The sequence below is a fragment of the Mytilus trossulus genome, chromosome 3, assembly GCF_036588685.1.
Source record: "Mytilus trossulus isolate FHL-02 chromosome 3, PNRI_Mtr1.1.1.hap1, whole genome shotgun sequence".
In the NCBI taxonomy this organism is placed as follows: Eukaryota; Metazoa; Mollusca; class Bivalvia; order Mytilida; family Mytilidae; genus Mytilus; species Mytilus trossulus.
Genome location: NC_086375.1, coordinates 88,469,907 through 88,541,995, shown reverse-complemented (window position 1 = coordinate 88,541,995; position 72,089 = coordinate 88,469,907). Strand labels below are relative to the sequence as shown.

At 31.4% G+C, this 72,089-nt stretch overlaps 1 protein-coding gene across 1 annotated transcript; it reads left to right on the top strand.

Moving 5' to 3' along the window:
• Nucleotides 1–24,718: 24,718 nt before the first annotated feature.
• Nucleotides 24,719–64,397, top strand: LOC134709825 (mu-type opioid receptor-like). Its single transcript, XM_063569961.1, has 2 exons — nucleotides 24,719–24,831; nucleotides 62,112–64,397. The coding sequence occupies exon 2, from the start codon at nucleotides 62,133–62,135 to the stop codon at nucleotides 63,228–63,230; it is 1,098 nt and encodes a 365-aa protein (XP_063426031.1). The 5' UTR covers nucleotides 24,719–24,831; nucleotides 62,112–62,132; the 3' UTR covers nucleotides 63,231–64,397.
• The last annotated feature ends 7,692 nt before the right edge of the window (nucleotides 64,398–72,089 follow it).

Genomic DNA, 72,089 nt, shown 5'->3' with positions numbered 1-72,089 from the left:
CTTTAGAGTAGATTTCAAACATTATCATCAATTGGATGGGAAGACACGATGTTGTTGAAAAATCAAATGCTGATATGACAAACAAATAAAAATGTTTAATCTGTTTCAAGCAAATTTAAATTATTGATTTTCTTATGATGTAAAAAAATAATTCAAATGCTACAGATACAGGGAGCTGAATAAATCTTTTAAATTTCCCAGCTACTTTAGTTCCAAGTTGTTATTTAGCTGTTCAAATTTGACAATCCGTTCTTCCAACTTGATCACTTCACAGTTGTCATTTCTCTGTTCTAACTTACACCTCTCAGTTATTCATATGCAGTAAAAAAAACAACACCTAGAGTTATGATTATAGATTGGCAATTGAAATATTCTTAAGCGGTAACATGAAAATAAAATGTATCTTTACATTGAAGTGAAGAAATTCTTTTTTTATCTATAATAAATAATGCGTTTAATGTTGATGGAGACAGAATATGATTTATACAAAAGACATGATATCAATGTATGTTAAAGTTTGAACATCATAAGAAATGGGAAAACTACATGAATGTCAAACCTAGCATTTTATAATGATCAAACTATATTATTATATAAACATTGGTTCAAAATGATATAGTAAAGAATTATGCTTGCAGTATTGTCTATCATTTCGGGAGTCGTGTTCTGAAAAATTTACAATAAATGTCCTCATCGGCAATCATATCATATAGACAACATTTTTTTTATTTTGATTCAATTTCGTCAAAATCAGTTAAATAATGACAGCTCTGGTATATAATTTTCTTTTTTTTTTAAAGGAAAAGGTAAAAATTTTGTAATTAATAGACATTTTATTAAAAACAAACTGTTTAATGTAAATTCCATTAATTTCTATCAAAAGCAGAATATTTGCTACTTTTATATGGATGAACATTTCTACATTTCAATACTCCCTTTGAACTATTCAAATTATATCTTTACAATTTATATCAGACATTGATTCAGTTACAATTTACTTCAAACAGCACTCTGTATGTCCTACACATATAACATGTTTATATCACATTGATTCATGATATCATCTTCTTCTTTTTCATTAGTAACAGAATATTATCAACTTTTCCGCGCATATTTTCAAGGAGATGATCGACCAGCAAGGTAATTGGGATTATAATTATTTATAAATGACGAGGATACACAAACAGCAAAAGTTTAATCCCGGTCGATGTACTTTAGAGTAGATTTCAAATATCGTCACTTATGGGATCGTAAGACACGATCTTGTTGAGAAATCAAAAGCAGAAATGACAAAAAAAAAAACAATGTTGTAACCTGATGCAAACTAAACGTTGTTCCTCTTTTGATTTGAAAACAAAATTGTAGTGAACAGAAGCATATGAGTAAATCCCTCTATATTTCTAAGCTCGGGTCAGATATTTTAGTTTTGGCTCATTTCAAGTTATAATTTAGTTGTTCAAATTTGACATTTCGATTTTCCAACTTCCTCATATCCAAGTTATCATTTCTCAGTCTAATCCTGACAAATTTCAGGTTTTCATACGATTTGAAGGAACCAATCAAACTTATTGGTTCAAATTGACAATAGAAATGAATTCTAGCAGTTACACAAATCTATGTTTAATCGAATCTATTGTTGTATTCAAGTATTATAAGGAGCGTGTAAGATTGATACAAGAAAAAGAAATGTTTTCTACAAAAGACTTTACTAAATAATTATCTCGAGTAGTTTAACCAGTTTATGTTTAAGTTATAAGAACATCGTAAGAGACACAATTATTAAATCAAAATCAAATCTTGATGCGAATAAATCAAATAATTGATAAACAATGGTTTTCAAATGATAACAGTGAAGCAATACGTTTGTAGGGTTGTTTATAAATACGAAGACATGTTTTGAAAACTCACGTATAATGAAATAAGTGAACTGAAATAGAGTTATTTATTAAATAGCAAAATCAAAAGCTTAAACACATCGAACGATATGGAATTGGTACGGATTTAAATATAAATAATGCTGTATGAAAATTTTACCTCTTATATAATATAAAACATTCGAATACATACATACAAAAGTATTGTTTGTTAAAAGTAACAGTAAAACTCAAATAGCTTAAATACTTATTGTTGAAGTGAGATAGTTGTGAGAAACACAAATTCTATATAACATTTGTGTTCAATTCAAAGGTAATATTGTAAATATTAGATATGCGACATGCGCGTTTTGTCTAAATAAGATTCATCAGTGACGCTCAGATCAAAATCATTATGGTTACCATGCTCATTCGATAAATAGAAACACATTCGATAAATAGAAACACATTCGATAAATAGAAACAAATGTCAACTTTGACAAGTGCATTTAGGGAGAATCTAGGAATGCCCATAACGTTGATCAATCTGGCTAACCAAAATCATTCTTCTACTGGTAAATCAATGATGTACAAAACATTAAAAAATGGTAAGTCTTTTAAAGCTGACAAAATCAAATGGTTTCAATAACTAAAGCGTGAAAACAACTGCCATATTTTGCCTTGGTGCAGGAAATTTGCTAAGGCTTTCATTTATATCACTGTTTAATTTGTATTGTTCTGTTTTATTCACAAAATAAAATGAGAAACCTATGCAGACATAATAGGTAAATGTGATAATAACCTATTTTTACACGACTTAAAACCTTGGTCAAATTGGTAATTCCTTCGTCTAAATCTTTTCTGATCTTTTTGCAAAAATCCTCTCTTAATGCTCTTATTACCGGATATTCACTCGTTAGTTCATGATGTTAAAGCCCTTTAAATATACATAAGAATATTGATGACGTACACATTATTTATTATTGTGCAAAGATTATTGTATGAATATTTTCCAGGGTGCAAATCGCCTATCTTTAGTTTATACAGACTAAGAAATCAGTGACATACTTAAGTCTGTTCTCCTACATTCGGTACACGTTATACCTTATTGATACATCTGGTTCGTTAATGAAAACAATAACTTATTGTGGCAACATATCTAATAAGTAAAGAGAACGAGGATTAATGAAACCTTTTAAATTGCCTTTTTTGTGTTAATACTACTCATATAAAAGTGGATTTTTTTTAACTTCTGCGTTTAAAGCTTCTTACTCTATCATAATGGTCTCATTGTAGTTCATTTCAAAGTTCTGTGTGATATCCATATTCAAGGAGTATTGAAGACTCATACATTGAAATAGTAAGTAAGACATAACTGATCCGCAATAAAAGTACAAATGCACTAAGAATTAGTATAGAAATTGATAAAGATACAGTCTTAAAAACATCGCCAACTTTTAAACATACAACATTGCTGATTAAATAGTGTGCTATACATTAAACATACAACATTGCTGATTAAATAGTGTGCTATACATTAAACATACAACATTGCTGATTAAATAGTGTGCTATACATTTGACAAATCCTTGGTGAACCGAGAACACGTGTTTGGAAATATAACCGTTCTTTTTAAATATTACAAACATTTGCTGTCGAGTAAGACACATTGAATCAGATATTACTAAATAGTATATAAATATTTGAATCTATAATAAAGAATTGGTTCCCTGTTTAAATTATCAGCGACCTTTGATTAATATATATTTTGGAAACATCTAGTAACCATTTTTGTCTTTTGTTTTTATCTCACAAGTGTATAAACGGATGAGTGGATATAGTTATTGTTTGATTCGTTTATGTATGTTTGACAGTCTTTCAAAGGCGATCGTCAATATAGATTGGTGTTTTGTATGATTTCGTTTTATATCTTTTTCGTTGATTGTCATATTATTCAATGTTTTTTCGGTGAAAGTCATCTTGTCTTAGGATTAGCAGAAAAACTATAAAAATATTAGTATCATTTATTTCCTTCATATTTGGTTAAAATGATTATGACTAGTTTGGTCAAAAAGCAACTTGTGTGGATTGCAAAAAAAACCTAATTAGTGACCATCATTGTTTATTTTAAAAGTCACCCAGACACCTTGAATAATCAAAGGAACAACTCGGTGCATGATGTTTTGAAATACGGATAAGGATTATTAAAAAGCTGGTTTTTTTTATTCCTCGCTAGGTTTTACATTGTTCCACTATGGCGACTATTTTTTTTATTTCGGCTTTGCAACACATCGAAAACAATTATAAGATCACCCCAGTCTAACAAGAGCAAAACTTAGTTACATGTGTGAGTTGGTATTCAAGAAGAAAATATGTGTATGTATTTACGTATAGTTTGATGTTAAACTTGGTTCCCTTTGGAAATAAGTAAAATGAAAGCAGGGATTCCTTTGTCAGCTGCCCTGAACTGCATATATATGGTTTATGTATCCAAATGTTTTGAAATAAAATGTTGTGTTCACAACAACAACATCAAGAACAAAACAGAAAACGTTTCCATTCTAGTGCAATTATATATTTAATTTGTTATAGTTTGAAGGTTATATATATCACTACTGTAAAACAACATAAGACAACATGTTTCTTTTGATGAACACATTAAATACTTTTATTCGCATAACATTGAAATGCAATGTGCATTGTAATTAAATAATGGTTTCATAAAATTAGCTAGTGGTCTTTGATATATAAAACACACTAAAAGAATATGAAACCTTGGAACAAGAGACTGTATTAATCATGTAGTCACAGGAGTGATAAATTATCATGACATGAATTACAAAATTTAATAAATAAAAAGTAAAAAAAAAAAAAAAAAAAAAAAAAAAAATCCCCACGGAAAATTGAATTAAAAAGTTCCTTATCAAACGAAAAATTAAGGGCATATGGTACAACCGCAGGGGAGAGGTTGCTATGGTTAAATGCTATTTACCGACGCCAAACTGTGACATATCGAGAAAAGGTGAAATTTTCGACGGATTCTTATTATTCAAACTTATTTAACTTGCATACGAGTTCATCGACCCCTCATTTCATTACTAATTTCTTAAACTTAATAAATTTTAGTTATTTTTAAACAAAATATTTCATAAATTTATCAAATATACTTATAAAAAAGAGCACTTATAAATAATTTATCAACATACACTGTACAGCTTGTGTTTATCTATTCAAACCAAAAAGTTATGTATATCTGTCGGAAGGAAAAATACGTCCAGTTATCCATATTTTGAGCAAATATCTGTTATTTCACCCTCATTTTACTCAAAAAGTAGCACATGATGGTATATGTTTATTACAAAATTGATTTATGCAGGTAAAATACTGTCTATATATCTTAAATGGAAAAGTTCTCACCGTCAGAAATAAAATGTTGGATATGCCCTTAAATGATCAAGGTATAATTCACACCACACAGTGCTATTAATTATGGATACATATTGATGCAGTCTCTATTGTCAATATTTAATTTGAAATATTATTATTTCCAATCGAGCAGTGCTACTCATTTTGAATGCATGTCAACACAGTCTCTAACATCCGTCAAGTCTAAGATTTAATACATTATATAAGTTCATATCGCGTAGAGGTATATTTTTGAATGCAGATTTAATATGTGTCAATAAGGTTACTATAAAAGTATAAAAGCATGATTTCGGATTAAAGATTACTATAGGAAAACAATTTTAGTTTCATACGATGCATTCAACATCATACCGAGAAGGCGATATTAATACTCTAAAATATGCAATAACTCTGTTTATTGACGCTATGTACAAAATAGTATGCAAATGTATAAACATACTGTTTATTGACGCTATGTACAAAATAGTATGCAAATGTATTAACATATGTATATATAAAAAAAGAAAACAAACACAAAATGACATGACTAGTTGCAATCGTCAAACAAATGTCCTGGACAAGGTCGTAGTAGACAACATCTCATGACGTGATGATATGAGAAACGGGAGTACTTATGTATTGTTCAATTTAAACGTGAACTTCCTGATGAAATGCGATTTTCTGGCAAGTCTTTTATACTCTTTTGTTTAATTCATTTTGTATAATGGTAACAATTTACATTTACTTCAACCACAAATACCTAAGTGTTCACTTAAACCTATTTAGCGTGCTGTTGGGTTCTTAATTTATTGTATGTAAGCTATGAATCTTTCTCCTAATGGTTTCCTGTTTGTCCGATGTATGGTTCATTACATCTGTTGCAAACCACATAATAAATTAGATTCTGTAACCCCAGTTTAATTGACGTTTGGGCGTTACATTGTTTCTATATGACAAAGATAGTTTTGATACAATTTCAATGTATCGCTTGACGTTACTTCCGGTAATTGCTAAGACATAATCTTATCGCTGTCCAATCGAGTCCTGGTCAGTATATGGTGTGCCTTCCGTTTTTTCTAACCACAAATGATCTGGAATTTAAAAATCATGTTTTCTGTTGTTCTGTCTTTATTGGGAGTTTTGTTTTTATCATACTAAACATATTAGGGTTGAGCAAATTTGGCTACTTACAAAAGGAAGAATGTCCTCTTTTCGCTTCTCGCTCCCATTCTATTGGTGTTCTTATTTTAGTTATGTGTATTACTTTTGTCTTTTTTATTTGGTATGTATCTAAAAACTAGGATGAATGTGTTTCTTAAACAAAAATCCGTAATGTATTAAAACACAAATTTCTAATCATAAGTTGAAAAAGAAAATTACAAATTGTATGCCCCACCTACAATAGTAGAGATAATTATGTTTTCTGGTCTGTGCACATATTCCCTATGACGTTATCTTTCTCATTTTAATGCCCATTAAGATTAATATACTAATTTCACAGGTCATTGAACATTGAAAATGATTAAGCGAGTAAGGCATCGGTGTTCTATGGACACATTCCTGTTTTACATTATCATAATACAAATGGACATAGTAATCGCAACATACTATTTATATTTATTAAAAAATCCGGGTAGACATCAGTATTATGTCATCTGTTCATTACGTAACGCCTCTCTCGATGTTTATGTACGATTGTGAGCGACGAAGAGATAACAAAAGTACGTCCTAATGAAATATAGAGTTACACAAGGAAACATATGCATCCTTGTTCGCTAAAAAAATGCTGCAATTGAAACGACAAACGCAATACAAAAAATAAACTTAGAACAATGATAAAAACAAAACAAACCGAAACTATAAAGGGCTCGTATTTATTCAGTCCAATACGTCTACTCTTCTTTCTGTCAACAAACCATCAAGAGACGTTTTCAATTATGATCTTGTTAAGAACACCTGTCTAAAGATTGAAAAAAGGCATGGAAACGTAAGTTCTTCCTATTACCTCAAAATTGACATTGGTAGACATATTATGTTACAACCAAAAATAATCAACATGCTGCTTCATTTGTTCTTTGCATTTGAATGGCAACTTTTATTCATCATTTGAGTATTTTATCCCCAAAACAATCTGCACCCTTCAACTTAAAAACCAACATAAGTCAAACAAAGAGATACATATTATATATACATTGCAGATTGTGAGTTATGTTAAGACATATTAACCAAAGTTGCCGTCTTAGTAAATATATAATAATGACCACATGTTATTATTTTTCTTAAATGGCTGTACTATTTTATCATTAAACAGGGACAGTTACAGTTTATAGACGTTTACTAATGTTGAATAACAATGCAATTACCGTTTTAGGATGAATTTTACAAAATTTTGTTGAAGCAAAATTATAGACAGAAAGACAACTGTAACCAACAAAATTAATGCAAAACTATATTTTCCTCATTTCTAATTTACGGACTATTTTATAAAGTGTTTTTAGAAAATAAGTATTTATAGACGGAAGGTGTGTATCGTATCGGAAAAGTGATAAAAATTATTGCACTATCGGATTTGTAGCATTGTCTTGGCAATCTTTTCATTTACATAATATGTTGTTCGAACTGTAATCAAAGATTTTAAAGCTAATATATATTTACATAGATGAAAATAAACGAGATCTAAAATATAAAATGTACTACTATAATCTTTCCACAAGATAAGGCTTTTGACGGGTTAACATCTATTAACATCAGTCGTTAATTGTATCTGTTGTCAATTGATATCTGCCTGCAGCTTTGAAAAAGAGGATTACGGGGTTCTTATTTCCATTTAAGATGTTCTTAAATTAAATATTGAGTCTCTTTGTATAATGTGATGATGAATCAAGTATAGATCGCGTAATTGAAGTTCTTCGTATAGATCGTATCAGAACTACATTTCCATGAGTTCTTGATAAACATCATTCAAAGTTACGTTTTATGCAACGATAGTGTCTTGCATATGTATTATTGATTTTTGTTCTGAAAACTAGATACATGTAAAACATATTCTAATATTTGATACATTTTAAAGCATGTAAGCAATTAATATCAAACCATTAAACTGCAAAGTCTTCGTGTTACACAATTGTGTACCACCTGTTCACGAACATGTATATGATGTGATATTTCTATTTACTTCATGAATTTGTACATTATTATGACAGTGTATAGTAAATCTATTTATTGTCTCATTGAACTCTCTGTTCATTTGTATTCGATTTCAAGCTGTCATACTTTTATGTCTACAAATTTGTTTTAATCTGACAGTCATTTTACGTAGAAGTATACATTCATTTTTAAGTAGATATTTGTTTTCGTGGTTTTGCTTCAGTCTAAATAAAAAATGCCAAAAATTTGTAATTTGTGGAACATTTTGATGGGTAAGAACAAAATCGGCATTATGTGAAAGCGCTTGAGGTGCATTAAAATGTATACCATTCATATTATTGTCTTGCGATTAAAAATCTAAATTGAATTTAAGAACATACTGGTTTCCGGAACATCGGAAGAAACAAAAAAGGTTAATAATCACAAGTCAATCAGCTTTCAAATTCGCAACTAATACAAACACAACCAAACTATTCTTCATATTCTGGAAGTAACATCTAATGTGTATCACTATTTGATATGTTCTTTTTTCTGACCTGACCCAAACAAGTGAATCATATTAGCAATTATCTATGTAAGTTATGTCAAAATATTCTGCCCTTTGTTCGTACATTTCATATGCAAGTCGATATTTTGTTTGAGATTGTATTATGTCAACGTTGTATTCAGAAGTTCGGATACCAGCTTTTGGGTGGTTGATTTTTAAGAAGGTTACCACAAAAAGCGTTCTAAGAGCGACATATGAAAATATTTTTTCAGAAACTATTCTAATGAATATTTTTTGGCTATGTACCAATATTGATATACTATGAACATAAAGCTACAAACATGCATGGCCGAACGGTGACCTATAGATGTTAATTTCTGTGTCATTTCAGTCTCTTGTGGGTAGTTGGCAATCAAACAACGTCTTCTTTTTGAGATGTAAAATGTAAAATGATACTTGCAAGTTACACATATAAAACAAATTAATCATCTAGAACTATCTTAACCTAAGATGTATGCATGAAATGTCTAACAAAAATTACATTATGGTTATTTTATGTACTATGTTAAATAAAGAAAACACAAACATTAAGTGGCATCTGTATAAAAAATTCTGAAAATTGCAACATAAAAAAATTAAGCACGCTGACCCGTTTAGCTCTTTTCATATATTGAACGTAATTACCACACGATAACTATCTGGTTTTAAATAGTTTACCAGATTGTCGTAAAAGGGTTAACATGAAAGTTTTGTTATGATATTGTAATTATTATGTTTATTTATGTTGGCCTAATTTGTGTTGTATGGCCTGATAGTTGTTTACCAAATAATCTTATAACTGTGCAGTATAGGAATCACTGGAACAATCACAGAATGATTAGAACTTTCTAGAATGATCCTTATAAAAGATGCGTACTTTAAACTTCTACGTTATTCCAGAAACTTCCGTTGTAACTTTCCAGGATTTTCCACAATGTTCCATTATAGAGTGTTCTAGAATTTTCCATGACAACACTATATATATAGACACTAAAGTTAAACTCTTATAATTAAACTTGGACATAGACATTGATAGACATTAGTATTCACAGCATTTGGATTGACACTTTTATTCTACAAACAACATCATACTGGATTGTGACCTTAGTTTAGTGAACGTAATATTCAGATTGGATTCCGAAAGATTTCCGGATACAGATTGGACTCATATTTTGACAGATAAGTTGACAGTAATATTTATGTAAAACTTTTCGTAAACTTTTGTATATTAAATATTGTTAAATTTTACTATTGATTTGTGTCTTTTGTTGGCTACAATTTAAAGGCGATTTCTGGCCGTAACAGAAATTGGGGGCTCGTCCGGGAGACTGAACATATTTTATTCAAAATTTGATTAATATTTTTATTATAACTAGCCAACAAAATTCTACAAAATGGCATTTGATGCTGGTAATTTTTTGAAAACGCCAGACCTGGAGAGTTTTGATAATTGAAAGAAAGAGGAATTAGTGTTGCTTGCTAAACAATTGAAATTAGTTTTTAAAGTATCTATGAGAAAACAAATTATAAAAATTTTGGTTATTGACAAATTAGTTGAATCAGAAATTTTTGGTGAAGAGGCTCTTGATCTTAAGGTCGAAAATGTTGACGCATTTAAATTAAAACAGCTTGAATTAGAACATAAACTTAAATTAAAAGAACTGGAAATGAAGGAGACTGAGAAAATAAAAGAACTTAAAATGAAGGAAAGATTGGGAATGGATAAAAAAGAAAAGGAAGATGAATTTAAATTAAAAGAACTTGAAATGAGAGAAAGGCTAGAGATGGAAAAACTGAAAATTGAAATGGTCAAAGAAGAAAGCAACACTAACGTCCAGTCAAAATCAGATTATTTTGATGCAGCAAAAAGTATACGTTTGGTTCCGAAATTTTGTGAAAAAATAGTTGATAAATATTTTCCACAGTTTGAGAAAATTGCTAACAATTTGAAATGGCCAAAGCCATATTGGACTACGATGCTGCAAAGTGTTTTTGAGGGTAAGGCCGCTGAAATATACTTTGCACTTCCATCAAGAAAAAGGTCCGATTATGACACGGTAAAACAGGAATTTTTGAAAGCTTATGAGCTAGTATATAGACAGAAATGTAGATCTTATAAAAAGTTTGATTCACAAACATATGTCGAATTTGCTCGGGAAAAAAGAAGATCTATTTGATAAATGGCTTACGTCAAAGAAAACAGATAACAACTTTAAAAACCTAAGACAATTGATGTTATTAGAAGAGTTCAAACAATGTGTTCATTTGGACTTAAAAACACATTTAGACGACAAAACTGTTGAGTCAATGCATGAGGCAGCTGCACAGAATAAGAGTCAGTCCAGTTATAATATGTCTAGTCCAAAATTTGATACTTTTGAAAAGAAGTCGCTGATTTGTGCTTATTGTAAGAAGAATGGTCACCTGATGGCTGACTGTTTTAAACTCCAGAAGAAGATTGAACGAGATAATAAGCCAAAGACCAGTGCTTGTACGACACCTTATATTACCAGTGCGTTGGAATGTCCTGCCAGTCAGGCTTTTAAGTCCAGTTTTTGTGATTATATGGAGGAATATAAACCCTTTATGTCTGATGGGTTTGTTGCTATTGTTGATGATACCACTCCTCAGCCTATTAAGATTTTACGGGACACTGGAGCTTCTCAGTCTTTATTGTTAGAAGGTGTGTTGCCTTTGTCTGAGAAGACTTCTGTTGGTGCCTCCATTTTGTTACAAGGTGAAGAGTTGGGTTGTATAGATGTTCCTCTCCATCGTATTTATCTGAAGTCAGATTTGATAACTGGACCAGTTGTTGTAGGTGTTCGTCCTAATCTCCCTGTTGAGGGTGTTACCTTATTGCTAGGAAATGATCTAGCTAGGAACAAAGTGGTTGCTGAACCAATTGTTACCAGTGAACCGGTGGTGGATGTTAAATCACCTGAAGATGATGCTGAATGGTATCCAGCTTGTGTTGTTACGAGGGCGATGGCTAGATGTAAACAGCCATTCATTAGACCGAAAGACTTTACTCGAAGACCACATAAAGACCCTGAGGTTCTTCAGCTCAGCCAGAGGGCTCAACCACAGGAGGAAGCAGACAAAGTGGCCGAATGCTATTACCATCAGGACAGTATTTTAATGAGGAAGTGGAGGCCTCCTGATGCTACCCCAGAGGAGGAATGGAGAGTGCTATACCAAGTGGTGGTGCCTAAAGTTTATAGACAAGTAATTATTGGTCTTGCCCATGACACCCCCTTGGCTGGACACTTAGGTATAAGGAAGACTTGCCTTAAGATCTTGCAGCATTTTTACTGGCCTAAACTTAGAAATGATGTTGCAGAATACTGCAAATCATGTCATATATGCCAGGTTGTTGGTAAACCTAACCAGAAAATACCACCAGCACCACTTCTGCCTATTCCAGCCTTTGACGAACCTTTCAGCAGAGTTCTAATTGACTGTGTTGGACCTTTACCAGAGACCAAGACTGGAAATGCATATTTATTGACAATCATGTGTACATCTACCCGCTTTCCTGAAGCTATTCCGCTCAGAAATATCAAGACACCTACTATCGTCAAAGCTTTGATCAAATTTTTCACATTAGTAGGACTTCCTAAGTCTATACAGTCCGACCAGGGATCAAATTTCATGTCAGGTTTATTTCAGCAAGTCGTATACCAGTTAGGGATTGCTCAGTACAGATCAAGTGCTTATCATCCAGAATCTCAAGGTGCCTTAGAACGTTTTCATCAAACATTGAAGAACATGATTAGAACTTTTTGTCTTCAATTTGACAGAGACTGGGATGATGGAGTTCACTTTCTACTTTTTGCGGTTCGAAAGGCTGTTCAAGAATCCCTTGGATTTAGTCCTTTGAGTTGGTATTTTGTCATACTGTAAGGGGACCGTTAAAATTGATTAAGGAAAAGTGGCTTACTGAACATACTGACTTGAATCTTTTAGACTATGTATCTATATTTAAAGAAAAGTTGTATACTGCTTGTCAAATTGCTCAGAAAAACTTAAAAAATGTACAGAACAAGATGAAAATATGGTGTGATAAAGATGCCAGGGACAGAGTTTTTGAGCCTGGTGATAAGGTACTTGTATTTCTGCCTGTCCCTGGACATCCTTTACAGGCTAAATATTGTGGTCCTTATACAATAGAGATAAAATTAATGATTTGAATTATACTGTAAAAACTCCAGGTCGGCGCAAACAAAATAGAGTATGTCATATTAATATGTTAAAACCATATTTTGAGCGTACTAATGTATGTGATAGTAAACCAGTTGCCACTTTAGGCATTGTTCAATTTGAGAACAATCATGACAAACCAGATGTAATTGAACAACCTTTTAGTTCTAAATCTATGGAGAGACAGCTAGATTGAAAAATTCAGAAATTTTGTCAAAATTAGACTCAAAAGTTGCACATCTGTCTTTTGATTTCTTTTAAAAATCTTTTTCCAGATGTTCCAAACAAAACCACTGCTGTTTGTCATGATGTTGATGTAGGAGATGCTTCTCCAATTAAGCAACATCCTTACCGGCTCAATCCACTCAAACTTGAAGTTATGAGAAAAGAAATTAAATATATGCTTGACAATGATATTATTGAGCCGAGTAACAGTGAATGGAGCTCTCCTTGTCTACTAGTGCCAAAACCAGATAAAACCTTTCGTTTCGTGACTGATTTCAGAAAAGTAAATTCAGTCTCAAAATCTGATTCCTATCCAATTCCAAGGAAAGATGATTGTATTGACAACATTGGTGAGGCAAAATTTGTGAGCAAATTTGATTTGTTGAAAGGTGACTGGCAAGTTCCGTTGACACAGAGAGCTCGTGAAATATCAGCTTTTGTTACACCAGATGGCTTATTTCAATACACTGTAATGCCGTTTGGCATGAAAAGTGCTCCAGCTACATTTCAAAGAATGATCAATAATGTTATAAAAGATTTAGACTGTTGTTATGCTTATATTGATGATCTTATTGTATTTAGTGATAGCTGGGAACAGCATTTAAAACATTTGTATGATACTTTTGATAGATTGTCACAATCAAATTTGACTGTTAATCGTGGTAAAAGTGAATTTTGTCAGGCCACTGTTGATTATTTAGGGCATACAGTTGACCAAGGTCAAGTGACACCTATTATGGCTAAAGTGGAAGCTATTACCAAATTTCCTCGTCCTACAAATAGAAAACAACTTATGAGATATTTAGGCATGATTGGATTTTACAGAAAATTTTGTTCAAATTTTGCTACTGTTGTTCAACCATTAACTCATCTTTTACGAAATGATTCTAAATTTATCTGGAGTCAAAATTGTCAAAACGCTTTTGAAAATAGCAAATCACTTTTAATTAATAGTCCAGTTCTAATTACTCCAAACTTTGAAAAACAATTTAAACTTGCCGTTGATGCAAGCGATGTAGGAATTGGAGCTGTTTTATATCAAGAAACAGATGATAATGTTGAGAAACCTATATCATATTTTTCTAAGAAATTAGATAAACATCAGAAAAATTATTCAACTATTGAAAAAGAGTGTTTTGCAATGTTGTCAGCACTTCAACATTTTGATGTATATTTGAATCCCACTGTACATCCTATTCTTGTTGATACTGATCATAATCCTCTCACCTTCATGCATAAAATGAGAAACAAGAATCAGAGGTTGCCTAGGTGGAATTTATTGTTACAGGAATATGATGTAACTGTAAAAAATATTAAGGGTAAAGATAATGTAATAGCTGATGCTTTATCTAGAGTTTATTAAATCACTTGGTATTTATTATGTATTTTTGTTCATATTATTCATGATAAGTTTTTGTTACCCTAAAACTTCTTTTAAGGGGGGAGGTGTTATGATATTGTAATTATTATGTTTATTTATGTTGGCCTTATTTGTGTTGTATGGCCTGATAGTTGTTTACCAAATAATCTTATAACTGTGCAGTATAGGAATCACTGGAACTATCACAGAATGATTAGAACTTTCTAGAATGATCTTTATAAAAGATGCGTACTTTAAACTTCTACGTTATTCCAGAAACTTCCGTTGTAACTTTCCAGGATTTTCCACAATGTTCCATTATAGAGTGTTCTAGAATTTTCCATGACAACACTATATATAGAGACACTAAAGTTAAACTCTTATAATTAAACTTGGACATAGACATTGATAGACATTAGTATTCACAGCATTTGGATTGACACTTTTATTCTACAAACAACATCATACTGGATTGTGACCTTAGTAAAGTGAACGTAATATTCAGATTGGATTCCGAAAGATTTCCGGATACAGATTGGACTCATATTTTGACAGATAAGTTGACAGTAATATTTGTGTAAAACTTTTCGTAAACTTTTGTATATTAAATATTGTTAAATTTTACTATTGATTTGTGTCTTTTGTTGGCTACAATTTCAAGGCGATTTCTGGCCGTAACAGTTTAAAGCTGCTTATGTTTGATTTTTCCAACTTTTCCTTTTCTGCAGCAGGTTTTTATATCAAGTTACTTGAAAACACCTTTAACATCTTTATGGATTGTTTATAAAAACATTGATACTAGTTTTGTTGTAATGTCTCCTTAAATGGGAAATTGATATATAACTTAACCAATATTCCATTTCTTCTAATTAAACCAATCTATATAGCTGTATAGCTAGACATTTAATGGTTGCCTTTCTCCAGTAGTAATTGGTTGGTCATCGTTTACTGCAATGTAAATTGGTAGCCTCAGTCGATGTTATAAAGCGAATATATGTTACAGTGAATTTGTATAATCAGGGATTATGTAGAATCCCTGATTTTTCAGGGAATATGTAGAATCACTAAAATCATTAGTAATTATATATAATCCCTGAAAATGACCAGTGATTTTACATAATCACTGAACATTTTAATAATTATTCTACAAATTCCCTAATATGATTACAGGGATTATGAATAATGTAATGGTCCTTTGTTTGATAAACAAAATGAATATAGACAAATACTAATTTAAAGTTTCTTTCATTTTCCTTGCCAGATGAAATAATATCGTCAAATTGATATTCATGCTCTATTTGTAAATCCACAAGCATGTTATTTGTGATACAAGTAAAGCAAATGGTAAAGTAGATTATGGAACAACTGTGTTGTGTGTTTCTTTTTTGTTTAAATGACAGTTTGCATGAAATTCAAACTGTGAGAACTTAGGCATCTAAATGTATAGAAAAACAGGCAGAACTTGCGATTGACAAATAGAACAAACTTTAAGAGGAAGCTTGCATATTCTCATAGCAATTCGACAGGATAAAAAGAAAAGGAAAACCCCAAAAAACATAATGGCAATTCCTAAAAAAGGTATAAAAAAAGATATTGCCTGACCACAAAACAATGGTTTCTTTATTTTTCTTTTCGAACCAGTTCAAGGTTGCAAAATCCCATTTTTTTTGGGGGGGGGGGGGGGGTACCTTCGTATGTTTTTACTGAAATTTTTATTTCTCTTAGGCGTGTTGTTAAAATCTGATTCGATATGTGCAGGAAAAGGATTTTTAAAATGTGGATATTGTGGTAAAAACAGATGTGAAGCATATTTCTTTTTAATATATTATTGAACATTTTAATATAGTGTGCCTAACTTTAAAAAAAAAATGAATTGATCATTTTGATATATTGTTACAACTTTTGTTATGACGTTTTTATGTGATTTTATAGAATAAATTATTTTAATTTTTATCAACTTTCTTTATAAATACAACGATTTCTTCATTTCAGTTATTATGTAGAATCCCCGACGTTTTTTCTAGTGATTATACATAATCTCTGAAAATTTCAGGGATTCTACATAATCACTAAACTAGCCAGTGATTCTACATAATCCCTGAAAATTTAGGGATTCTACATAATCACTGATTATACAAATTCACTGTAACATATATACAGGGTCAATCGGTAAAAGAGTAAATTGATTGTTTGTTCTTTTTCAACTTTTAGGTGAACCACTCTTGTTCAACGTTTGTCAGTCATCATTACATTTCCCTTCAAGTTAAACATTTTGATATATACGTGTTACCAAATGACTATATAAGAAGAATATTTGCGTCGAGAGCAATCAGAAAGATAATCGAAATCAAATGGTACATTTCATACCATGCCTTCCATTTTATTCGAATCAAAAATCATTATGTTTATTCTGTATAAATAAAAATGAAGATGGTTTGATTATTACAGTAACAAATCTTTAACCACTTGGTCTTTAAATACAATCGTTATTTTTTTCATTTACCTCACACTGTATTACGCTCAACAATATACAGTGTTATCAATTACCTCCTACTTCTAAAATTTGAATCTTAAAATGAACTCAAATCAATGTAAGAATTTTAAGTTTTGTGATGGCAAACATTTTGATAAATAATTTAATCATCACAACAACACAGTGAAAATCGGCTTAGCGTAACTCAAGTTATAATCATGGAAGATGCATTATAAAAAAATAGACGAGTATAATTGTTTTGATTTGATATTTTGAGCCTTTAAATCAAGTGAAAAACTGTCTGATTGGCATGGTGACCTGGCATGGCGTTGTCAGGTTGTTTTTGATCCCTGGTATCTTTCGCCCCTCTTTTGAAAAGTACTTTTAAAATTGCTTCAATCTTGGTAGGTCTATTTTTCCCAGCTTAACGTGTTATTAAATATTATCATCATAGATACAAGTATTGACATTTTGTATTTGCACCAGACGCACGTTTCGTCTACAAAAGACTCATCAGTGACGCTCCTATTAAAAAAGGGGGTAAAAAAAAGTACGAAGTTAAAGAGCCTTGAGGACCAATAATTCCCAAACGTTTTGCAAAAATCAGCTGAAGACGAGCTTAATGTAAAGTAGATTTATAATTATTACTCCATCAATGATAAATCATGTCAACACAGAGGCCAAATAGTAAAAAGGTGGAGAACATTGAGGACAAACAATTCCTTAATGTTTTGCCAAATACAACTTAGATAATCTATGCGTGAGGTACAAACAAATGTAGAGGCATTATTGTTTCAAATATTTAAGAATTAGTAAACAGTTTACTGTACAGATAAAGCTATACGTATAAACGTTAGCTGTATACCTCAATGACCCCAACTGACCTATAAGCCCCGCCTCCTTATTGTATTTCATCAACAACATCACGTCACGACCATGACAACGTAAAGTAACAATGGTCAAACTTTTTTCAATTTAAACTTTTATGTCTTCAAATTGGTTATTTATATATCATGTTTATCAAATGTTATTAATTAAGTTCATTTTCCCTTTCTAATTCCTTAATACGCCAATGTCTTACCACCTGGACTACGCTCATAGGGAAATACCCCAAAATGGTACCTCAAGAGGGAAATTCCAAACACTTTTTTTAACAATTTTTGTTACATGTTTTTTTTCATTTTTCTTTTTTTTTCGATTTCAGTATAAAAACAATATACGTATAGTGTCTTGAAATATGAAATTTATTTGTATTCGGCACGAAACGGGAAAATGCTCGGTAGAACCTCGCATTTTCCCGTTTCTAAGCCTCATACAAATAAATTTCATATTTCAAGACACTATACGTTTATTGTCTAAATATTAGTCTGAAAATTACACCCAACAGTGTAAGCATTAGATTTGTTTGCTGGCAAATGTTTGTCCGTCCCTCAGCGGGATTAAAACCCTTTGATACACTACAGCACCAATTGTTTAGTCAAATGATCAGCGCGGTCTCTCTTTTTTTCTAAATATATGAAAATTTCTGTCTGTTTTGCCAATGTAATGAACCAAGCTTTTCTTCATAACTTCGACTAATTTTATGGATGAGAAAAATAGTTTTATAATGATTAAAAAGAAGAAAAAATAATATTACCTCAAATCAGTAAAACACACCATAGACAGTAAAAGACTATGAACTCACCTCGAAATGTCTTTTAATTGCAACATTCAACATGTCTTTTACTTTTATGGGCATTAAATATTAACAGACAATTTTTGCAGTAACTATTAACACATTTACTTTTAGATATAATTATTTTTTAACATTAAATGTTTGAAAGTATTGAATGCAATCTATTTACAATTTGTTTCAGTTTTACAATATCTGTCAATTGATGTTGAGCATCAAGTGTATGTTTGAATAGATCTATTCTAAACAATATTGAACCGAGGATTGGATAATATTTTTTTTAACATATCAGTTTTATATCTTTGTGATCATATTTAAATGTGCTTAATTTGACGTAAAAATTCTGATCATTATGACATTTGAGCATACGCACTTATTTCCTGTAAAAAATATACATATGTAAAGAGATCAAGAGCTTTTAAAAAAAATAAAAAAATGCCTGTGAAATTAATGTAAAAAAATACAATTTATAACAAAACAAAAAATCGGTTTTAGAACTGGGAAGAGCTCTCAATGATAACAATACTAATATTCATTAAACAATGAGCGACACAAATACTTTTGGTACGTATAACAGACGGACGTCTCAAGTGGATTTTACCAAACATGAAGACATTTTGTTTTTAAGAAATAAAACAGAAAATAGTGACGACATTTGTAAAACAATTTGAATACCAGCAAACAGGAAAAAGATGTTTGACAGGTTCAAAAGGTGGTCACACGTTGCAACCAATTACTGCCCAGCGGCTGTCTAGGTACTAGATTATTTCGTTGAGGAGCACGTGAATACAATTATTTGTTAGACGAACGGAATGACTACAAACAGAAACGATATGTTGGTATAATAATATATAGGTTTTAATTGCTTAAAACTGAGTTCAGTATTTTTGTGATTTTTCTTTTGACAACGTAGTTAATTTTTGTCATTTTTGAGATTATTTAATGTACAATGTACACACTCTCTTTATTTTACACAATGAATGAGAAAACAGTCATAGGGTCACATATTCAAATATAATCTGATATGATTATATCTGGATTAAGTCGCTTTTCTACAAACATAAACTTTACATTGAAATTGAACAAAAAGCACTGGAAAATAGACGAAATAAACAAAATAAAAGTGAGAATGGAAATTGGGAATGTGTCAAAGAGACAACAACCCGACCATAGAAAAAACAACAGCAGAGGGTCACCAAACGTTTAGTTCTGATTTATTATCTATGCGTGTCACATTTTGATATTATGTGTCTGTTGTGTAGCTGTTCTCTTCTTAAATTTGATGCGTTCCCCTCAGTTTCAGTTTGTAAACCGATTTTTTTTCTCTATCGATTTATTAGTTCGAACAGCGGTATACTACTGTTGCTGTTATTTATTAGATATGGAAAGTGGTGTACATACGACGAGGATGCCAACGTGCAAGACATACAAGTACAATTAAATTATAAATAAATTGTTATACTCCTTTTAAAACATTGTTATTAAAAAAAATAGCTTCATTTCTTTAACATTTTATAAAATCATCATAGTTATCAGGATACAATTTTTTGAACGTCAGAATGAATTTCGTCTACAAACGACGCATCAATGATGATCTAATAAAAAAGTGGAAATGACTAAATGAAGTATAAAAATGAGGAGAATTGTGAAGTCAAAATTCCGATAGATGTTTCAAGATCTATTCAAGGGAAAGAAATCTTTAGTTAAAAAAAAAAGTTTTTTAAAAAGTTAAATAAAAAAAATAGAACTCCCAGGAAAATCAAACCTGGTTTTATAGCTAGCTAAACCGATTATTTTTGTCACAGTCTGAATTCAATTATATTGACAAAGGTTTTTGAACAAAACAAACAGACATAATAGGTGAAAATGTTAAAATAGGGGTACAAGAGTCAACATTGTGTAAAAAGCTAAATGCCTATAAAATATATTAAAACAAATGTAACCAATAAAAACAAAAGGGTATACATGCAATGCACATGACAGGTTGTACAAGCACCAAACCATTTCAAATGGATATTTGATTGCACAAAAATTACACTTAACAATAAAAGACAAAAGTCTATTTATTTGTGCAGTTCGTACGAAATTAAAACAAGGTCGTAATACCTTCCTTAAGTTGCATTTAGAATAAAAGACGAGACTGTCTTTGCATAACCCTATAAAGGGGTGAATATGATTTATAATTATGACCATATCAACGATAATTCATATGTCAACACAGAAGTGCTGTCTACAGAGCTGATGATACCCTAGGGTGAAAATCTCCAGCATGAATGGCATCGACCAAGAGGTTTTAAACCTTTCAATTATAGTCTAACGATAACATAAGTCATTGTCAACTTATTTCTATATACGTTTAGAAATGGCGATAATTGTAATAACTACAAAATGAATAAACCTAAGCTACAAATGAGTTATTACCTACATTCATGCAAAAAATAAGATATGTTATTTGTGTTTGTTTGTTCATTACCATATACAATTATTGATATGTTATTTGATTGGAAATCAGAGAAATATCCATCATATCATATGATGTTAACAACTACTTAGTGCAGGACACTATACAGCCTACAGAAACAGAAACCTAAACCAATTCCATAACTATATGAGAATTAGTAGAACAAAAGCGTTGCAAACAGTTTGTCCAGGATAAATATCTAACTGTGATATATAAGAAGATGAACTTTGGAGAATAGCAATTTGATATGTAAGTTGATAACCTGAAAATGTATCAATTATACACAGATTACGTTCATTGAAATACAAAACGTCACCTTTTTATACAGGAATATCGAACGTCATTTGTAATTTCATAAATAATTCACTCATAATGTTGAAAGTCTGTTGCTGAACTATTTTCTTATGCTTATGAATAAAATATGTTAAAAATAAAAAAAGCAATGACACTCCACACGTTTTTCACCATCATGTAGTATTTGTGGACTATAATTACACTGACGTTAAAAAGACGTAAACGTAGGGTTTACACATCAACACGTATTTCATGTATGGACATTATTTGGTTAACTGTTTACACAAACAAAAATCAAACTGTGATCTGTTAGCAATCCGAAGACTCTATATTTTTATTATAACAAAATATAGTATTTTCAATATGTGCATTTCGTTGTACACGTAAAACAATTGCACTCCATCATATTCCAAGAAACAATATGTTACATGGTATGGTGATTTAACTGGGTAACATTTTGAACACATCAAATTAACACGGTTAATAATCTTTATTACATATAAATATTGTTATCAACACCTACAAGATTTTAACTAGCTTATAAATTTCGAAATTGGATTTTGTTCATCATGTTATGTGAATTAACAAATTATTATTATTATCCATCGATAAAAGGTGAAAGGGCCTCTTGTTGATTTTCAGAATGTACCTTCAGTACTTTCATTGATGAAGAAAATAATATTTAAATGTTGTAGGATACCAAACCCTATGACGAGATTTTATTCAGCAATTTGTTTGGATCCATGCATGTGTAAAGTAGATGATGACGATATATAATTGTGCGTGCCATTCGATGATCTCATCATATCCTGTGCACAATGTTTAACGATATTGTGATGTCTACAAACAAATAATGAAATCGTGTGAACATCACAGTATTATCTGTCATGGTTTGTTTACTTAGTCAACGATGTGATGGTTTTTTTAATTTCCACAGATGAGTGTTGTCGTCATTATGGTATCTTCTACACAGATGACGAGTTGAATAACATTAACTTAGAATCGTGCGAATTTTTCAACTGTTTTATTACGACGTCAACATTTATCTTCATAGTTGGTAACAGGGATTTTATCAACACTTATTTCCAAGGTCGTTAACATTGGCCTGTATTTGCGCTGTTGGCAAAATAAACGGTAAGGTGTAGATTATGTATACATTCAAAGACGAAGCTTTACCATTGTTCAGCTAATAACGCTATTTCAAGATTGTAGACTCTTATATGTATACCCTAGGAACACGATATCGTCAAAATTGCAATTCCAAAGATGTGAACCATGTAAGGACAAGGTTTAGACTTGATATACTATATTAACACGATGTTGGCATTCAATTGTTAATATTGAAATGCTTTAAACGCGTTGTTCAATGCAAATCACTGTGCACGCAATATATTTGTAATAAAAATACAGGAAATATTCGTTAGAGCATTATCTCATAATTTCAGGATCTGCTTACCCTTCCGGGGCACCTGAGATCACCCCTAGTTTTTGGTGGGGTTCGTGTTGTTTATTCTTTAGTTTTCTATGTTGTGTCATGTATGTGTACTATTGTTTTTCTGTTTGTCTTTTTCATTTTTAGCCATGGCGTTGTCAGTTTGTTTTGGATTTACGAGTTTGACTGTCCCTTTGGTATCTTTGGTCCATCTTTTATCTATTGGTCGCAGCTAAAGGTATGATTCCTTTGTCGATAGGTCAATTATAAAAACAAAAATTAGGTATAAACTTCGAAGCACATGTTTGAAATGTTTGTAAATACTTAAGAGTTCACTGCATTTGATACAATTTGTTATTTGAAAAGATTTGGACTGACTTGGTTATCAAAAACGTTCAAATTCAAGCTTAAATATGCAAAATCTATCACATATGCCCTTTAACGTTTTTTTACGCATACCTGTTCACTCTCAACAATTATATTTATTATTATAAGATAAAACATATATATTTATTTAAATATAAAAAATGAACACAAATGTGGTCACTTCCATTTTAGACAAAAATCGACTTCAAATTAGCAACAATTTGTAAGTTGCAAAGATATCAGTATTTTTCCATGCAATAATTAAGCTAGTACCTGTGGCATGTCCATTAAATAATCAAAAACAGCCGATATGTATGTAACAAAAGTATGTTTTTTTCCAATATATAACTTAAAGTTAACAATTGAACAACTTTGTTAAAACCTACTTTTTGGGGCAAAAGATATGTCTTACCTGGCATACTCTTTATTTCCCCATTTTTTAAACCTGGAACAACAACATAATCATATCTTGCTAGTTTATCGCATAATTTAGTCCATAGAATTTTATTTTATTTTTGTTATTTTGTTGATCTGATTTAAATGCAGTTCATCTATTGATGAAAGCGTTGACATTATTTGCTACAGTAACACTTTTACTATTCCATATAATCAAGTATGACATTACGTTCACAACTTTGTCAGTTTTTGTGCGTTTCACAAAGCAGCAATGTATCCAGTGTACCTTGAATGCTTTTTGAATCAATAACTCCATTTTGTTTTATTTTATTTTCAGTCACAAAAGACATAGAAGTTTTGTTTCTGTTGTTTTGTTGTATTGATGGCTTGTACGTATCAAGTGATATCAAACAAAGACATAAACATTTAAATTAATGATGCATTTAATTTTATTTTTGAAGTACAACACATATATATAGCTGTGGTTTAATACCAAAATGGGATAGTGTGTTGCCCACTAATTAATTCTATATCATTTAGTAGTTCATTCGTATCTAATATACTTATGCATCTGACCCTACTGTGTTTTACATACATTTTGTGCCTAGGTTTATGTGCCGCCACATTAGATAATGACAGGAGGTCAGACAGTCAGATCTGACCCTACTGTGTGTTACATACATTTTGTGCCTAGGTTTATGTGCCGCAACATTAGATAATGACAGGAGGTCAGACAGCCAGTACAATCAAATCAAATGACAATAATTTCACGATCAACCTATACCGTTCATGATAATAACTACAATCATAATATTATATTGATTATTTGAACAAACCAATCAAAATAGAAATAAAGCCAAGTAAATGAGGGATATACTATGCGTAAAACCATTATTTTACAGGATTTCTCTATATTCATAAAGATTTAAACAAACACGTATTATCAGTGTTAACTTCAACATCTTAAAATACGGATGAGTATAATATTAGAATTGTATACGAGGATATTTTACACTTAGAGGTAAGATAAAACTTAGTAATACTTTGTGATTGTATTTTTTATTTTTTGATTGTTATGTTGGAATCTATTTTAGTTATTCATAAAAAAAATATTAATCTCGATTGCATCAGAACAAACGGTTGAAACCGAACACCATCTCCTCAACAGAGAAACACTAGGTTAATTATCGTGTGTTCATGAAAAGAAACCACTCTTTTGAAGAGAATGTTATGTTTTTATTTTACTGAGATTGACTGCATATTATTTTCCAAAAAAAATTTAAAAAAAAGATGACTGCGATAAAATGTATATATAAAAATTACACAGTTTGAAACAATTAGATATCGAATTACTTTGAGTTTTAATTAATTAGTTGTACTCTTTGGGTTATATACTCTATTTAGAACTACTCATATGGTTACATCAATGCAAATCTATTAACAATTGGTAGTCTAGTTTTCTGCTTTTCATTCTAGTTTTTGTATCTTTGACACATTTCCATTCTAAGATTTATTGTTTTAAAGGAGCTTAATAACATTCCATTTTTAATCATAAAGACTTTCTACTAGCTACCGACAATTAACACGATGACTTATTAAACAAATAGAACAAGGAAAAAGTGATAAAAAATAAAAATTTAAAAGCTTGCTTTAATTTTCTGGAAGATCACCATACCTAATAATATATTTATGATTACTTCCCATGGTGGACGAATTACATCTTGTATGCCTAAATCAAACAGTTTTGTAGAAAAATGTATTTGATATCAATTATTTGACGTTCTTTGTAGTAAAGGTTTTTGGTGCTTGATTTCGATTTTACCTCATATGACGAAACAATGGCAGTTCGGTCTCTTGAAACCCTTGCTTCTTTCTATGTATTAGTTTTATCCATCCTCTACTACCTAGATCCCCAAATTTTACCAGATAACATACCAAACGTAACCAAACTTTTGTAAAGTGATTTTGCTTACTTGTGTATTTGATACAGAATTTAGTGTGATTACATTTTTTTTATCTTTCACTATTTGTAATCTGATGCAACATAGCCATAATATAACATTGTAATAAATGTTCTACATAATTGTAATTGATAAAACCTTGCGCAAATATATTGTTTTAACAGCTGTGGTGACGAGCACTTAAATATCATATTGATACTTTTCCGTTGTGTTAAAAAAAAAATTGATCGAAGCATTGATCTAAAGCAAAGCATAAAAACGGTCAAATTAAAGTAATAAACTATCCCTTCTTGACGAGCAAACACAGCAGAATGATATATACGTTATATGTCTTTATTTGTCTATGTTGTGTTTTTGTGAATTTGTCTCTTTGTATATTTTTTTAAGTCAGGGCGTTGTCAATTTGTTTTCGATTTATGAGTTTGAATGTCTCTCTGGTATCTTTCGCCCCTTATTAATATTGCAGTTTTATATTTCAAAGATGGCACGCTAATTTTTGATATGACAATGGCTTACAATATGATTTTATGGCTTTGGAACTAAGGCTAGTAACTATAAATATCGTAGTCATGTATGCATTAATACTACGATTTGATTGCACTGTTTTCAATAATAAAGGGCGGGAAATTTTGGACTGCCGCTAATAATTGATGGTATGATAGATAGAAACAAGACTTATGTTAAAATTGTCTTTCCACAGATCTGTTGCCATGCTTCTTTTACTTGCAAAAAGTGGAAAACTCTCGAAAAACGGGTTAATAAATTGTAATCTCTTTTCAACTCAGGCTTTGCTTTGTGTGTTTTTTCTTGTCATACGAACGCCCATCACTGCCATGCTTTGAAAGACTTAATAACTACACGTGTAACATTTAGTCAACACGTTAGGCCGGTAGATTGTTATAAGTGTAAGTGTTAAAATAAATCGAATCCTGCTTTGTAATGATTTATATGTTAATTCGCAAATATTGGGTTTATAAGTTTGTCAAATACTTCTGGTTTGGATTAGCATTTTCTGTCATTTTTTGAATTCCTTAAACTCACTTGGTCATTATATGAAAAACAATGATTTTACATATTGAATTAATATTAAGTCATAGATATGTACAACAAAATAGCTGCTTACTTCAATCAATTTTTTTTTCTCGAAAAAAAAACATTAACCATGGGAATTAACTATTCACCAAATGTATTCCATATACAATGTCCGCTTTTCCAGTTGACCATTTGAGTTTTTAACAGAACCCTATGATAAAAGCAATTTGATTGGCTGCCTTTGGATCAATCCAATGTCATAAAAAGACTTGTCTTTACGTTCGAACATTGGAAGTTAATATCAATAATTAATGTTTTAATTAAAAGTGATACAAGTCGATATCAGCTGTCAATAAATGCCAATCTAACAAGAACAGAATGGTCAATTTTTAACTAAGCGTCTGATTATTTTGACGTAAATATATTTACATTGTACAGCAAAATAACAAAAAAACCTTAAGTATAAAAACATTTTTGAGTGATACATTTAAAACGTGTGGTGATCTTTTGTAAGTACCCTTTTTATGACTGTTTCCACCGAAAGCTCATGTTATCTTCCATTCAAAAAACACTAAAATACTTATAAGAATGAAGATGAGGAAACCATGTTTCATTTGCCGTACGAATACTCATAGTTGCTAATTTCTGTGTCATTTGGTCTCTTGTCATGAGTTGTATCATTGGTAATCACGCCACATCTTCTTTGTCATGTAAACAATACAAAATTCAAACGACAAATTAAAAGAAAAACTTAATTTTTACATCTACATGTCTTATGACTCTGTATTAATGGAAGGTGTTATAATGTGGTTGTGAAAGATAAGAATAAAAAAAACATGGTGGCGACTGTTTTGTTAATCTTTCGTCGTTATTACGAGATTGTAATGTAAGTTTAAGTGTATGTTCAATGAGTCAAGTATGAACGACGGTTATAAATTAAATTGTAAAAAGGTCTATTTCAGTTCTATTTCCAATAAAAGGAGTTCTTTTTGTTGATTCTGTTGACAATTACAATTTGATTTACAAAGAATTAAAACGCAAATTGTAGTGACTTGTTTGAATGTATTATTTCCATTAAAACAACGAAAGTTAATTAACTTTATATGTTTCATTACAGATAACGGAAGCTAACTACAATGTACTGCAAAATTAATGTATCTTGTTCAATGAGTATTTACTTCTGACTAGTCATTCTTCTATCTCTCTCTCTAAGTGTTAATGAATAAGAAGTCTGCATACATTCTAAAGACTTTCTTTAACCATTGATATACTGAACCTTAATTCTGTTTAGCTTTTATTTGTCAATGATCTTTTTTATTACATATGGATCATCTAAAAATAGGGGGCATACAGCTTGTACGGAACTATTACGCCACCATTATCTTTGACACATTTGCATGTCTAAGCTCAGAAGATTAACTATATAAATATATACTTTGTCTTTCAGACCGATAAGTTAGATGCGGAAATTATATGGATTGTATAGACTGACAATAAGCCGATCAGATTATTTATTTGATACACTATGATTTGATCAATTAACGCCATTGACCAAAGTAATTTTCACCCAGTTTTGTCAATAAGTATGAACATTAACCAACATAAATCATATGGTGATGCAACCTATAGAGGGACATACATTAATGGAAGTTAAGTAATTAAATGGAAATAAATTAATGCTAATGGAATTTTATTACTTACAAACTAGACTATGTTTTAGATACTGAGGTTATTGCTGTAAATGGATATACAAATAAATAGGAATTTCTCTGTCTGGTATTCTTCCTAACCGCTTTGTTATATTCAGTCTTTCTTTTTATTTCTACATCAAATTTTTCTAAAAATTTCGATTGTTTTCCTGGTTTTATACATGGAGAGTTTAAAAGAACCAAATTGAGGGCCCAATTTAACGAGAAAATCTTCAAATATTCTAAAACAAAAGACAGAAATACACAAAGAATGCAAAATGAAATTACATATTGCACTTGCACTTTATATATGTTTTGTACACATTATAATTTGTACAGGGTTTTTGTACAAGTTATAGGTTTTTTGACATATACAGTTGCACCAGGCGATAAAGGTTTAACTTAAAAAATGTATTAGTTTAATGTTTTAAGTTCAAATTTATATACTTCAACCTTACATTAAGTGCTATTCTCTTTGTCCTCAACATGGAATTGATGATTCCATGAACAGTTTAAATTACAATTGTATTTATAAACTTATATCATATTCTTATGCATAAACAGTTTTTTTTATGGTCTTGTAATGTTTGTTGTATCAATGCTAAGTATTAGACTGTATAATGTAGAAAATATAACAGAAATATGTCAAACAAAACTTGCATCACCCATTTGTGTTAAGCAGTTTATAAAACACTGATATCTTGTAGAAATTATAATTTGTACTGGGTTTGTACAAAATTCATACTGTTGTTGTCTGCTCTATGGTCGGGATGTTGTTTCTTTGACACATTCCCCATTTTCATTCTCAATTTTAGATAATTCAAATGCAAAATGAAGTAAAAGACATTGTTTTAAGTGTGTATCGTTTTGCGAGATAGATTTCCAAAAGTTTGATCCCACTGTAAATCTGATACTATGACTACAGTTGACCTGGACTTAGATTTGATAATACATATGATATCAAAATTATACGACAACACAGGTACATTGTAATTGTTACCTTTCTTAACATAGAAAGGTATCAACATTGAGAGGTTGTTATTTGAAAGCTTTTATTTGATATTACTTTCTATTTAAGTAGGTTGCTGCTGGAAACTTGACCTTCTTAAAAAAACAAAACAAAGACACAATATTAAAGGTTCATTTTTTAACCTGATACGATTCTTATATAACTTTGTATCAAAAAGGTGTTCATCAGTTTCGAGTGTACATTGTGTGGATATATTATTTATCAATACACTATGCGGATGCAAACTCGAATTGAGTGTTGGTTCTAGGTTTTTCCACCCGCCCGCTCGTTACCTCGTTAACAATTAAATTTTCGTTTAAAAATCACGTAACAGTTTTATACCTTAAGTTGTATCTCCTTCAAACAAAATGACCATAGATAACGTCGCTGTTTTGTTAGGAACATGTATGTTTGTTATGCTAAAAAAGAAACTAATACATGTGCATGTGAATATGTGCTTTTTTTTTAGATTTGATAAGCGACGAAACCTTTTTGCTGAAACACTTTCTTTTCTCTTACTGGAATTCAACCCAAAATTATAAAGCAGCTTGGCGATTTGTCAAATTTAGTTTTTTTTGGAAAAGCAAAGCATAAGTCTAATAACTTTATTAATTAATTGTAAGCAGTTTCTTGTTCATCATTTTTTATTTGTCTCGTGTGAGTCGTTCATGTATTTACATTTGCAGTTTTGACAAAACATATTAGTTATACAGAATGAACGAAAAACATGTATATAAATACATGTATAGATACCAGGACTAAATTTAGTATACGCCAGACGCGCGTTTGTTCTACAATAGACTCATCAGTGACGCTCGAATCCAAAAAAGCTAAAGAGCATATTTGTTATTGTTTTTTTTTGTAATGAGTAAAAGGAATAGGTATGGATACTCCATGACTTAAAAATTATGAATAGATTAAAGAATGTTATCATGATTTTGTTACAAATAATAATGCGTAATTGGCGATATATGTAAGGAATATTCATTAAAAAACGGCATAGTGAACGCAGGTCAAATCAAGAGAATGTGATATTAGGATCACCAAAGTGTTACAATGAATAGATAAAAAAGATGTGGTATGATTGCCAATGAGACAAGTTCCACAAAAGACCAAAATGACACAAACATTAACAACCATAGGTCACCGTTCGGCCTTCAACAATACACAAAGCCCATATCGCATAGTAAACTATAAAAGGCCCCGATAAGACAATGTAAAACTATCTAAATATGTTTTCTTGGCAATACCAAGAACGTGGTAATAATGTCGTGCTGATTCTCAATGTTTTTTTTTCTATGTTCTTTTTATATTATTTAGTTTAAATATTTCAAATTATAAAAGTTAAGCCATAGCCAAAGCAGATGATGTTTTTAAAATAAAAGAACAATAAAATTACAGTTTTTGGACAAATGCTAGATAATGGAAATGGATAAAAAAGTCATGTAATAATACAACAATAATTGTTGTTGACCTTTGATATCAGCTGTTGATATGCAATTATTACATTTTTTATGATAACGAGCACAACGGTCGAGGGTGAATGTCTTATCTATGATTATGGTTATCACTGTATCATCTGATATAAAAAGTCAACAATTATTTTATTTATTACTTTTTTTATCAGTCTTCAATATTTCTAATATTTGCTCAAGATATTTAAGTATTAATGTTATACTACACATCTCATTGACTTTATCAGTTGCTAACATTTATCAGTCGAAAATTCAATTAAATTGATCAAAAAGAAAATAAATATATCGAAAAAAGAGGAATTATGGTAATGCATATGACGTTTTAAGCCTATGTTGTTGAGGTTACCTAGGGAAAATATGTAAGGTACATGTTAGCAGTTAAAAATCTTATATTAAACTAGCGTGATTTTTCCCTCGGTGAATTTACCGTTTTTTTCAAAGAAGATTCCCTCTGTTTTTCTCCAAATGAGAAAAGATCAATTGTATAGTCATTATTATAATGAAATGAATTGTCAACCCATATATATATATATGAGATTCACTATCGGTCGTTAAATTGCATCAACCTCTTCAGAAGGAAAATAAACTATTTGTACGTGGCATTGTTAATGTTGTAAGGGAGCCATCATATAATTTCAAAAGGAAGGAGTTTTGACTGAGTCAGATAATTTATGTTGAGTTCTTCTTTACCACTTTTAGGTATAGGGTACATCTGGATTCAGAATACTATTTTTGTCATCAACTTGAAGATACACTATTTTTTCATGGACTATTGGATCAGAATATTTGATTATGAAAAACTCATAGCCCTCCTCCTTTTGAAGCTGAATGCGCGTTCCCTTACCCTTACTGACAATATTGGTAAGAATATGAAGATACCAGTATCATGTTAGGGAGTGTTTATATCTGCGTCGATGAAATCAGTTTTAATAAACATCGATTATGTTTCTTTTTATGGTTAATTTCTCCTCTACATTGTAATACAGTTTTATGGCACAACTTTTTGGAATTTTGGATCCTCAATGCTCTTTAACTTTGTATTTGTTTAGCTTTATAAATATTTTGATATGAGCGTCACTGATGCGTCTTTTGTAGACGAAACGCGCGTCGGTCATACTAAATTATATTCCTGGTACCTTTGATAACTATTATTGTATAGAAAATAGTTATTTTAGCTTGAGAAACAACTCATTGCCGCGTACGTTGCAATATTTGCGCAGTTGTATGAATAAAGACTCACCGAAATTGCAAATAAATGCAGTGGTTATTTTGCCTGCTTTGGTGAAACAGCGGTTTTAGAACAGTTTAACTATTTTGCTGTCCATATTTCAGATTTAGTTCAGACTCATTTGAAACAATTTGTTGATTATAGCAAAACAGTCACTGACGTATAAATGTTAACATTGATGAACGTGAAAAACGCGACGTTATAGCAATGTACCAAGCGACATTACTTTTCTTGGCGATTATCACACGCTATCGGCGATAAAAAGGATATTATGCAGTGTGAATAAAAGGGATGTGTACAAAACTGTCGATAAAATGAGTAGCGAGGTATACCTGAAAGATACTTCAAACCAACCAAGGATCCACATAACCAAACTACACCCTGAGGTAAAGTACTGTAGACAGGAAGTAAATATTAGGTCTTCACCACTATGTCGAGTGTTTGCGTGTGACAAAGTCATCAATTAAACATGTCGAAACTTCCTGGTGGATGATAAGGTGAAATACGGACAAACAGTCATTTCAGCGTGAGATTTGCTTCTACAATATTTGTCAATTATCAGAAATTGTGATGAAATATAATTGGTCTACATGAAAGCTTTTAAGTATTGAAATTAATTGAGACATCAAATATTGGTATCAGGTAAAACATGTATTATCAGATAGTCAAACGGAAAATACTTAACTGGCTTTAGTGGGTCGTATTTCAGAAGAAATGTTGATTCTACAGCGGCAATTCTTAATTGATTTGTTTACGTTGGTATACAAGGAAATGAAATGTAAAATACATGTCTTAGAATTACATTAAAAAACAATCCAATGATGTTAAACAATTAATAGACTTTTTGCTTCTCCACAACTCAATTATAATGTAAATGTGTTTATCAATGTTGACATTGGTTCTAAGCATAAACAGTTTTTAAAAAGTATTAAACAAAATTGGTGAAGTAAATTGCTTATTCAAATTAATACAACTATTGGATCCACATCAAAACATCAAATCGCAATAAATAGACTTAAGAAGTTTAATAAGAAGGAAACGGTGTACAATATTATTCTTCAGAAATTAGAAAAAAACAATTCCGTTGTAAATTAAATCCTCGGGATTACAAAATTTAAAACCATTTAACATTTAACGACCCAGGAAGAGCTCAAAACATTAAGGAAATACAAAAGTCAATCAAAAACAAATTGACCCGATGCTTTTTTCTTGTAATATGCACACAAGACCAGTTATGGGTTTAAATATTTCAACTTGTGTGCGAATGCTGATCCCTTTTTCTAACTTGTTACATTCGTGTGACAGGATAACAGAATTTACAATTTAAAAATGAGTTAATAAGGGCTTTGCTTATCAGATTAGTATAAAACACATACAAATTACTAAAGAAGCAAGGTACAACTTATAATACTCCCATTTACTGAAAGCTTGTTTAAGTCCGATTTCAACTAATAAATCAAGACGAAAATATCCATCGGTACGCCTCCAACAGGAAAAGTATTAGCAAAATGGAAAAAGATTGCGACTTCATGTAAATAAATAACGAAATATACATATTATCAAACTCCATGATTTAAGGGGATAGTTATATAGATCGCAGTGGTGAAGTTGAAATTATCCTTCTGTACAGATGCTATCACAAATCAGTTGACCGTGATTAAATATCCGTTTCACAGATGCCCATACTAAAACAAATCGATCTCCTGAAAATAGTTGCGGCATTTCTGCAGCGAACATAGAGTCTGTTTGCGGCATATTTGCTGCTTGTACGATGCAGGTCTGCTGCAAACAATTCACCATGCAAATGAGTGTTTGCTGCAAACATTGATATGCAAATGACTGTTTGAGGCAGACCTGCAAGATACATTTTATGCAAATAAATCTTTCACCTGCGTGTTTGCAGCAAACCTGCGGCAAACATTTATTTTCAAATAAATCTTTCTCCTACGTGTTTGCTGCAAACTTGTAGGAACTACATACATTATACAATTGACCCATGGCATGTTGTGTATACATCACACTATATATATTTCACAGTAATTTCTGAAAAAGTTAGAGTACACACAATAATTCAAATACTTCAAATGATAGCAAAAGTTTATACCTTTTTAAATCTTATATTCTTGATTTTATACTATTGTTCTCTAGTACAGAGTTGACTCTGAGTATGTACTTTCTCTTAATGTTTATGTAACGTTTGTTGAAATCCAATACATTACTACAATGTCGGGCAACACATTTCGTAATTTGTGAGTATGGTTATATACCTTGCAAGATAAAACCAAAGGATTCTTAAAAAAACAAAGAGAACAACTTAATGACGGCAAAATCGTCTCTTTGTCGTTAGTTTTCTATTGCCAAACAGAAAAAAGTATCCATAAAAAGAAAATTTAGTTAACAAGAAAATGAACGTTTGTAGCAATACATAAAGCAAGGACAATATTTCATTAGATAGATAGTGACATTTAACATGAATCTGGTTGTGTAACAGTATGAACTGCGATATTTTAAAATTGAAGAATCTGCTGTTCTGCTTAAAAAAGGATTGAGCAACTGACACAGCTTATAAATGCTTTCCACATAACATGTAAAAGGTAAAGTTTGTAATACATTTTATAATGGACATATTTATAAGCAAACAAAAACACTTATATAATTTTATATTTATTATAAAAAAAAATATTTTATAAACCAGTGTGTAAGTTATTGATCTCAAGTTATTAAATATCTTGATACATGTCAAATATGTGATAAATCTAGGCGTTTTGTAAAATGCCCCTAACTAGATATTTTCTAAAATGCCGGTTAGATTCAGGCATTTTGTGTCATGACTTATTTCCCAGGTGTAATTTAAAAATCCTTGACAAATTGAAAAGCCTGGTATGTTATAGAATGTAAAATCTTAGCCATTTAAGATGTTGAACAACTGATATGATACTGAAATCTGAAAAATAATGATTGAGCACGAACTTAAATGAAGCAAATTCACCCCTAAATAGCAGAATACGAAATTAAAATACACAATTTCAAAACTGAATTTATTTACAACTGGGTCGATGCCACTGATAGTAGAGTTTTTTTCCCTAATGATATCCCCTTCTCGGTAGTAAGACCTTCTGTGAGAACATGAATTATTATTGAAATGGTCATACTAAAAAATAAACTGTTTACCAAAAAATTGAATGTTTGAAATACTAAGGCTTTTCTACATCAGGAATACATTACCTTAGCTGTATTTGACAAATTGTTTATGTGTGTTTGGTCCTCAACGCTCTTCATTTTCGTTTATTTTTTAATCTTTTTTATTCGAGCGTCAATCACGAGTCTTTTGTGGACGAAATACGCCTCTTGTGCAAATACAAAATTGCAATACTGGTAACTATGATTATTTTATGTATATCCTACTTGTATTTGAAAATAATTATTATATAATCCATCACTATTACAGATAAATGTTATTGTTACTCGCAAATGTGTTTGTTCATCTATCACAATTAACAACACTTCCTGACTCAAGAATGTTATTCTGCGGATACGTGCTTATATTCCCATTAATTTCTAATGATCTATCAGTGGTTCTATATTTCTAACATGAGATAGGTACAGCTTTCTTGCACTTCACTAATTGTTTCCTTAACTGATCTTCTATAGATGCCTAAAAACAAATAGTTTGCATTACTCAAGTTGACAACATAAAAACACTACTTGGATGTGTATCATTATTCAAGGGTTTAATAGATTTTCTGAATGAAATATTATTTTTGATATGATGTATAATATTCCTCACCATCAACTGTCTCTGATGAACTCCCTCCCCCCCCCCCCCTGTAAAGAAAAAAAATGCATTCAACCGGAATTTATCCTGACTTTGAAATAGTCTGCAACACTTTTCAAATCTAATCATCAGTATGTTGTATAATTTAATGAATAATAACGTGAGTGTAGTGCAAATTATGTGCACACATGTGTAATACATTGTTGAGTCAAAGATTTGTATAATGTTACTTATACAAATTAAAATCCTTAGTTCTGTTTACATGAACGCGAACCTTGAACAAGGTAGTCAACAATGCAACGATAACGTCATGTTTTTGTGTTTGTTTTTCATTTTTGCTGTGGTGTTTTGTATATGCGAGTTTTTGTGTTTCGTAGGTTCGTATAAAATGAGGTCAAATTATAAATATTCAACGATATTTCGTTGCTTATATTGACATATTATACTACATTGCTGCTAAATACCGATAGTTATTTTCATTATATCACTAGTATTGATGATTGAACGAAATCATTTTGTTTTTTCATATCTCGTAGCTAGTTTCCCTATAATTCCTCAGAAAGTATTAAAGGTTCTTTTACCTATAAAAAGCAAGTGTAACAAAAAACAAGAAAATGAAAAACGGGATCCATTTATAAACATTTGAAAACTATTTGACCAACACAATATTAGCAAAATCCAAATCAATTAGATAACATAAAATGTGGTACGAGTGATAAGTCTTTCAAGTGTCTTCCGTTAACTTAGATTGAATTTTTCAGACCGCAATCGGTTGACATCTAATTTAGAATATCCACATTTTAAGGTAGGCTTGTAATTCATCTCCAAGACTTTTCATTACAATATAAAATATTGCACGTCTATTTTAATATAAAACATATTTTAAAAATACAGTAAGTGCTTTGAATGAAAAAAAACCCAAATTTAGGATACAAGATAAATAAAAGTAACTCGGATATCTTTACTTTTATAAAGTTATGTGTCGTAAGTGTCCCTTATTCGATGAGTAGCAGGAAAACGACCCCCTAAGCACAATGTTCGGTTTTCTGTTTCTGAATACCCAAAAGAACAGCTGTCTCCTTATATTTGATATCAAAATTATGTCTTACTCTTAATTTCAAAAAGTTTATTAAGGCCGACTGATTGAATGATTGATTGGTGTGTGACACCACTTTCGACCCTATTTGATTAAGAAGACAGAGTGTCAAAAGATTCCCAACGACCTTTGGTAGGAAAACTGGCAATCTAGTCAATTAAGATCGTAGTCGCGTGCAATTAACTCAAGCTGAATTCGAAGTTCAGTGTTGTGTTGACAAGCTAGTGTTAGTGACAAGGTTATTTGTTCTAGGTTATGATTGATTTTCTGAAATTATTCAACATCTTACAGTGGTCTACTACTGTTGCTTTTATTTATTGATCCCTTATTTTATTGATTTTGTATAAATATTGTGTCATAGATCATGTCAGTGTGTGAGTGGTGTTTGCTTTTGATTGAGTTAAACCATTTTAATTAATACATTTATGTTATAGTGTGTCTTTTTATGTTGTGATGTTACATCATTGTTTCAGATAATGGTGAAGGTTTTGAATTGCTACCATTAACGTTAACACTGGCTGTGTTTGTTTGCACCTGCTCAAAGTCAGGAACCTAGTGTATGTTTGTTGATCTGATTCAAAAGTATATTCGTTTCTCATTTTTTTTTTATAGATTAGACCGTTGGGTTTCCAGTTTGAATGTTTTCACATTAGTAATGTTTGGAGGCCTTATAGCTTGCTTATTGATGTATGTAAGCCAATGCTCCGTGTTCTTTGGATCTATAATGTTTTTTTTTTTTTTTTTAAATTGTGATTATGATAGAGCGTTGTCTCATTGGAACTCATATCACAACTTCTTATATCTAGTGATGCAATAGTTCGACTACGTTTGACCACTCATGACAGACACCGAAGCCCCAACTCATTTTATGTGTTATCTTTACAAAAGCTTGCAAATAAAAAATCTTAAGCTTATGAAAGCTCCATGACCTATTTTCTAATGATATTTTAGAGAAAAAGCATGATTTCAACTTTATTTTGTCATAATATTAAAAATTGACTATCGATTTGAAGTTTAATCCTCAACCTACCGTAAGCTAATCTTTGCATCAGGAAATCAGACCCTAAATTTCGTGCCCTTTTTCTTTAAATTTATTTAAAAATGTACTTAAAACGATTCTAAAATGTGTATTAGTACCATAGCACTAACTACATAGATATCGATACCTTCGAATACCAAAAGAATTTCAGTAGTGCTATCGACCCAGTGTTGGGAAATGGAAATATATAATTATTCATAAATTTGGCCAATCAAGCGAACTTTTCTAGATTGCCTACTCGAGTTCAAAAGAAACAACACATTCTTTAATCTAAAATCAATTTAAAATGATGTAAGATTTGACCAATATTCCCATCCTAGTATTTTAGATGTGGACAAATATAGAGATCTTGAATAAATCGTGAATCGAAAATTAATTATGAGAATTAAGAACATTTTCTTTTATTATCAACACAAAACCTACGTACTTTGACGGTATTCTGGTTTCAATAGTGAAACATGATGGTAAATATCATTTTGCATAACAGTAAACAGATCTTATAATATATGCTTTCTTTGGTATATTAATAAATACACTTAAGAGGGTACACGTCACCTCTCTTCATAAGGAGAATTATCCATTAGTACAAAGTAATTACTGACTAGTGGAAGTTCTACTCATATTTCCCAAAGTATATAAAAGATATATGTCCACATTGTGACGTCGCTGATAAGTTATACTTCCACTTTTTGACATGCATGATAGGTTTAATTTCCACATTGTAATGTCGATGTTAGATATTGCTTCCACATTGTGAAGTCGCGGAAAAGTTATTTTTATCGCTGACATCTTGCTTAATTCTGTTATGATGTCATAAGGCTGTGATACAACAATTGTTGAGCGAAGGAGCTAGATTGCTCATTGTAATCAAAATACGTATTATAAATATTTCATGAACAAATAATGTATACATATTCATATTCAAAATGTACGCGTAAGCCCCTTTTGTAAACGAGTAGTATCAGAAAAAAAATATATGTTATACTAATAAACGAATAATCCGAATCGTTTATTGATAAGCACATGGCTCAAACTGAACTGTGGTTAGTAAAAATACAAATAAAAAAGTAAAATATCTTTATTTTGTGATCGCAGGGCTATGTCTATAACACATGCCTTGATTTTTCCATAAATAAATGGGGGGAAAATATGGTTTCCATGAAGTGATTATCATTAACATCTGTTTTATATTTTTGTCAGAAAAGGGAACGTTTGTGGTTACATTTTGCTTTTTGGGGGCGTTTTATTTAAGAATAGGAAGATTTGGTAGTTTGTCAATGCGATACCTCCCATTTATATATTGTTGTTTCGACTTAATTGTGTTCAAATAAAGAATGCTGAGAACGAGATAAATTTGGAGGATATCTCACAACAACTGGTGTTACAGTATAACTTTGTTGTATTTATCAAATATCCTCTCAAGATCTTTTTTACACACGTTTGTGCGGGTTTGTATCTATCAATATTCAGAATCTACCAAGGGGTATTCAAAACTAGAAAAATATATTCCATCATTACCGGACTGAACAGAGAAATAACACGACGTGTGCCGTATACGGTGCAAGAAATGCGTACCTTCGTGAGCACCTGATTTCACTCCAGGTTTTTAATGGAGTTCGTGTTGTTTCTTAATTATTATTTATAACTGTTTATAGAAATAGCCTTTGGTTTTTGTGAGTCTTTGTTCACTCCTTAGTTTTGTTTGTTAATGTCTCGTCATAAGACGAAGAAGGAACAAACAAGTCTTGATCGACATACTTAGCGTTGTTTTTGAATAATATGTATTGGAATTCCAATGGGGACTAACTGTGCACCACTTATTGCAGACCTGTTTTTTTGTATTGTTATGAGTTACAATTTATGACTAAAACTAGCAAAGATCCATAGAAACAGAATTTGATACAACAATTTAACAATACTTTTAGATATTTGGATGATATATTGGCTCTTTATAATGACGAATTCATTATGTATATATACTATGGAAATTTATCCTGTTGAACTTACTTTAAATCAGGCTAATACTAATAATATCCACTGCTCTTTCATCGATCTTGATATCTATATCATTAACGGGAAGAGTAATACAAAAATATATGATAAAAGAGATGATTTTTCATTTCCTATAGTTTATTATCAATTTTGAGATGGTGACGTTCCCTTGTCAACATCTTATGGTGTTTATATATCTAAACTTTTACGCTTTGCTCGTGTATGTAACAAAGTATTAGATTTTATCGAGAGAAATTTATATATTACTGAAAAAGTATTACACCCTGGTTTTCGTTTTTACAAACTAGTCCAAACATTTACTAAATTTTATCATCGGTATAAGGAAATAATTCGTAAATATAACTAAACATGCAGACAACTTATACGTTGAGGTATTTCACATCCAATCTTTTATGGTAATATTCTTTACAAAGCACAAAAATGTGTCAGTATTCACCTCAAAAGCTTATAAAACCTTTAAACAGACTTATTAAAAAGGGATACAATTACGATACTGTTGTCAGGTCATTAAAGATTGCATATTTTGACTTTAATATTGATTCTCTTATGCTGTTTTTGGCAAAACTTTTCGGAATTTTGGTCCTCAATGCTCCTCAACTTCGTACTTTTTTTGGCCTTTTTAACTTTTTGGGATTCGAGCGTCACTGATAAATCTTTTGTAGACGAACGCGCGCGTCTGGCGTATATACTAAATTTAGTTCTGGTATCTATGATGATTTTACTGAATGACATAGAATGACACTAAATCCCTTACGGGAGGGATTGTGCCAGATATATATTCATATGATGAAGACGTAATCTTTCAATCAGTTTAATTGAGGTCTGGAGCTGGCATGTCAGTAAACTGCTAGTAGACTGTTGTTATTTATGTATTATTGTCACTTTTTTTTATTTTGGTTACAACTTCTGACATCGGACTCAAACTTCTCTTGAACTTGATTTTAATGTGCGTATTGTTATACGCTTACTTTTCTACATTGGCTAGAGGTATATGGGTAGGGTTAAGATCTCACAAACATGTTTAACTCTGCTGCAATTTTGAGCATGTCCCAAGTCAGGAGCCTCTTGCCGTTTTTAGTCTTGTATGGTTTTTAATTTAAGTTTCTTGTGTAGAATTCGGAGTTTAGTATGACGTCCATTATCACTGATTTAGTATACGTATTTCAAGGGGCCAACTGAAGGACGCCTCCGCTGTGGGGGTTTCTCGCTACATTGAAGACCCATTGGTGGCCTTCGGCTGTTGACTGCTGTATGGTCGGGTTGTTGTCGCTTTGACACATTCCCCATTTCCTTTCTCAAATTTATTGTGGGATTTTGATATGCAGTACAGTGCAAAAACATCTCATTTATCGGTTTTGGTTAACATACCCTTGAAACATAGAAAAGACTGTTCGGAAAGGTCTAATAGTGCATATTAAGTTTTCAAGTTAATTGTTTTTGGTTGATTTTGCAAGTACACGTCCAGCTTTTTTCAATGTATAATATTAAACTTAATGTTGACCATTATTTATTTTATAACTTTAAAAAAACCCACATTCTTTTGATTGTAAGACTTGTGTTTATACTAGACAATTTAAAGTCATCAAGACAGTTGTCTATAGGATCATTTAATGATCGTTTGTGTTATAATAGAATTTAGTAGATTTAGAAAATAACACAAAACACGCCAATAAATACTTAAAAGGACATTTGCTTAAATGTCAATTCTGCTTTTTTTTCTAAATGTCATCAACAAACGAAAGGACTTATATACAACATAATATATAGCATTCAGTTATCTATATACAATTTACAATATTTGAAAATGTCAGAAATACACTAGCAGCAATAGTATTGATGCGAGTGCGTATGACATGTCATTGGGATTATATATATGCATAAAAACACCAAAATGTTATTGTATAATTGCCATCTAGAGAATTATTCACTAGTATTCAAATTACATGGACATAATCAATTAAAGGTCATCGTTCGTCTTACATAATTGAACAGAAGCCACTGTAAAGTCAATCATAAACGGCACTGGCATGACATATAATAAACAATGCAAACAATCACACCATTACTGATTTTTGATAACACAGTTAACGAATAGCAAAATACACGAACTACTGAATCACGTACAGTGAACAGTTTCAGATCTAAACATAATGTTTTTCTTAGGGATGAGGGATGTATATATAGACATCAAATTGAAATTGAAATTAAAAAAAAATACTTTCTATTATTTAAATATCACCTGAGTTAATCAATAAATATCGACTCTGTGAGTTCTTATCTGCACATGCAGCTACTGTGTACATAAACAGCAAAACAGATGTTTTTATCCTCATTTTTTTTGATACTTTAAATACTAGTTACCAAGTTTATACATTTATGTGATTGACACCTTGTAATGGGTCCTCTACAACTCTTAACTGTAGCAAGGGGGGGCAAATTATAAGCATGAGAGGAGCAGGAATGTCGCTGTGCCAGATCGTAGCCCGGATTTGAACCAAATCGAGCATATATGGGACACTATTGGGCGTAAACTGTGCGAAAGGACACCCGACTAAAAAACTCGTTCATTTTGTTTTTAAAATTGTGGTTAGATAAATCTTTTTGTTTTATACATTTTTTGTTCGTTAACATGCCAATATTATCATAAACTATGTTTCAATATTATTTTACAAATATTTTATTATATTCCATTCAAAATAAGAAGTTTTAAAAGATCAAGGTGTTGAAATACTTTTTGCCGTGTGTTTATATTCTGCCACGTCCTGTTTGTGTTTATGTTTGATTTGTTTCATAGATCGGACGAGTACAACTTTTTTTAACTGATTTTATACAGTTTGAACTTATGTTGTATTGTTACACTACAGTCCTAAATTAACTGAGGATTGACAGCCCACAAACAAGTTTGTGGGTGTTCACTTCTCTAACGTTCAAATGTGGTACAACTGCAACAAATGTACACACGAACTAACTTTAAATATCATTCGTTGATGGTTTCACTTGGCACGAATCAAAACATTTAAACACAAATTAAAAAAAGGTACGTACCAATATAAATAGAATTGTGCTTACCTAACGCTAGTTTTGATTAAAAACAACCAAAAACATCAGGTTTTACTAAACTAAGGAATCATTTAGAACTAATATAGCGATTGTATAGTAAAAATACCGTACTACACACCACAGTAAAGAAAGATATCACTGGATGTAATGCCAAATCTAAGTACTATGCATAGAATGCAACTTTAGATTACTACAAAGCAATACATATTTGATAATGTTTTCAGTTATATAAAACACAATCAATGTTAGTATCGATATCTTACATTGTAGTTAGATGGTCTCAGAAATTTGAAAAGGCCATTGGGTAGTTTATTTCAGAGCTGTAATCACGAATTCGGTATAATTTTTAAATCTGATTGCTCAAGTGTCTGGTTGAATATGCCATTGAATACATCATTCCATTGCATTACTGTTTTAAAAGTCATTAGTGATCATAGTGGCATTATCATTTAGATGCATTCATGTATATAATAAGGGAAAAAGAATAAATTTATTACCGTTTCTTTAGAACTAGATTTGTTTTTATTAGTTACTCAATTACAGCTTTCTTCAACGCAAGTCCATCTTTTTAACTCGATTCTCAATGGTTGACGACTAAAACATACCGACTATGTGCAGCGTCACAACGATTATAAAACAATTTCTTTTCCGAATAGACATCAATTTTAAATAATTACAAAATACAACAAACCATTTGATAAACAACATTCTAATATGACGTCCTTATTACGCTTTGTAAACATAGCCGTGTTCTAATGAGCATAAAAAATATGTTTGACACATGCGCACGAATTTACTGTGTATATTAACGTTATTTCCATCGTTATCCTTTAAAATATATACATTTAACAGCTAACAAACACTTTTATTATATATTTTTTATAAAACAACATATATTTACACTGCTCATAGTTTTTAAACTTATCAAATATGAAATGTAATCCTCGGGGGGGGAAACTGGAAAAGCCAAACATTTTTACAGTATTTTCGTACGCCTCGACCTATAAAAATACTGTATTTGTCATATTAGAATCGAAATAATTCCTTCATGTCATGCTCTATGCTCATTTTAACATGGGTAGGCATTATATTTGACCACATTTTACACCTCGCTAACGATCAGTGTAAAATATCGACAAATATAATGCCTACCCATGTTAAAATGAGCATACTCATTTTAACATGGGTAGGCATTATATTTGACCACATTTTACACCTCGCTAACGCTCAGTGTAAAATATCGACAAATATAATGCCTACCCATGTTAAAATGAGCATAGAGCATGACATGAAGGAATTATTTCTCAATTATATGGTTGAGACTCACAATTTCCCTTTATAAATGACAACCAAGAGTAGAACCAGAAATACAAAATCAACTAATAACTCTTTACAAGCTGTACTTTTATAAACAAATCATTACAAAACTTCATTTATTTCAAAGGAAATTGTTAGTTTATAACTGAAATAAGTCATATATGCACATTATTTTACCAATACTATTAAGCAGTTTGATCAATTGCAAAATATTATTTTCTTGTTAAACTGTCACATCAATTACTACTCCGTACAATATTTGTTTTGCCTGCTGTAAGGGAAGTATAAACATCGGATTATTTTTTAATGTTCAATGAACTGAACTTTTACATAATAACCTAACAGTCTCGTGTATAACATATTATATGTATGTACAGTGTATAACATGAAGATGTTAACATTTGTGTTTGCAGTTAGCAAGAATCCGAATAGATTAATATAAAACTGTGATAAACAGTGCACTTCCCATCCCTGACTACAGTGAATTGATGTTATACGACTGGTTCGCGTGGTAATTTGTTGGGCTTTTTTCTATTTACTTATCATTAACCTTGCTTATTGACTTATTCTCCTAAACAATGAAACGCAATATGCAAACCAATTTTAAAACACGGAAGAAACAACATCACTTATCCTGTTATCAAAAAACCGTTATTTTGACGTAACACAATGGAGGTTCTTTTAAAGTACATTGTACCAAGGCTGGAAAACCAGGTATAAAATCAGAATTGATTTTTGCTTGTTTTTGGTGGGGTTTTTTCGACACTTAAGTATTAGGTATCAAAATGAATAATGGAAAAATAGAAGCTTAGGAGGAGGAAAATGCATTTGAGACATTTGACTGAGCAACACGAACCAAGTGAAATGGGCGTGAATGCTAGTGCTAAGAAATGACTGGGCAACACGAACCAAGTGAAATGGGCGTGAATGCTAGTGCTAAGAAATGACTGAGCAACACGAACCAAGTGAAATGTGCGTGAATGCTCGTGCTAAGAAATGACTGAGCAACACGAACCAAGTGAAATAGGTGTGAATGCTAGTGCTAAGAAATGACTGGGCAACACATACCTAGTGAAATAGGCGGAACGTTAGTGCTAAGAAATGACTGGGCAACACGAACCCAGTGAAATGTGCGTGAATGCTAGTGCTAAGAAATGACTGAGCAACACGAACCAAGTGAAATGTGCGTGAATGCTAGTGCTAAGAAATGACTGAGCAACACGAACCAAGTGAAATAGGTGTGAATGCTAGTGCTAAGAAATGACTGGGCAACACATACCTAGTGAAATAGGCGGAACGTTAGTGCTAAGAAATGACTGGGCAACACGAACCCAGTGAAATGGGCGTGAATGCTAGTGCTAAGAAATGACTGAGCAACACGAACCAAGTGAAATGTGCGTGAATGCTAGTGCAAAGAAATGACTGAGCAACACGAACCAAGTGAAATAGGTGTGAATGCTAGTGCTAAGAAATGACTGGGCAACACATACCTAGTGAAATAGGCGGAACGTTAGTGCTCTGAAAAGACTGAGCAGCACGAACCCAGTGAAATGGTCATGCACGATGGTGCTCTATAATGACTGTGCAACACTAACCGAGTAAAAAGGGCGTGAATTTTAGTAGTCTGGAATGACAAACAAACAGGAACCTAGAGAATGGGTAGTGAACGTTAATGCTTTATAATAATTGAACAACACAAACCCAGTGAAACGGGCATGCACTTTGGTGCTCCGGAATGACTGCGAAACATAAACCGAGTGAAACGGGCTGGCACATGGGTGCTTTAGAATTACTTTGAAACACAAACCTAGTGAAACGGCATGGACCAGGGTGCTCTTTATGACTGAGTAAAACAAACCCAGTGAAACAGGGATTAACGTGGGTTCCCTGGAATGAATGTGCAACACGAACACAGTGAAATGGATGTGAACTTTGGTGCTCTGGAATAATTTTGCAACACCAACCCAGTGAAACAGGCGTGACATTAGGTGCCCCGGACTGGAATGGCTGAGTATCATGACACCATTGAAACAGGGAAGATTTTCAGGCAGAGATTACCTTAATAACTATGAACGTAGATTACCGGTATGACTGAGCAACACGAACTCATCGAAATGCCATGCATATGAATTTGAGTGTTTTATTCACGCATTTACTTGTGATTGAAATCAAAGACAAGAGGTAAATCCTGCCATAGAAACCATAGATGATCATTTACACAAAATTACGTGTAGCCGTAGAGTGGTATAAGTAGTCTTAGCACTAACTTTTCAACAATTTATTTGTGACTTCGAACCTCTCATGTGCAAGTACGTTCGAAACTAATTTCAATTGAATAAGATTAACTGTTTTCCGTGGTTCTCTCAAGTTCTCCAGCTTCCTAAACCAAAAACTCTAGCCACCACGAAATATGTTTCTTACCAAAAAGGACTGAAAGTGTTGTAAAACACCGATCAATCAAAGTAACTGAGCTAGTAACATATTTCTTTATGAATTGCACCAATACAAACTGTAATTCTTAATGGAGACGAAGTATGATAATTCGCTAACGATACATTTTCAATGTAAAAAAGGAGACTTTCACTTTCGCTAGTTTTTCATAATGTGATATAATATATTATTAGAGATTTTTGTCTATATCTGTCTTTTGTACATTGCATTACATTACTGTACTTACACCAATGTCAATCACAACAAATATTGACTTGAAATAAAATAGTTTTGAGGTCATGCAATGATTATAAAGAAAGATTCCAATATGGTGTAACCTATTTATATATATATATATTCTGTGACGTATTAAATTTATATGAGAATCCATTTTGTTACATCTTGTGATCAATTTTATTTGGCAATCGCCAATGGCAGTCAGCAGGGTTAAAGAACATCAGTTGTTCGACCTGTTAGTCAAATGCGTTTTGTTTAAATATACTTTTTCACTCTTTTGGTCTTTTGAAAAATGTTGTTTGTGCTGTTTTTAGACCCTTCTACAACGAAATTCGTTTGACATGCACACGTATAAAAATTGCGGTTTTTATCCAACGCAGTCATAGGTTTGAACGTAGTTTTCAATTTAGACTCGTTTATATTTTTTGTTTGGGCATGTATCATATTTTCCCTCCGGTTTATATGATCCGTTCATCCTAGATATTGACTCTTAAAATTCAAGAGTTAATCTAAAAATGAGGGTACTTTCTCTAAAAATGAGGGTACTTTTTATATGGCCTTCCAAATACCGTTTCGATCCCTAACATCACTGAAGAGACATTTATTGTCGAAATCCGGATATGGTGTACTAAAGAAATATTGACACCGAATGTTTGTGGCACAACATCCTGTCCACAAAATAACAAAATTTTTTTCCTTCTGTGACGTATTAAATTTATATGAGAATCCATTTTGTTACATCTTGTGATCAATTTTATTTGGCAATCGCCAATGGCAGTCAGCAGGGTTAAAGAACATCAGTTGTTCGACCTGTTAGTCAAATGCGTTTTGTTTAAATATACTTTTTCACTCTTTTGGTCTTTTGAAAAATGTTGTTTGTGCTGATTTTAGACCCTTCTACAACGAAATTTGTTTGACATGCACACGTATAAAAATTGCGGTTTTTATCCAACGCAGTCATAGGTTTGAACGTAGTTTTCAATTTAGACTCGTTTATATTTTTTGTTTGGGCATGTATCATATTTTCCCTCCGGTTTATATGATCCGTTCATCCTATATATTGACTCTTAAAATTCAAGAGTTAATCTAAAAATGAGGGTACTTTCTCTAAAAATGAGGGTACTTTTTATATGGCCTTCCAAATACCGTTTCGATCCCTAACATCACTGAAGAGACATTTATTGTCGAAATCCGGATATGGTGTACTGAAGAAATATTGACACCGAATATTTGTGGCACAACATCCTGTCCACAAGTTAACAAAAACAATTTCCTTCTGTGACGTATTAAATTTATATGAGAATCCATTTTGTTACATCTTGTGATCAATTTTATTTGGCAATCGCCAATGGCAGTCAGCAGGGTTAAAGAACATCAGTTGTTCGACCTGTTAGTCAAATGCGTTTTGTTTAAATATACTTTTTCACTCTTTTGGTCTTTTGAAAAATGTTGTTTGTGCTGTTTTTAGACCCTTCTACAACGAAATTTGTTTGACATGCACACGTATAAAAATTGCGGTTTTTATCCAACGCAGTCATAGGTTTGAACGTAGTTTTCAATTTAGACTCGTTTATATTTTTTGTTTGGGCATGTATCATATTTTCCCTCCGGTTTATATGATCCGTTCATCCTATATATTGACTCTTAAAATTCAAGAGTTAATCTAAAAATGAGGGTACTTTCTCTAAAAATGAGGGTACTTTTTATATGGCCTTCCAAATACCGTTTCGATCCCTAACATCACTGAAGAGACATTTATTGTCGAAATCCGGATATGGTGTACTAAAGAAATATTGACACCGAATGTTTGTGGCACAACATCCTGTCCACAAGTTAACAAAAAAAAATTCCTTCTGTGACGTATTAAATTTATATGAGAATCCATTTTGTTACATCTTGTGATCAATTTTATTTGGCAATCGCCAATGGCAGTCAGCAGGGTTAAAGAACATCAGTTGTTCGACCTGTTAGTCAAATGCGTTTTGTTTAAATATACTTTTTCACTCTTTTGGTCTTTTGAAAAATGTTGTTTGTGCTGTTTTTAGACCCTTCTACAACGAAATTTGTTTGACATGCACACGTATAAAAATTGCTGTTTTTATCCAAGGCAGTCATAGGTTTGAACGTAGTTTTCAATTTAGACTCGTATATATATATATATATAACACATAAACTGTCTGAAAATTGTTATAATCATTTTTTTTCCTTTTTTGTTCTGCAATTTATAAACTGTTTTATTTTAAATTAAATGCTACATTCTTTTTCAAGTTTTTAGCGAATTCTATAAATGGAAACAGTCAAACATTTCTTGTCAAGGAAATCTTTATTGCTGGTTTACAACCAAATTTCGACCACTAAATCATGATCGTTTTTGACGTTGATTGCTTTAGTTGCGAAGCCGCTAAAACGGTTATATGGAAATTTTATGTGAAATTTATAGTAAACTTGAAAATGGTCTAAATCACAATGACATTTCACGTCCGTAAGTATGCCTCTGATCTCTCTGTAACTGACACGTCATTTATAAAACAGAACAAAAATAATTATCGCTTTCAGAAAAAAACACCTGCTTAAGACAGACTCTTGAATTGAAAAAAAATAATTTGCCACTATCTTTCTTTAAGATATTATCATTTGTAGGTAAATTGCTATTATTGTTAAATTCCTATATATTTATTCATGAATGTATTTCATCTGAATTACAGACAAACTCTTCATAATGAATATTTTATACTATTTGTAATGGTTCGTGAAAACATTAATGTAAACTGAATTTCAACCCCAAATTTGATTTTTTATTTGTCGAAATTAAGAAACATTAACAAAATTGCCACAACGTTTTGGCTGATTTACAAGAGACGATCATTTACCAACAACATGTTACCAATATGTGACAAGAGACAATCGTTCAAATCCACATGTAACCAATATTTGGACATGCGACGACTTTCACAAAATACATATTATAAACTATTATTGAGGCTCGTCAAAACATGCGGGAGTTTCTCCCTACATTGAAGACCTGATGGTGACCTTCTACTGTTGTTTTTTTTTCTATTGTCGGGTTGTTGTCTCTTTGACACATTCCCCATTTCCATTCTCAATTTTATGTAGACTTAATTTGCATCCCAAAGTTGAATGTCAATGCATGTGTTTTGAATTTGTGTATGTCAAATTAAGAAACATTAACACAATTACAGCGTCGTTATGACTTATTTACAACAGATGATCGTTCTCATCTACAAGTTACCAATATATAGACAAAAGACGATCGTTCACTATATGAAGTTTACCAATTTATGGACAAGCGACGATCGTTTACATCTACACGTTACCAATTTATGGATAAAAGACGATCGTTCATCATCAACAAGTTACCAATATATGGACAAGAGACGATCGTTTACCTCTTCCAGTTACCAATACATATGAAGTTTACCAATTTATGGAGAAGAGACACTCGTTCATCATCAACAAGTTACCAATATAAAGACAAGAGAAGATCGTTCACCATCAACAAGTAACCAAGGTATGGACAAACGACGATCGTTCACATCTACCAGTTAACAATACAGAGGCAAAAGACTATTGTTCACCTCTACATGTTATCAATTTACGGACAAGAGACAATCGTTCACCATCTGCAAGTAACCAATTTGTGGACATGTGACGATCGTTAACCTTTTACAACTTATCACTATAAAGACAAGAGACAATCATTCACTTTCTACAAGTTACCAATAAACGGACAAGACACTCGTTCACATCTGCAAGTTACCAATATATGGACAAGAGATGGTCGTGTACCATATACACGTTACCAATATATGGACAAGAGATGATAAATTACCATTTACAACTTACTGATATGTGGACAAGAGACGATCGTTCGCCATTTACTAGATACCGATATCATGACAAGACATAATTGTTCGCCATTTACAAGTTATATCTTTTACCAATACATAGACATTAGACGATCGTTCACAATCAACAAGTAACTTATATATGGACAAGAAACAATCGTTCACCTTCGACACGTTACCAATATATGGACAAGAGGCGAGCAATCACCAATTATAGCTTACCGATATGTGGACAAAAGACGATCGTTTACCATCTACAAGTTACCAATATAGTGACAAGAAACCACTTTCGACATTCAAAACTTACCAAGATATGAACAAAATACAAACGTTCACATTTTACAACTTACCAATATATGAACACGAGTCCATCGTTCACTATCTACAAGTAACAATATATGGACAAAAGACGATCGTTCATTATTTACAAGTTTCCAATATATGGACAATTGACGATTTTGCACCATCTACAAGTTACCGACAAATGAACAAAAGATCAACGTTCGCAATCTACAAGTCCTATATATGGACAAGAGACGATCGTTAACCATCTTCAAGTTAAAAATATATGGACAAAAACGATAGTTCATTATGTACAAGTTACCAATATATGGACAAGCGACGATTTTCAATTACAATTAACCGACAAATGGACAAAAGATCAACGTTCACCATCTACAAGTCTAATATATGGAGATCAGACGATCGTTAACCATCTTCAAGTTACAAATATATGGACAAAAACGATAGTTCATTATGTACAAGTTACCAATATATGGACAAGCGACGATTTTCAATTACAATTAACCGACAAATGGACAAAAGATCAACGTTCACCATCTACAAGTCTAATATATGGAGAAAAGACGATCGTTAACCATCTTCAAGTTACAAATATATGGACAAATAAGAGACGATCGGTCATCCTTTAAAAACGTCCAATATTCAAAAAGTTGTACACACATCTAGATAAAATCCATTGAGGTTTATCAATATATCATAGCTCCCGTTCATTTGACAGCGCAAATTTCGAAAAAATCTCCACTTGAGACCAACTGTCATAGAAGTTCACCACAAGGTCTTCATGTCACATGCTTTTATAAGCACTTAAGATGCGTAAATACTTGATAAGTGAAGCATGTTGTTTTGTAAACTCAGTCACGTTTAACTTAAATTGATTACTTCTTTGTAATTAAAAAGTAATTAATTATTGTTTGAAATGCTTTCAATTCTATATTCAATATGCAATTAACTGTTTGAAGTGTTTTAAAATTAACCATTGGATACTTTATATAATTGAAGATAGAAAATTCCCTTGAAGAAATCGTGTTGTGCGCATTCATACTACATGATCGCTTCTACTGGTGGAATATTGAAGCGTTTCAATATTTATTGCATCCGCTTGTATATATACACATGGAAAACAGTATTCTAACACTTCTATTGAAAACAATGTAAAATTACATGATTTTAGAATGTGTATAATTTAGGTTTTACCAAATACTTTAAATTCGTTTATGGTTAAAAATTAAACTTGTGTTATTAACTTACATTTCAGGCAAACAAAAGACTCGAGAGATAAATCATTAGAGCTGTTCTCAAAAAGTTATTCAAGCTTTTTCTTGTCTTCTATACTGACATTTCTAAACATATTTTTTTCAGCAAACTGACTGACACAGAACATGTGTGTTAAACTAAGCATTTCAATTAGTTCTAAATGAGTTTGATGCAAAATAATCTGTATTTATTGCAAAACTAATGTTTTGGAAAAATGAGTCCTCTAAAATTTACATTTTTTGTGAAAAGCGCGAAAAACTATTTCCGTGCAGCTCTCATGTCCTATCCAAGTAATATCAATACTGGATGAAAAGTAACTTGATAACATGAATTTCAATTTTTAAACATAAGCGGATTAAAAGTTTTTGGTAAAACCCCAATTTTACACATTTTAAAATCATGTCATTTTACATTGAGATTGATATAATACTTTTTCCAGGTGTATATTAAGAGAAAATGAAATGAACATTTCATGAAAAAAATACAAAAAATAGAAATAATAAGTGAATACAATATGTTTATGTGAGTCCTTCATGTAGTAACCAAACGGATAGGTTTACCATCTACATGTACGGAGCTTTTTAATTCAACAATTATGGATTGAAGTTTTTGTTCAATCTTTAAAAAAGGGGAAAAAACGGAAAAACAACTTATAGTGTTTTAATTCCATAGGCAAAACAATAGCTCATACAAATTACTATGTCACGAGGTTTGTTATTGATAGTAAATAAAGGGTATAAGTCAGTTAGCTAACAATATCAAGAATTGATTCTTGTTATCACTTATATATTAGGTATGAATGACAATAACACGACCCTCATGATGTCAGGAAATATCGTCTACTGATAACTAATCGTGTCTATGTTATTGTTACTGTCTGAATAATTGTATCTACATGTTAAAGGTAACTGTTGGCTGATATTATAAAACGCTTTTCAAAATATTTCAGGGATTCAAATTCAAACTCGAATGACATTTAGAAATGTCACAAATTAAAGTGTGATAATAACCTGTATTCAAAGACGTAAGATCTCTATGAAAGTTGTACAGCTATGACTGCCTTCAACATTGAGTGCAGTATAACATGGGGGTTTTCATGGTTTTACGATCTCAAAAAGAGGTATTTGAGTTTCATTTGATATATGTTATGCACTAAGCGCGTATAAATTGCTACTTACAACAAATGTAAATTCCGTATGTGAAAAAGTTTGGTATACTAAAGTTTTTTAATGTTCCCTTTTTTCTGAGATTATGTATTAAGATGATTTATAAAGTGACGGTCTCTTTTTGAGAAAACTTCAATCTGGTCTTTCAACATGCCAACATGTCCCCTGATCAACACACAATACACATTTTCAAAGGAAGGAACTTTAAATGAGCATGGTTTTAGTTTTGAATAGCACTTCGACCATTGCCTCCTTCTCAGTAAATTACCAATTTACACATTGTAAATTAGAGTAGGAATAAAGTTCGTATATGTAGACTCATCTAGTTTAATTTTCCTACTAAATTAAATATAGGATTACATCTTACAGAGAAGCATCTGTTTGTCTGTTTTGGAAAAGAGTTACGTCTTACAATCTGATCAGAGAAGCTTCATCCAAGATTTAGCAACAAATATTCAACGCACATTGTAATACTGTAGATTACGACGATATGTTGTAGATATCCAAGTGTGTATCAATATACTTATCCTTTTTGTTTGCTTTTTGCTTTTAAATGTAATCAAAGCTCATACGTTAAGAAGATTAGTGATTTAGACAACGTTCCTTGATTTCAAAAGTCTCGTAATCCTATTTGTTCATCTTTTCGATAAAAAAAAATAGCAATGACATTTCAAACACAAGAGTGATTAAAGCAACAAACAAACAAAAGTATACTATCGATGTATTCCGTAGATAATATAAAGTTAACAATACTTGGAAACAAAAATAATTCGACTTCGTTGCGCTGACTTTAACGTCATTATTCTATCATAATTGATTATAAATAAATAATGTAGAAAAATAGTGTCTGTTGAAAAGATAACAATAGTTATACAAAACTGTTAGATTTCCCTTAAGAAACGCATTCTTCCATACAGATGATACTTGATGCGGATTACTGATTCAGGTTTATAAACAAATATAAATGCAATTTTTGAATTAATTTAAAAGCACATTAACAAACAATAAATAATTCCACCTGGTATTGGTTAACTGTTCTTCTAAAATCCCAAGAAGCCAAATAATGTCAAAATATAAATGGTTCAACAAAAATCATGTACAAATGGTATGCGCATTTTTCAAATAACACCCTTTCCAGGTTCGTAAAATGGCAATGTCTGTCAGATATCAGTATTACTGGTATCAAACTGTTTGACATGTGTTAATTCTTGTTAATTCTTGCACCTTGCGAATGCTGCAAAAATAACCTCACGTTAAGACATTGTTATTTAAAAGATTTACATTTGAACCGGTAATTAAAAATATATTTGCTACAACCACTTACATAGATGTAGTCATGTATTGTTTTGCTAGTCCTATGTGCATATTTAATTGTGTCTACCGCATTGAGTAAAATGACATTTTTAGTCACACGAAGCAATTTCTAGATGTATATGATATTGTAGTGATGACACAAGAGACATTTCTCATTCTAATCACATACCAATATTATAATATAGAGTTATTGCATGATTTTTGTCCCAAGTAGGTTTCGAGAGAGAGTTGATATAAACAACTCTAATTATAGAGAAAATAACTCCCGACAAGTGTCGTGTAGAGTGATATAGTACCTCGCTCATTACAGTTGAAGGAACCATGTATTTGTATAACCTGACTAGTATCAATCAAATAATTTGAACACAGACACAGAAATGAGTGAATGTGACGGCCGTTCCTATAATACTTTTTATTTCCACATAATAAATATGTTTCATAATTCTCCACATTGCCTTTTCTTTGAATACTCTTTTTTACAGCCATTCTTCTCTACTTACCATATGAATAAACGTTAATCATCAGATAATGTAGCTCGACAAGCACCGTTTCCATTAAGAGTCCATAAATTTCAATGAGAAAACCGATTATATAACTGAGGAACATTAAAGTACAATTAATGTATTATAAATAACTCTGTAGGGGAGAAACCTAATAATTTTCTGGCAAATTAGTGCTATTTGAAGCAGAGTTAATTACTAAATCTTTCGTACGAAAGTAAATAGGCATCTTTGAATTTGATGTAAATTTTCAGAAATGCCTTGTAGGGTTTTTATACTTGCATAGAATTTTGTTTACTTCAATTGAGTCGAATAAAGGAATGGAAACTATCATAGTGTTGAGAAAGTAAGCTGGTAGAAATTATGTACGCATGTTTAAAAAATCAAACAGAAAATATAAAGTATTATCAAAACTTAATACATAATAGAAAGAAACACGTATAATGCAGATTGTTTAGAACAAAGACCTTGACCTTCATACAATAATTGAAGTTTAATGAGTCGTTAGTCTAACCGAGATATTTCAAGACTGAATCCAATGGCTTCAAAATTCTTTTCAAGCGTTTGGAAACCATATAGTACCTGCATGAGGTAATACAAATGATGGCTAATTTCAATCACAAAGTTACCTCAGTAATCAAATAGGTTTTGCTATAATGGTTTACAATCTGACTTTGATCATGATTTAATACATCTATGATTTGATGAAGAGGTGTCTCAATGGCACGCTTACCATATCTTCTTCCAAAACCTGCTTTTTTTTATTAAATGAGTGTTAATTTTACAACTGTGGGTACCTTTATACATTGAATTATTTGTATTACTGGTCATTTTGTTTGTTAGTCTCGTTCTTATTATCAATCTGAAGAGATAAGTTCATATCATCAGATTAAAATCTTTTCTGTATTCAAAATCCTCAAAAGATACAAAAGATACAGCACAAAATTAACTTTAAACAGCAAGCACATTTGTCAATGAGCAGAGTTTCAATAATTATTTCTAAACAAAATCAGGATAAAATATTTTCCAAATTGTATCCTATCCTTACCCCTCCTTCATTCAAATATAAATATAGCTCTCAACAAAGGTTACCTCAATATCAAATACCAAAAGAAATGAATTACTAATATCTGGATCTCAATAACATTGATCTATATATCCATTATCCCATTTTATCCCCCAATATACAAAATCTCATTCAAATCTTTTCAAAATAAACCATCAACTCTAGACTTCAAATAGCTGTTTGCGATGATGTGGCGTAAAACAATCTTTTAATTTATCAGTTGACTCGCTATCAATAAAAATAAAAACACACCAACATCTATACTCAATAGCATCTTCTGTCGTACAGTAAGCTCAAACTATAGAGGTAAGGTGACGATTAACTAATAGTTTGAGAATGGAAATGGGGAATGTGTCAAAAAGAAAACAACCCGACCAAAGAGCAGACAACAACATACGGTCACCAACTGGTCTTCAATGCAGCGAGAAAATCCCGCAACCGGAGGCGTCCTTCAGCTGGCCTCTAAACAAATATATATACTAGTTCAGTGACAATGAACGCCATACTAAACTCCATGTATTATAATGTAGGTATGCATTTCTTTGACTAGGAGCTATGTTACATGGTCACATGTTCTAAAATAAATCTTCAATTACTGATTCTCAAGAGATTGCAAGTAGATAATAAATCTTCAATTACTGATTCTCAAGAGATTGCAATTATAAATATAGTTTAAACTTTCAAGTTCGATGTCCTGAGACAACATTAACCTAAAGCAATTAAAACAAATGGAGCGTCATCAGCTGTCATCAGCATTTGTGCAGTGGTTTGTTTTTATTATTGGTAAATGCTGCTGTTAGAAACTAAAGTGCATCGACATTAATTTGCATCATAAGACTTTTCTCTTTATTTATTCAATGCATCAGATTCAATGTTTGTATTAAGTTTCATTGTAAAGGTTTTGAAATGTTGACAGATGGACTGATCGATGTGAGTGATGTGTACTTTGTGTTAAAACTTAATATATATTTATTGTTAAATGTAAAGTTTGACAATTAAATGGAATGATTACTTCTATTGACGTGTAAAAAGACGTAATTTAGAGTTGCAAACTCTGAGAGATTTATGTAGCGTATTTTTGTATAATTTCGTACATCCTGAGTCTTTTCCTTGTTTCATTGATTAAAAGCCTTTAGTTTTTTAATGGATTAAGGTGGTATGGGTGTCTTCCTCCATCTTGGATTGTAAAAAAAAGAGAACCATAGGTCCAGATTTTCCATCAAGTTAGCAAAATTTCATACAGGACGGCAGATTTTAAATGTGAATTTTCATTTATATGATCCAATTTATAAGAATATAACTTTTAAATATTAATATTTTTGCAAATGTTAATTATTTTTGGTTGTTTTGAATTTTTTTGAAATTGGCATTTTAATGGGAAGTAACTCCAAAACAGTGCATTTTCTGAAGGATTCTACATGTAATTTTCCTATTTTGTAGTTCAGAAAAAACGTACGGTGACCCTATCTTTTCTTTTGATATTCTCAAAGCAGTTTCTGAAAGCTATCTTTTCCTGAAGTATTTAACAATTCTATCATTTTGTTTAGTTTCTAATCACAAAATGGTGTTTTTTCCTGTATAATCCATACAAAATGTGTCATTTTGACCCCTCCTATAGTTTGAGAAAATGCGCGGTGACCTATCACTTTTATTATATTTTTCAACATGTATCAATAGATACTACATTTTGGCAAAGAATGAACAGATTCTATCATTTTTATTTTAGACTCCCATACCACCTTAAACGCTCTCTACGATACGTTCACATGTCACCTTACTATAACATAACTCACAGTTATACTTTTCCATTCATTATTAGAGGTTCACAAAAAGTTCATATTTGGAAGTCTATTATGGCGTTGTTTGACGGAAGTTCTACAAATGCTTGTACTTTTATTCCTGCTACGTAATATTTCCCTGGTGAAACAGCGAACGGTCGAATACTGCTATTAACTTACACAATAGGGTTTGAATAACACACTTAATTTCTAAATACATTTGTTATATATGCATAAAAATTCATGCACAATTTATCACCATACGGTAGAATTTATCATTGTTTATTCTTAGTGTTGTTGTTTAGATTTTTGAAATTTATTAAACTAGTTAAATGTTTTGAATGTTATTTCTGTATTAGGTAAGTCCACTAATCCTGATAAAAAAAGAGGGAAATGTGTGATCTGAAGAAATAATTAAAATTATTATACCTCAGTATGTTTTTTCTATATAAATAACTATAAAATAGTTGTTCTATTTCATTACACAGTATATTTGCCAGTCAATAGTTTCAAAGACTATTAACTCGGTTAATAGTTTCTTTGTCATCTTTCCTGTACTTTTTCACGCTTATTTTTCATTGTGCAATAATGATGTCATTGACTATTTTGCTTGGCAACGTCAAACTTTAATATTGTAAAAGGTATAATCTGTTTGTGTCGATTGTGTAATTTTACTTACAGGAAGCAATTATAAAAGAGAGAAAATCTTCGCGCACATTTTTTTAAAGATCTAAAATATAGTAACTTATTCATAATATGGGTTCCGTATTCTATACGTGAATTTGCGTTTGGTGTACTTTAGCTTAGATTTAACATATGCAAAGAAAATCTAACACAAGTATTTCTAGTCTCGATTGCAATAGATGAAATATTTACAAATACAAGAAGAACTATAAAAAAAATCGTATAGTTCATCTTTTGCCTGTCAAGTTATGTCGGACATATTTTCTTCTTTCAAATGTAGACTTTCAGAAAATAAGTTAATTTGTTATATAAAAACACCTAATGGTTGTGTTGTTCAGTATAATAAAACACATAATGACTGGTTGTGCGGGTAATAGCAATTTTGTTGTGTCTTTGATACCAAACTTGATATTACCCTCACACCCAGTCAATAGGTGTATACTATTACCTGTGTCCGTTAGGGGCCTGATGTTTGAAGATATCTCAATATGACTAAGACATGTCTACGACATAAGATGCGTGATTATAAGTTCTGGTCTCCATATAGATCTGATGACATATCTTAATTAAAATTTAAAAACAGTTTCCAGGGCTTTGCCATACAATGTGTCTTTCAATGAGACTGTCTATTAGTGTTTTTTTTCCATCTATTATATATATAAAACCTATCATGTTTATCCACCTTACTGATAAAAATAAAACATAATGTTTAGCAAGTAATATGGTTCGAATCACAAAGCAACACAACATATTTAAATTATCAACTTTTAGCTATTAAATATACGATAATTTTTATATTTTACTGTTGTTTTGTTTCGCAATATGGTCACATTAAATGAAATATATAGCACATTATTAATCCAAAATGAAATTTCTGAATTTCATATAATAAGAGCACTCACATTTAATTCCTCCCTTGATATGCATAACGACAATTGTGTTATTTTATTACTTTATCTCTGAAATGATATATCGAATAACATTTGTCAAATCGCCAGAACAAGTGACACTTAGGAACAATGCCAATGAGCATAACCTTTATTGTATAACCTTGTTTTTATGAATCATCGTAACACTTATTAAAAATTAAAAACCAATTGTTCAAAGAACAATTGAAGGTCTTTCCATCAATAAGTATCTATTTTGATATGAAAATATTAAAATTCAGTTGAAAATGTCAGTTCCTATGGCTTAATGATGTATAAATATGAATTTCAAGCAGAGTCAAAATCTAGAACGTCTAATTAACCTATAAACCTTGACCTCAATTTTAAGGTCATAAACCAAGGATTCCAAATCAAAAGACCCTAGGTCTGTATTATGTATGGTTCATGAGGAATATCCCTTTACGCATAATTCTAAATATAAAAGGGGCAAAAACTCCCATTTATTGTCTACGCACCCTTCCGATCAAAATTTATCAGTTACGACATGTCGCAACTAACAATATAGTAAAAATAATTTGTTGAAATCTTATAAAGTTAATGAAAAAGAGTGAAAATAAGCCAAAATCAAAATTTATACTTTGACCTTGACCTTTGATCTTGACCTAATTTTCATTTTTTTGGACCAAGGATCTTAAATCAAAAGATCTTTGGTCTCTAGCACTTATGGTTTACAAGATAGAAATGCATATCACTTATATCAAATGCATAAGGGGAAATAACTCTCATATGGAGCGTTCATATCACTTCGGTCAAAATAGGACAAATCATGCGAAGGATATAACGAGCAATTTGGTAAAATAAATTTGTCATAATATTTTACGGTTGCGAAGGAGTTGCGCTAACAAGGAAAACAGTGTTTGGGGAGATAACTCCTACAAAGAAAAGTATTCGTTTACGCAGGGTAAGTTTCAAAAGCGCATAAACTGTTCGATATCATATACCAAATATCTAAGCGACATATTGCGAAACAAATGTTTATCGCAAGAACAAAATTAGGCGGAAGAGAAAAAAAATAATCAGAAGAAAAACAATAGGTCTTTCCACAGAAAAGTGGAAAGACCTTATTAAATACAGATATTATAAACAATGAACATAATTAAATATATGTTTGTTTTTGGTTTGTTTTTTTTTGTGTGTGAATGAAGTAATTCAGTAACACATCCATTAAACTTTTACTATTCAAGTCATTTTTGTTTAATTTCTGTTCGTTTTATCATTTAAAGCGAAAACCACAATACAATTATAGAATACATTTTCAGTTTAAAAAGCACGTTATACCTCAAACAAGTTATTCTACTTACACGTGTGAAGGGAACATTATTTCTTAAAATTGTTGCGTTGTACCTTTGTTAAAGACAATCTTGTACTTGTTTCAATATTTCTATAATTGCCTTATACTCACACACGCTGGGACAGAGGGTTACTTAGTTTTCGTTGTTTTTGTAAGCCCTTGTATTAATAGTAGTTAACGGAATAAACTTAAAGTTAAGTATTTGCCCAACTATCTGTTAGGCTTCATAACCACATACAATAGAAGGAGCTCTTTGAAATGGATGTATGACATGTGTAATTCGATTAAACAGTGGTAGCAAGCCAACAGTCATTCAAACCTGAATGCAGCATTTACTACTTGCTTGTCAAATATTAGATTCGATCGCATTTATAATTTGGCAATTTAAGACCCATTGCCTCAAAACAGAAACAGAAAAAATAATGTAATTAGGCATAGATAACTTAAGCTGGATTTGGCAAAACATTTAGGAATTTTGGTCCTCAATGCTCTTCAACTTCGTACCTTATTTGGACTTTTTAACTTTTTTGGATTCGAGCGTCACTGATGAGTCAATTGTAGACGATGCACGCGTCTGGCGTATATACAAAATGTAGTCCTGGTATCTCTGATGAGTTTATTAATATAATACGTGAACCATTTCATATTCAAATACAAATGCATTAATGTGCTATTGGTTTCTAGTCTTTGGTTATCATTTTGAAGATTATTAGTTAAAAATCAACAACATGTGTTTCCCTTTATATTAATATAACATTCTTATTATTGACAGGATATCAGCAAAACTTCAGATATGCATGTGAATGCGACAGAAATCTATCAAAATAGTACAACAGAATATCTCAACTATTACGGAACAGTGAACCTAGAAAGAGATATACAGAAGTATTCAAAGCCTGTCATTTGTCTGTCAGGATTTATCGGGAACTTTCTATCAGCAGCCATCTTTCTCAGTAAATCACAGAGGAAAACATCATGCAGTCTGTATCTAGGGGTACGTTCGCTCTCAGATACAGGCTTTTTGATATCACTGTTTTTTATTTGGTTAGGTGATATGCAAGTGAATGCATTCAAAGCTCCCGGATTATGCCAGTCTATTATATTCTTATCATATGTTTGTGCGTTTTTATCTGTGTGGTTTATCGTGATAGTAACGTTTGAAAACTACATTCGGATTTGTATGCCGTTCCAAGTTAATACATATTGCACAACAAGGAAGGCAAAGATTATAATTGTACTGTTCACACTGATATCATTTATAATTTACAATTTCACTATATGGACTTTCACTGTCAAGATAGCTTCCTCTGGCATGTCACTGTGTTTGCCGATCCAGGAGTTTAATTACATATTACAGTACTTGTATTATATTGACACCGTCGTAACGCTTGTACTGCCAACATTGATAACAATAGTTTTAATGATACCAATTACATACAATTTATTAGAACTTCTTCGAAGACAACAAGCTCGCCTTACTGGAAAAACTCAACAGAAAGACAGAAGACAGAGCACCCCGCAAAGTAAAGTTACAAAACTCTTATTTTCAGTGTCACTTGCATTCATTTTGCTCAGTTTACCAAGTCATGTTGTTCGAACACATCTTGCAATTTCAAGCTTTGTCGCAATGGAAGCGATAGATCCGTTGGTGGTATCTTTGAAATACATATTTGAAACTATTTATTACCTAAGCTTTGCCGTCAACATTGTGATATATCTAACGTTTGGTGATAGATTCAGAAGTGATTTTAAGAACAAGTTTTGCTCAAGGTTCAGCAGTAAAAAAGAACAGGCGTCACAAACAACCCCTTCAGTGTTAAATGCTGATAGAGAAGAATCAAACACTTTGTTATGTCACGCAAACAATGTGACAAGTGAAACTCATGTCTAAACAACACTAATTATCATGAAATAATACACAATGCTTGTGTAAATATGTCTAAATACTTAACAAGTGAAACTCATGTCTAAACAATACTAATTATCATGAGATAATACACAATTCATGTGTAAATACGTCTAAATACTTAACAAGTGAAACTCATGTCTAAACAATACTAATTATCATGAGATAATACACAATTCATGTGTAAATACGTCTAAATACTTAACAAGTGAAACTCATGTCTAAACAATACTAATTATCATAACATAATACACAATTTATTTGAACATATGTCTAAATACTTTAAAAATAGACAAAATGTGTTCTTATTCTACATTAAAAAGTAAGCATTGCGTATTCGAAAAACATAAAGACGAACATATGTCTAGGAAATAATTTAATTGCTTTACACTGAATTACAAGTACATGTAAACTGACGGAATGAACATTAATTTAAATGAAGAGTGGATAATCATGTTTATATCAAAATCTCTGCTGGTGTTCAACGGAAATGTCTTACAACCAGAAGCATAACATAAATATTGTTCAAGAATCAATACACTATGTCCAATTTCAAAAATTAAAGCTAACATTAGTCAAGCTTACAATAATTGACGTAGACTCAGTAAGCTTGTCAAATCTATTCTACACGTTTCTTACGTTTTTGACTATCATAAAATTCCTCAGATATTTCGCTGAACTTAAATAACGTATAACTAGTTATGGATTAGTGTAATAAAGACACATATATTGTTATTAATTCTTTCGTTACTAATGATACTTAATTACAACAAAGTACAGTGTTCGTCTCTTCCAAAGTTATATCCAAGACGAACAAATCTTTATTTTGCACCAGTAATTCAGTGTATCAGTTTTGAAATCTCCACAATCTCGACTATTTACAAAGTCCATTTCACATTTAGTTGGATACACAGTTTTAATAGTTTGCAATTGATTGTGTCCTACATTGTTCTGAAAGTAGATTAAATGTACGTTACATTGTAATGTTTTGTTTAAGCTTTAACCAGAAAGTTGTTTTTGTCTTTTGCTTTTGTGTAAGGAAAATCGGTCTTATATTTATTTCATTTTTAAGATATCTTATAAAGTTTAATAGATATCTGATAAAGAAATTAATACATATCTTACTTATTTATGGTAAATCAGATATTTAACTTATAAAGTGAATAACATATCTTGTAAAGTTCATCAAATGAATAATACAGTTATACAAATAGTTATATTAAGTACTGTTAATATATTGGATAAACTATTCAAAATATCACGTTCTATTATTAATAAGAAAAACAATTAGATTTGATTTTTTCGTTTCAAATAAATTATAAAATCGGAATACATTTCCACTATCAGTAGTCGCTTTGGTTCAATTTGTCAAAATAAGATTTAAAATCGTTAGTAATGGGAACTTTGCAACCTCAATTGAACCGTATTTATGTAACCCTCATGTTTTTTTTTGCTGACAATTGGGTATGCATGCTCTAAGTTTGTTCAGTTATCAACATTGAAAAGTGAAACAAGGATGTAACAGAAAATAAAATTTCTTTGACCGATCCAGCACAATGATTTCCTCTTTCAATATAAAAAAAAAGAAGGTGTGGTATGATTGCCAATTAGACAACTCTCCACAAGAGAACAAAATGACATATAAATTTACAACTATAGGTCACCGTACGGCCTTCAACAATGAGCAAAGCCCATACCGCATAGTTAGCTATAAAAGGCTCAAAAATGACAAAGGAGAAAAATAACGGCCTTATTTATGTATATAATGCTATGAAATCAAACAGATTTGGACAAACCGTAATTACACAAAGGCGAGTGCTTCTCTTTCTCTTATCTTACATACTTCATAAGATATGATAACTTTATAAGATATTTTGAAATTGAATATAGATATCATAAAAAAGGGTCTTCAATAGGTTATTGTACATGTACTACATGTATACGGTATGGCTATGTGATATGCTTATTTAAGAGGCACATACAGTTGTTTATAATCCTTCTAGTTTGCTATCTAGTGGTTAGTTGTCTAAAAAACAATCATATCATATTCTATCCATCCATCTATTTATCTATCTATCTTTCTACCATCCAATATATAATAGCTTAATGCAACGCATTGTACACATACAATAAAAGATCATGTTGTCTTGAATTAATTTTAAATAGTTGTAGAAACTATAATATACAATAAGGGCCCATCGACATATTTAACAATCGTTAACCCTTAGATGCCTTTGTCATCATTTTGTTTAGGCTATCCCCTTCAATAGATACATTTACTTATTGTGTTTCGTAGTCAATCGGTGGTTTCTACTCCGTTGCTTATTTGTTAAAATGGCTTAATGGGCGTCTTAGAAGAGACATGTATTGTCAAAACGCACATCTGGTGAAAGAAAATTGGTACCGTTAATTATAATAATTAAAATCCATAGAATTTTCTTATAATTTGTAAAAATTGTATCATGCTTATTCAAAAATACAATTGAAAGTATGAGTCACCGGACTTCTTTTCACGCTTCAGGATGTGCACAATTGTCAAATTTTGTATCGATGATGCATGGAAAATAAAATTTTACGAGATAAAATGAAAACTTCCCAAAAATATTTTTAGAAAAAATGTAAGAAGATAGATCTTATAACAGGCATTTGGATACAAAAAAGAATGGGGTCATCGGACTTTTTTTTTAATACATGCTAAAATAGGTATTTGCACAGCACTTTTTATTGTAACATTACTGTATCATAGTTAATATCTTCCCTTTGGGAAAGTTGAAAAAAAATAAACCAAAAAACAATAGTATGGTGTTTAAAAAGTACAGCCGTAAATATGACAAAACACACAATATACTAACATGTTAACATAAGAAGTCATAATTGTAAATTACATATAACTCTCACAATTTGCACATTAAAACATTAAATATTTAGACCAATTCTTATCTGCTACTTCAAAATCCAAGATGGAGAAAGACACTCGAGCCACCTTAAAGATAAAATCACAATAATACTTAATTCCGAGAAATTTTTTAAAACGGATAGGTCCTTTTCAAATAGCAAAATCAAGTTCTAAAATATACCAAACGAATGGATAACAGCTGTCATATATGACTTGGTACAGGCATTTGTATATAATTGTTTGTAATTGGGGAACTAACATATGTTTTTTGTGATATAATTTATTGAAATAGAACACTATTAAAATTTCACTTGGGTTTAATAAATTAATATCGACTCTATTGTACCTGTTCACAATAAAATAGGTGTCAGTATCCTCATTGTTTACAATACTTAAAAAAAAAACGGTTGTAATTGTAAGTGATTGACATCATTTACAAAATTAATGTAAGGGTGCCCTACAACTCAACTGCAACAAGATGGCTTATTATTTGAAAACGATAGGCGACGACTTGTATGCATTGTTGGTCAACATCAATTCACTATACGATGTTTTGTGAATAAAAATCAAGCAACAAATGACATTAGATCAGGAAAATAGGGAATAGTAGTATACCGCTGTCCAACAGAAACACTGAAGTGCAAAACAAAACTACAAGACAAGATACAATATCCGATCAGAATAACAAATAAAACATCATAACGGAATACATGAGTCTTGGATAAACACATACGATGCGAATTCACACTGAGAAAACAAGTCATATTTTGTTTATATTGATTAGACCGTTGGTTTTCCCGTTTGAATGGTTTTACACTAGTAATTTTGGGCCCTTTATAGCTTGTTGTTCGGTGTGAGCCAAGGCTCCGTGTTGACGGCCGTACTTTAATCTATAATGGTTTACTTTTTAAATTGTTATCTGGATGGAGAGTTGTCTCATTGGCACTCACACCACATCTTCCTATATCTATATATTCGGGAAAAGTTCACGATCGGTACTTTAAAGATTAGACGACGGAAATTGTAAACCACAACCTTAGACGTGGTTTTAATGTCCTTAGATAGTTTACACACAGACACATCGTATATATGTATCAACCAATTCGTGATGGTGTTCATACAAATTACGGATTGTCACTTTAAACCTATCCTCCTCATAACTTTGTTGAAGTAGTTTCTGTGAAAGGAGAACATTTCTCGTTTTGTTTATATAGATTAGACCGTTGGTTTTCCCGTTTGAATGGTTTTACACTAGTAATTTTGGGGCCCTTTATAGCTTGTTGTTCGGTGTGAGCCAAGGCTCCGTGTTGAAGGCCGTACTTTAACCTATAATGGTTTAATTTTTAAATTGTTATTTGGATGGAGAGTTGTCTCATTGGCACACCACATCTTCCTATATCTGTATATGATAGTATGAACATGCACAAGCATAACGTATCAATTGAAATATGTAAACGCCATACGATGTGACAGAGGGTATGCTACTTCTGCGAAATGGGAATGTGAAGCTTGGGAGATGGAATCATACCGTTTATCATTGGTTTAAGTGTATAGTTGTTAAGCTAGATCAAGGAAAGCATCAGTCCTTCTTGTAGCAGTAGTATCCTGAGTTTCAAGTTCACCTTGATATATGAGATGCACGGTTGGCTAAAATATGGGCTATTTGAAGACTTATATTAACACCAGCTAGGTTATAGCAAGCCTTAGGATGCATTATAAAAGTAAAAAAATCTGAAAAAAAAAAAATTTTGTCTGAATTTGCATACATTTTCTTTTGACATTCTTTTTCTGTCTTAATTATTTTGAAAAAGACTTAACAAAGTATGAACTCATCTTATCATTTTTTTTCATTTTTCTTGACAAATATCTTGACAGTATTAAAGTTCTCTAAAAATTTCACGACACTTTCTGTTTCATTTGATAAGAGTCTTCATTAGTCTTCATTATTTGACGTTCTTAATAATGTCAAAATATGTCTTGACATATTCTTAAAGTTCGTAATAATGTCTGAATATACCTTGATATTTATCAAAGGTACCAGGATTATAATGTAATACGCCTTACGTGTGATTCAAAACTCATCAGTGACGCTCAGATCAAAATAGTTATTAAGCCAAACAAGTACAGAGTAGAAAAGCATTGAAGACCAAAAATTCTAAACAGTTGTGTCAAATACCGCTACGGTAATCTATGCCTGGGATAAACAAAAAATCCTTGGTTTTTCTTAAAAAATATACTTTGTAAACAGGAAATTTATAAATTGTCCACATAAAAGATAATCATGTCAACACTGAAGTGCTGATTACTTGGATGGTGATACCCTCGGTGACTAAACGTCCACCATTAGTGGCACATTTTTGACAGTCTTTAAACTGCCGAATATATCTTAGACACATTCTTGGCGGTCTTAAAGAGGTTTTGAAACTATCTCAACCGTTAAAATGTAGACTGAATTATGTATAGACACATTCTGCACTGTTTAAACACTTACTTTTGCTGTTATATATTAACTTTTATTATTGCTGAACTGTAAACTTAGAAGAATTAGGATACAATAAAACTTTGCTAATTATAAGAAGCCACGTTTTGGTACAATATTTGTTTATTTACCATTTCAAAATTGAATAGTATGCATACATTTTGAAATATATATCTTTAGTATGATTGGTTTTAATCATTTAGCAATGATTCATAAGATTTACGAATCAGCATGTGTAATTATTTCATACCCATTATCTAAATTGTTGTGTATCAACATACACACATTTGTATTTATTTAGACTTAAAATTGTATACCCATATTTGTTTTTATAAATATATATGTATATAAGTTTTCAATTTAGACTCGTTTATATATATTTATCATATGTTTAGTAGTAAATACAGTAGTTTTGGATATGTGATAAATAGCCTGCTATCCATATCGCGCAACTTTGATGCGCACCCTTTATTGCATACACTTTATCACACCACCACTCTTCATCGCATACCCTTTATCGCATCCCTACCCTTTATCACATCCCTACTTTTTTTTTAACATAAAGTCAGTTTGGTTTTTTTGGCTCAAGAAATTTTTTCCTCAAAATAGGTAAATTTCTTGAATGACGTCATTGTTTGGTATGTGACGTCACGAACGTTAAGTATTCTATATTTTATGTCACGTCACGAACGTCAAGTTTTCATATTTTATATTTTTGGCAAACTAAATGCAACTATAAAAAGTACAAAACACACAAATAAATACAATAATAAACAAAATATTTTTTTAAAACAACAGCACCCAAATTGGAGGGTACTTTGGATGAGCAATTGAGCAGTTCTTTTAAGGCCTTTGAAACAAGACAAAAGTAGAAATGAAGGTAGCCCAGCGCTATGGATCAGAAAACAGTTCATAAAATATAATACTCTTCTGTTGAAATATATGATAAAGCGTATAATACATGGCAAAATCCGTATCACATGCCGTATCACCCTCGACCAATATCATCCCTCGGGTCTAAACGCTTTTGGGCTGATATGTATGTCTCGGGATGATACGACATATGATACGGATTTTGCCATGTATTATTTTCTATATATATATATATTGTAGAGTTGTCACTGACTCAAGCGTACTTATATATATAACTACGTTCATAACGATGTTCATAGTCTTGAAAAGTCCCAAGATGGATGAAAGCGCTCTAGACATTGCTGCTTTTAAAACTCTTTTTGTGTATTTAATATTTAATATATATTTATATATATATATATATCCAAATTTATAGTTATAAAAATATTTACATACCCAACTTTTGTTTTTGTTGTAATAGATGTAACTTGAAACAACAAAATATTACATAAAGCGAAATTACAATAACGTGTCTATATTGGTCATTGTCAAGGTAATTGAAGACATTATTAAATATGTCAAGTCATACTGAGAGAAATAAAAAGTGTTGACAATCTGCCGAGAAAATTTTAAGACTATATCTGGAATGTCGAGAATTTGTCAAATGATTTTTATACAAATTTTATATCAATTAGAATTTGTCAAGAAAAATAAAGACACAAGTCATACTTTTGGAGAATGTCGAGTAATTGTTTATTCAAATGTAGACAAAAATTGATATTTTTAGACTTTGTAATTTTTTTTCGAAAAGGATGGTTAGAAGAACACCCTTTGCCAGCAGTACAGTGATTACCAGAGAGTAGTTGGCTTACAGACAGGCAAATATAGTGCCGCCTTTTGATAATAATCCTCTGGGTTCAAGCAAGTTTTCATAAATGATAATCCCAGGCCACATCGTTCCCGTGATGTTATTGATAATCTGTGAGGAGAAGCAATAACCACTCTTCCTTGTTCTGCTTGTAACCGGATTTAAACTTTATTTTACGTTAAGTGCGCGACAGGCAGCCTCTGGATGAATTCAAAAATTTCCTTTAATCAGGAATTCATCGATTTGTGGCAGGCATGAGAAGACATTTGAACACAGTTATCGGTGTGGTGTAAATAGAGGCTACACCAAGTATTGAGTCTTTGGCCTAAAACGATCAACCATTATTTGAACAATAATTTTATGAATTCATTTTGACATTATAAAGTTCGACACAGTTGTAAATTGTATTTTTCGTACAAAAAATACTTCATTTTGTTATCAAAATTAAATGAAAATTTTCGCACATTTTTTCAATTTGTTTTAATCATTAATATTGTATACGTATCAATTTCATTACACAAATATGTTATCATGTTCTATTAAAAAAATGAGGCTAATTTCCAAAAATTTACAAAATCAAGGTGTTGCATTACTTTATTCAATGTGTATAGATCTTGTGTCATTAAAATGTGTTAAATCGCTTATGTAGTGGGATAGAATAGTTATAATATTTTATGAGTGTGTGCCCAATCGGGACTAATATTCGATCAAATGTCCTATCGAACAAGACATAACGTGTTATGATGCTTGAACAATAATAAGACATTGTTATATTTTATTTAAACATCAATTATGATTCTACGATAGTATCATGATTGTTGACCCTTAATTGTCACTTACCTTGATATTAAAAATTTGCTTATAATCGATGAAAAAGAATTAAAATATCGTCGGTATGAATGAATAGAATTGTTTATTGAATTGTCCGTTCAAAAGGTCATTTTACACATTTTGATATAACTGGTAACTGTAAGATCTGTATCACATGATTACTTTAAGGGAGTGTTCGTTTCTCAATTTGTTAGTTCCTTGAGTTTTATTTCTATTAACTACGAGTATTTTGTGGATGTGGTAAGAAATATAAGAAGTCAGCACTATCCTTTAACTGTACTTTCCGTTCTATAGATGATGTTATCTCACTAAATATTTCAAAATTGTGTGACTATGTTGAACGCATATATCCCATCGAACTAGAGATAAAGAATACAATAGAAACAGTTAAGTCTGTCGTTTTTCTTGACTTAAATCAAGAAATTGACAATGAAGGTCGGTTGAAAACAAATCTGTCCTACAAAAGAGATGAATTCAGCCTCCCAATTGTGAACTTTCCATTTTAATGTAGCAACGCCTGCATACGTAGTCTATATCTTCCAAATGATTCGATATTCCCGGGATTGTATTTCCTATAATGATTTCCTCGAAAGAGGGTTGCTGCTCACAAGGAAGCTATTTTAAACATAGAGTTACAACTGATGAAGTTGAAATCATCCCTTCGTAAATTTTACGGACGCCATCACGAGTTGGTTGACTGTTATGAAACCAGTTTACAGATGTGTCCCGTTCCTTATGTCGTAACTACAATCCACTTCCCTTTTCAACACGAATGTGACCTATCAAATTTTACTATTTACCGGGTTTGTAATGACAAGATAAACATGACTGATGCCACATGTGAAGCAGGATCTGCCTACCCTATCGAAACACCTGCAATCACCCCCAGTTTTTTTGAAGGGTTCGTGTTGCTTTGTC

Bases quoted from the DNA above. Each gene is read 5' to 3' on its own strand.
- LOC134709825 (XM_063569961.1), top strand. From the start codon at position 62,133: ATGCATGTGAATGCGACAGAAATCTATCAAAATAGTACAACAGAATAT.